General features: G+C 46.4%; 5 protein-coding genes across 13 annotated transcripts; 4 read left to right on the plus strand and 1 right to left on the minus strand.

Moving 5' to 3' along the window:
• Nucleotides 1-13388: 13388 nt before the first annotated feature.
• Nucleotides 13389-14453, plus strand: LOC100303807 (uncharacterized). Its single transcript, NM_001327923.1, has one exon. The coding sequence runs from the start codon at nucleotides 13881-13883 to the stop codon at nucleotides 14133-14135; it is 255 nt and encodes an 84-aa protein (NP_001314852.1). The 5' UTR covers nucleotides 13389-13880; the 3' UTR covers nucleotides 14136-14453.
• A 6771-nt stretch (nucleotides 14454-21224) lies between these two features.
• Nucleotides 21225-21862, plus strand: LOC103645846 (uncharacterized). The gene has a single exon (NM_001149092.2). The coding sequence runs from the start codon at nucleotides 21300-21302 to the stop codon at nucleotides 21651-21653; it is 354 nt and encodes a 117-aa protein (NP_001142564.2). The 5' UTR covers nucleotides 21225-21299; the 3' UTR covers nucleotides 21654-21862.
• Nucleotides 21863-29915: 8053 nt separating this feature from the next.
• LOC103648354 (uncharacterized) lies at nucleotides 29916-50620 on the plus strand. Its single transcript, XM_008672838.2, has 2 exons — nucleotides 29916-30136; nucleotides 48566-50620. Exons 1-2 carry the CDS (start codon nucleotides 29916-29918, stop codon nucleotides 50418-50420), a joined length of 2076 nt encoding a protein of 691 aa, XP_008671060.1. The 3' UTR covers nucleotides 50421-50620.
• Nucleotides 50621-56149: 5529 nt separating this feature from the next.
• LOC100278436 (uncharacterized) lies at nucleotides 56150-56787 on the plus strand. The gene has a single exon (NM_001151715.2). The coding sequence runs from the start codon at nucleotides 56265-56267 to the stop codon at nucleotides 56700-56702; it is 438 nt and encodes a 145-aa protein (NP_001145187.2). The 5' UTR covers nucleotides 56150-56264; the 3' UTR covers nucleotides 56703-56787.
• A 7256-nt stretch (nucleotides 56788-64043) lies between these two features.
• On the minus strand, nucleotides 64044-68489 carry LOC100280414 (uncharacterized). Of its 9 annotated transcripts, none has more exons than XM_035964767.1 (10): nucleotides 67214-68489; nucleotides 66848-66873; nucleotides 66692-66722; nucleotides 66459-66546; nucleotides 66238-66386; nucleotides 66003-66047; nucleotides 65768-65859; nucleotides 65445-65644; nucleotides 65220-65330; nucleotides 64044-65104 (listed from the first exon to the last, which is right to left on the minus strand). In XM_035964767.1, exons 1-10 carry the CDS (start codon nucleotides 67633-67635, stop codon nucleotides 64787-64789), a joined length of 1482 nt encoding a protein of 493 aa, XP_035820660.1. In that variant the 5' UTR covers nucleotides 67636-68489; the 3' UTR covers nucleotides 64044-64786. The 9 variants fall into 9 exon arrangements, with proteins under 9 accessions (XP_035820660.1, XP_008667876.1, XP_035820659.1 ...); XM_008669654.3 differs by having other exon boundaries at nucleotides 64044-65110; NM_001153337.1 differs by having other exon boundaries at nucleotides 64388-65110; nucleotides 66238-66383; nucleotides 67214-67809.
• Between the last annotated feature and the right edge of the window lie 2771 nt (nucleotides 68490-71260).

The following is a 71260-nucleotide window of genomic DNA, read 5'->3' on the forward strand; positions in this document are numbered from 1 at the left end:
CCGGTTAGTAGCTCATACGAAGTCTTCTTGAGGAGGCGATGAAGGTAGACCCTGTTGATGGCGTGGCAAGCCGTGTTCACGGCTTCCGACCAAAAACGCTCGGGGGTCTTGAATTCTCCAAGCATCGTCCTCGCCATATCGATTAGCGTCCTGTTCTTCCTTTCTACCACACCATTTTGCTGTGGTGTGTAGGGAGCGGAGAACTCATGCTTGATCCCTTCCTCCTCCACTTGAAGGTTCTTGAACTCGGACCCGTTGTCGCTCCTTATCTTCTTCACCTTGAGCTCAAACTCATTTTGAGCTCTCCTGAGGAAGCGCTTGAGGGTCCCTTGGGTTTCAGACTTATCCTGCAAAAAGAACACCCAAGTGAAGCGGGAAAAGTCATCAACAATAACTAAACCATACTTACTTCCTCCTATGCTTAGATAGGCGACGGGTCCGAAGAGGTCCATATGTAGCAGCTCCAGGGGTCTTGATGTGGTCATCACATTCTTGCTGTGATGCGCTCCTCCCACCTGTTTACCTGCCTGACAAGCTGCACAAGGTCTATCTTTTTCGAATTGCACGTTAGTCAAACCTATCACGTGTTCTCCCTTTAGAAGCTTGTGAAGGTTCTTCATTCCCACATGTGCTAAGCGGCGATGCCACAGCCAGCCCATGCTAGTCTTAGCTATTAAGCATGCATCTAGACCAGCCTCTTCTTTTGCAAAATCAACTAAATAAAGTTTGCCGTCTAATACACCCTTAAAAGCTAGTGAACCATCACTTCTTCTAAAGACAGACACATCTACATTTGTAAATAGACAGTTATATCCCATATTGCATAATTGACTTACAGATAGTAAATTATATCCCAGAGACTCTACTAAAAACACATTAGAGATAGAGTGCTCATTAGAAATTGCAATTTTACCTAACCCTTTTACCTTGCCTTGATTCTCATCACCGAATATAATTGAATCTTGGGAATCCTTATTCTTGACGTAGGAGGTGAACATCTTCTTCTCCCCCGTCATATGGTTTGTGCATCCGCTGTCGATAATCCAGCTTGAACCCCGGGATGCATAAACCTGCAAGGCAAATTTAGGCTTGGGTCTTAGGTACCCAACTCATGTTGGGTCCTACAAGGTTAGCACAAATATCCTTAGGGACCCAAATGCAGGTTTTGTCTCCCTTGCATTTTGCCCCTAACTTCCTAGCAACTATTTTCCTATCCTTTCTACAAATAGCAAAGGAAGCATTTAAAGCACAGTAAATTGTAGAAGGTTCATTCACTACTTTCCTAGGAGCATGAATAATATTCTTTCTAGGCACATGGTGAATAGCATTTCTCCTAGACATATTTCTACCATGCATATAAGAAGAACTAGAAGCAAACATGGCATGAGAGTCAACATCATCATAAGCATTATAATTTCTATAAGCATTTCTAGTTTGTCTCCTATCATGATACATAAAAGCATGATTCCTTTTGGTATTACTTGCCATAGGGGCCTTCCCTTTCTCCTTGGCGGAGATGGGAGCCTTATGGCTTGTTAAGTTCTTGGCTTCCCTCTTGAAACCAAGTCCATCCTTAATTGAGGGGTGTCTACCAATCGTGTAGGCATCCCTTGCAAATTTTAGTTTATCTAAATCATTCTTACTAGTCTTAAGTTGAGCATTAAGGCTAGCCAATTCATCATTAAGCTTGGAAATTGAAACTAGGTGTTCACTACAAGCATCAATGTCAAAATCTTTACACCTAGTACAAATTACAACATGTTCTACACAAGAATTAGATTTATTTGCTACTTCTAATTTAGCATTTAAATCATTGTTGTCACCTTCTAGAGTAGAAATGGTTTTATGACAAGTAGATAATTCACCAGAGAGTATTTCATTTCTCTTAATCTCTAATGCAAGTGATTTTTGTGCTTCTACAAATTTGTCATGTTCTTCATACAACAAATCCTCTTGCTTTTCTAAAAGCCTATTCTTATCATTCAAGGCATCAATCAATTCATTAATTTTATCTATCTTAGATCTATCTAAGCCCTTGAATAAGCATGAATAGTCTATGTCATCATCATCACTAGATTCATTATCACTAGAAGAAGCATAAGTGGAGTCTCGAGTACTCACCTTCTTCTCCTTTGCCATAAGGCATGTGTGACGCTCATTTGGGAAGAGGGATGACTTGTTGAAGGCGGTGGCGGCGAGTCCTTCATTGTCGGAGTCGGAGGAGGAGCAGTCCGAGTCCCACTCCTTTCCTAGATGCGCCTCGCCCTTTGCCTTCTTATAGTGTTTCTTCTTCTCCCTCTTGTTCCCTTGATCCTGATCACTATCATTGTCGGGACAGTTAGCAATAAAATGACCAAGCTTACCACATTTGAAGCATGAGCGCTTCCCCTTTGTCTTGGTCTTGCTTGGCTGCCCCTTGCGGCCTTTTAGCGCCGTCTTGAATCTCTTGATGATGAGAGCCATCTCTTCATCATTAAGTCCGGCCGCCTCAATTTGTGCCACCTTGCTAGGTAGCATCTCCTTGCTTCTTGTTGCCTTGAGAGCAAGAGGTTGAGGCTCATTGATTGGACTGTTTAGAGCGTCGTCGACGTATCTCGCCTCCTTGATCATCATCCACCCACTTACGAATTTTCCGAGTACCTCCTCGGGCGTCATCATCGTATACCTGGGATTCTCACGAATATTGTTCACAAGATGAGGATCAAGAACGGTAAAGGACCTTAGCATTAGGCGGACGACGTCATGGTCCGTCCATCGCGTGCTTCCGTAGCTCCTTATTTTGTTGATAAGGGTCTTGAGCCGGTTGTAAGTTTGGGTTGGCTCCTCTCCCCTTATCATTGCGAATCGTCCAAGCTCGCCCTCCACCAACTCCATTTTAGTGAGCATGGTGATGTCGTTCCCCTCGTGAGAGATCTTGAGAGTGTCCCATATCTGCTTGGCGTTGTCCAAGCCGCTCACCTTATTGTACTCTTCCCTGTATAAAGATGCTAATAGAACAGTAGTAGCTTGTGCATTTCTATGGATTTGTTCATTTATAAGCATAGGGCTATCCGAGCTATCAAATTTCATTCCATTCTCTACAATCTCCCATATGCTTGGATGGAGAGAGAATAAGTGACTACGCATTTTGTGACTCCAAAATCCGTAGTCCTCCCCATTGAAGTGTGGAGGTTTGCCAAGAGGAATGGAAAGCAAATGCGAATTCAAACTATGTGGAATACGAGAATAATCAAATGAAAAGTTCGAATTGACCGTCTTCCTGTAGTCGTTGTCGTCGTCCTTTTGGGAAGAAGAGGATTCGTCGCTATCGTAGTAGACGATCTCCTTGATGCGCCTTGTCTTCTTCTTCTTCCCATCTTTGCGCTTGTGGCCCGAGCCCGAGTCAGTAGGCTTGTCATCCTTCGGCTCGTTGACGAAGGACTCCTTCTCCTTGTCGTTGATCACGATTCCGTTCCCCTTAGGATCCATCTCTTCGGGCGATTAGTCCCTTCTTGAAGAGAACGACTCTGATACCAATTGAGAGCACCTAGAGGGGGGGGTGAATAGGTGATCCTGTGAAAACTTGAAAACTTAAGCCACAAAAACTTGGTTAATCGTTAGCACAATAATTGCCAAGTGGCTAGAGAGGAGTCAGAACACAATAACCACAAGAAATCAAACACAAAGATGGCACGGTGGTTATCCCGTGGTTCGGCCAAGTACAAAACTTGCCTACTCCATGTTGTGGCGTCCCAACGGACGAGAGTTGCACTCAACTCTTTTCAAGTGATCCAATGATCAACTTGAATACCACGGTGTTCTTCTTTACTTTGATCTTTTCCCGTTTGCGAGGAATCTCCACAACTTGGAGTCTCTCGCCCTCACAATTGAATTTCACAAAGAAGTACGGAGTAAGGGAGGGAAGCAACACACACAAATCCACAGCAAAATGCGCACACACACGGCCAAGAATCGAGCTCAAAAGACTATCGCAAAGTTCTCACTAGAACGGAGCTCGAATCACTGAGAATGACAAACGAATGCGCAAAGACTGAGTGTGGATGATCAAGAATGCTCTAAGGTTGCTTGGTGTTCTCCTCCATGCGCCTAGGGGTCCCTTTTATAGCCCCAAGGCAGCTAGGAGCCGTTGAGAGCAAAACTGGAAGGCTGTTCTTGCCTTCTGTCGACTGGTGCACCGGACAGTCCGGTGCACACCGGACACTGTCCGGTGCCCGATTTCTTTCCTTAAACGGCGCAGCCGACCGTTGCAGATCAGGGAGCCGTTGGCGCACCGGACATGTCCGGTGCACACCGGACAGTCCGGTGCCCCCTTCCGACCGTTGGCCAGGCCACGTGTCGCGCGCAGATTCCGCGGCCGACCGTTGGCTCGGCCGACCGTTGGCTCACCGGACAGTCCGGTGCACACCGGTCAGTCCGGTGAATTTTAGTCGTACGCCGTCGGCGAATTCCCGAGAGCGGACTCTTCACGCCGAGTCAGCCTGGCGCACCGGACACTGTCCGGTGCACCACCGGACAGTCCGGTGTGCCCGACTGAGCTGAGTCTTGGCTGTGCACAACCAAGTCTTTTTCACCTCTTTTCTTTTCTTCTTCTTTCTGTTTCTAACACTTAGACAAGTTTATTAGTACACAAAACTAATGTACTAAGGCTTAGAACATACCTTTACTCTTGATTTGCACTTTGTTCATCCATGAGCATAAATTCACATTTAAGCACTTGTGTTGGCACTCAATCACCAAAATACTTAGAAATGGCCCAAGGGCACATTTCCCTTTCAGGACCCCGTCGCCAGGGGACCGGGTCCGGCAGATCACCCGCAGGTACTTTTGGGCGTGCCTCTGGGCCCCTAGCCGACCCCCAACGAACGGGGCACGGACGTCCACTCGGATTACCCGCTTGCAGCTCACCGGAGACACCATGTTCGGTGCCCATCGAGGGTAACATGGCGCTCTCCCCCCTCCTCCTTGCGGAAAGGCGACGTAGGGGCGTATGTAAAAAAGTCGAGTCTGTCCCTGATCGCCCTCTCGCCCTGTGCGGAGGCTCGAGGGCTGCTCTCGCAAACCCGGCTCCGGCCGAACCGTTGACAGCGTTAACATACCAGCCCGAGAGCTTGGGCCCCGACCGTGCACCCGGGCTACGACCTGTTCGCATGAGGGAACAACTAGACCAGCCGAAGCATTACACAAGGCATTAAGACCTCGGGGGAGTGAAACCACTCCTCCGAGGCCTCGGGGGCTACACCCGGCGGGTGCGCTCGCGCGCACCCACCGGAACAAAATGCAACCGAGAAAGGCTGGTCCCCTTGCAAAAAAGTGCGACGAAAGCCTCCAAGTGAGTGTTAACACTCCCTTCGAGGCTCGGGGGCTACTGTCGGGGACCATAATTAGGGGTACCCTCAAGACGCCTAATTCTCAGCTGGTAACCCCCATCAGCACAAAGCTGCAGAGGCCTGATGGGTGCGATTAAGTCAGGGATCATTCCATACGAGCGACTCGATCACACCTCGCCCGAGCCTAGCCTCGGGCAAGGGCAGCCGACCCCGAGGGATTTCCGTCTCGCCCGAGGCCCCCCTTTAACGGCGGACACATCTCCGGCTCGCCCGAGGCCTTGCCTTCGCTAAGAAGCAACCCTGACTAAATCGCCGCACCGACCAACCGAGTCGCAGGAGCATTTAACGCAAAGGTGGCATGACACCTTTATCCTGACGCGCGCCCCCCGGCAGAGCCGAAGTGACCACCGTCACTTCGCCGCTCCACTGACCGGTCTGACAGAAGGACAGCGCCGCCTGCGCCACTCCGACTGCAGTGCCACTTGACAGAGTGAGACTGACAGGCAGACAGGCCTGGCCAAAGGCGCCATAGGAAACTCCGCTCCGCCCGACCCAGGGCTCGGACTCGGCTAAGCCCCGTAAGACGGCGAACTCCGCTCCGCCCGACCCAGGGCTCGGACTCGGGCTAAGCCCCGGAAGACGGCGAACTCCGCTCCGCCCGACCCAGGGCTCGGACTCGGGCTAAGCCCCGGAAGACGGCGAACTCCGCTCCGCCCGACCCAGGGCTCGGACTCGGGCTAGGCCCCGGAAGACGGCGAACTCCGCTCCGCCCGACCCAGAGCTCGGACTCGGGCTCAGCCCCGGAAGACGACGAACTCCGCTTCGCCCGACCCCAGGGCTCGGACTCCGCCCTGGCCTCTGCCGAACAACCTCCGCCTCGCCCGACCCAGGGGCTCGGGCTCGGCCTCGGCAATGGAGGACAGACTCAACCTCGGCTTCGGAGGAGCCTCCACGTCGCCCGACCTAGGGCACAGGCCCACCACGTCAACAGGAAGCGCCATCATCACCCTACCCCGAGCCGACTCGGGCCGCAGGGAACAAGACCGGTGTCCCATCTGGCTAGCTCCGCCAGATAGGCAATGATGGCGCCCCGCTAGCCCTGTGACGACGGCGGCTCTCAGCTCCCTTACGGAAGCAGGGGGACGTCAGCAAGGACTCAACCGCTCCGACAGCTGTCTCTCCGCCAGGCTCCGTTGCTCCTCCGACAGCCACGACATCACACCAGCAGGGTGCCAAGATCTCTCCGGCTGCCACATTGGCATGTACTTAGGGCGCTAGCTCTCCCTCCGCTAGACACGTAACACTCTGCTACAACCCCATTGTACACCTGGATCCTCTCCTTACGCCTATAAAAGGAAGGACCAGGGCCTTCTTAGAGAAGGTTGGCCGCGCGGGGACGAGGGCGGGACAGGCGCTCTCTTGGGGCCGCTCGCCTCCCTCACCCGCGTGGACGCTTGTAACCCCCTACTGCAAGCGCACCCGACCTAGGCGCGAGACGAACACGAAGGCCGCGGGATTTCCACCTCTCTCACGCCCGTCTCCGGCCACCTCGCTTTCCCCCCTTCGCGCTCGCACACGCGCTCGACCCATCTGGGCTGGGGCACGCGGCACACTCACTCGTCGGCTTAGGGACCCCCCGGTCTCGAAACGCCAACACTATGTCTCATGCATATAAATAGATGAACAATATCTTCGTACTGTTCACGTATTCATTGAAGGTTATTCATGCATTTTCCCTTCGCACGAAACCGAAGGTATAAATGTAATTACCTGTCATTGTGTAATTCAGATTACAATCTTGTTTAAGTATACAAATAAAATAGAAGAAAATTTGATCTCTTACCCTTTACTCAATATAATATAATATAAATATAAATATTATATTATTCCGCTAAAAACAATCAACCCTTCAGATGGGATGATTGAAAGTAAAGACATATTATCTACCTCCATCCAAGAACTATTATCTTCAAGAGAAGATAATACTTCGAAGGACGAATGTCCTTAATGTTTGATATTGTGTTACGTTGTTTTTAGTTCACAACAATTATAAATAAGTGATCAACAAGTGATGCATTTTTGGTGGAGGAGAAACCATTGCGCTTGGGTTCATCAATTCCAAGAGTGAAATCAAGAGAATGATCACCCAACCTCTCTAAGATTTGAAAAATCCTCCACATGTGGCACTTTCGACAAAAGTAGAGTGAAGGTAGACAGATGGGTCATTAAAGTAGTCTTGCATCAGGCGATTGTGCGAGGCTTCACGATCCTGGTCAACGTAGTTTCACTGTTGCGTCCTTTGTCTCGATGTTGTTGAAGACATAGAAGTAAGCTTCATCGTTACATCCATCTTAGTTTGGAACTACATATTGAGTACATCATTTTTGGTCATCTCAACATCAAAGCTCAAAGAAGGCATGAAAATAGTGGTTTGATGGAGTAAAATAAAAGTGAGAGAAGTAAATATAGGGAGTGATAGGAGCGAATTGGAGAGAGGTTGTGAATAAACTCAAACAACCCGCCTATTCTTGAGCAATTTTTTTTATTGTTTGGTAGTTTGAAAAGTTATATCCCCTCTGAGATTCTCGGGATTGAGTGGGAAATTTGCTCATTTTCCATTCAATTTACTAGGAATCTTGGAGAAGATTTAAATTTCTAAACTAGTCCTTAGAATCTATTTGGCTATTTGTTTTCTATCAAAACAACGTATAGCAATCAGAACATCAAATGTGGCTAAAGATAATCGGTACTGATAAAACTTTCCAACGTTTATATTCGAGTTCGGATGGACGTACTACTAGACTTGGTAGCGTTGCAGACGAGGGACCACAAGGACCTAGCACGTCGGTCTAGTCTGGTGGCACCCAAGGCGACGGCGCCACCAATGACGAGTTGACAACGGAGCAGCGCCAGCAAGGATTGCCGGCTCGCAGGTCGCAGGAGGCAGCACCCCCATGCCCCCATCACCCACTGTTCTCCGTACTCTGGCAAGTGGCTGCAACAAAGGAAAAAATCGGCACTCCGATGTCGACGTTTCTGTTCCCGTTATGTACACTAGTATATAAGCTATCTTATCAATTAGCTGTTAATTTATTTTGGGATGGATAAGTAATAGCTAAAAATAGTCATAGGGCGCTGCATTAAAAAACATACAGACTAATGGATGAACAAAACTTTAGGCCAGGCAGGCAGTCAGCCATATATAAACTAGTAATTAGTCCGTTATTTAGGCAAAATCTACACAAATGGGACCGATAAATGGCCATAGAACTTCTAATTGGCAATCTGAATACCATCTAGTCATGTTTTAGTTGGATAAACTTGAAATAAGTATGTTAAGTTTAGTTCTAGCAATTGAAGCAGGCACTCAAACATTCGGAGTGTGCGCGTACGTGTGTATTTATAAGACTGAGGGTGCAACGTGCTTACGTGCATATACAGATTTGTGTGCATTTGCGTGTATAACTATGATTATGAATGTTTTTATGTGGACGTATCTAACAGCAGTGCATTATTATAACTCTCTGATGCGTTATATATATATATATATATATATATATATATATATATATATATATATATATATATATATATATAGGGTAGGTATAACGGGAGCCCCGGGCTTCTAATAGTTAAAGAAAGCCCAGGCCGACCACCCCTTCAAACTGGTTCAACCAGCGCGCCCAAACAGGATGTCGGGTGCGCCACCTGTTCCACGTCTGTTAGCGCAAAAAAAGGAATGCATGCATGAGTCAAACACGATCCAATGCATGCGCATAAATTTAGGAAAGATATGTGCGGCAGTTTCTGTTTTTAAAATCCTTTATTTCCTCCATAAATTTAGGATCGCTGCAACAGCCATGCAGCTAGACGCGTAAGGACCATTTTATGATATATACTGAGACTAAATATGCTACATTGTGTTAATAATTATGCAATTCGATATACTGCGTAAAAATCTGTTACCAGCTGCATGCACACGAATTTATGATAAAAATAATGTGCAATGAAAGGAAATGAATTACACGCATAGAAACAAAAAATCGTATTTAATGTTTTATTTCCTTCATAAATATAAGATCCCTCCAACAGCCATGCAGCTAAAACACATTAAATCTAGTTTATGATATATACTGATACAAATTATACTACATGGTGTAGGTATTTATGCAATTCGTTACACTGCGTAAAAAATCTGGCATGTTGTTCACTGGTGGACGCACATTCGGGTTAGAGCGTAATAACCTTAAGTTTTGAGCATAAAATCCCTCAATTATAAGCGTATATACCGAGCCAATGTGAGAGGTTGATAGCTCTAGTAGGTTGTTATTACGATCCGATTTTTATGGCAGATCCGAAAAACATGGCAGTCGCATGCATGCGGTTATACAGATCCTAAAATTATGGCAAAATGCATGCATGAGTCAATCACGTTCCCTTGCATGCGCGTAAATTTAGGAAAGATATGTGTGGCGGTTTCTATTTTAAATGCTTTATTACCTCCATAAATTTAGGATCGCTGAAACAGACATGCAACTAAAACTCGTAATGACCATTTTATGCTATATACTGATACTAAATATGCTACACTGTGTAGATAATTATGCAATTCGGTATACTGCGTAAAAATCTGCTACAGGCTGCATGCACACGAATTTATGATGGAAAGAATATGCAATGAAATGAAATGAATTGCATGCATAGAAACAAAAAATCACATTTAATGTTTTATTTCCTTCATAAATATAGGATCCCTCCAACAGCCATGCAACTAAACGCATTAAAACTAGTTTATGATGTATACTGAAACAAATTATACTACACGGTGTAGGTATTTATGCAATTCCTTACACTGCGTAAAAAATATGACATGTTGTTCACTGGTGGACGCATCTCTGGGTGGAGCGTAAAAACCTTAAGTTTTGAGCATAAAATCCCTCAATTATAAGCGTAAATATCGAGTCAATTAGAGATTGATAGCTTTAGTAGGTTGTTATTACGATACTATTTTTATGACAGATCCGAAAAACATGGCAGCCGCATGCATGCGGTTTCTATTTTTATACAGATCCAAAAATTATGGCAAAATCGTGGGAGTTTCCATTGCATGCGCGCAAATTAAGAACAACATAAATCAAGGAATTGTCTTTCAAATGTGCATGCAGTAAACTGATATACGAACTCTGTGTTAAAGCATAAAAACATACAGTTTTTAGCGTAAATAATACATGTGGTAGGCATAAAACACAATAAACGAAAAGAAAAATGCGTCGGATCAGAGGATGTCACGCGCGATCATCGCTGCGCGCATCTCGCCCATTCCGTGACATCGCTCGCTCGAACATCGCGCCTCATGCGTCGCCGTCGCTACTCGCACGTCGACGGGCGTCGCTTGCTCGCCGGCCTTGGAAGTGCCGCCTCCTCGGGGCTTCGGGGACGCCGCCGCTTGCCTGCACAAGGGCCTCGCTGCGGATCGAGGAACCTCCGCCACCGCGCGTCGAGGTAATGGAGTTGCGGCCACCGGCCTGGGAATCGCCGCCACCGCACAAGGGCGCCGCCGCCGCTCGCCCTCTGGATCGGGGGCCGCCACCGCCGGCCTGGAAACCGCCGCCACCGCATAAGGGCGCTGCCGCCGCCGCTCGCCCTCTGGATCGGGGGCCGCCACCGTCGGCCTGGCAACCGTCGCTAATGAATCGAGATGAGGCGTAAAAACTGATCCCTAGCACTACGGATTTTCTTTTATAGACGTCTGGACCTGGTCCAGCTCGACCGGATTGCACTGTCTGGCCTGGGCTTCCAATAACTAAAGGAAGCCCAGGGCTGCTAATATACAATATATATATATATATATATATATATATATATATATATATATAGCTGATTCTCTGTAATTGTTTGGATTGCCTGTAATAAATAGTCACAAGATTCACTATCGGATGATGTGTGATGTTGAGCGAGCCGGCAATCACATCAGTCACAAATTTACTGTTGTCCGCTGTGTGTGGTACTTAGCCGACATTGATATATTAAGTTTTAGTGTCGGTTGAAGTATCAACTCGGTAGTTATACACATGATCGAAAGGTTCAGCCGGGTTTAGGTTGCTCGTGAATTTCTGGTTGATTCTACGTACCGGCCGGCTAACCTTTGTCAGGTCGACGATTTCTAGATCTCTTTGACAAAGCACGTACCAGTACTACATAACAATAATAATATAGCGATCTGTCTACCTAATCCTAACCTCTGAAACATTCAAACGGTATAGAGGTAGGGTAGAAAGCAGCTGACGCTTGAGCTGTTCACAACGATGATGGATCGGTCCCTGGTCCACACGCAAACAAAAGCATAGATCGGCCAGTCGAGGACTCGAGGCATCAGCGTCCGAAAAGCCAACGGCAAAAAAAAAAAAAAATTGAAAATAGCGGCTCCTCGGGGCGGGAGAGGCCAACGCATCCGGCGCCGGAAGGACGCTGGGAAACGACCATGCTTGCCGTAGTATGATTGGTTAGTTGGACTTTTGCCTATCTCTGAACAGGTCATCAGCTAGTAGTTTGGATTGACACGACGAAGCCTTTTTTCTTTTGGCACTGAAACACGGTGCAGATATCAGAGGATCCATGACCCCTTGCACTGCAACTGTGCAACTGTCTGTCTGCCTGTCTCATACTCTCATGCATGAGACTAATAAACCATGACAGCCGTCTTCAAAGCGATTTATGAAGCATTCCAAATCGTATCACTTTGCTTGTTTTTTTTTTTCTCTTCATCTCTCCGCTTCTTCCTCCTACAGCTCTCCACTCGCCCCTTCCTTTGCCTCTGATGGTTTTGTCTAATCTAATCATCATTGCCTTTGGTTTTCTACTCATACCTGTTTATATGGTCATTGCCCGCGATAACAACGGCACAAAATTGTCCCAATCTGAGCTCCTGTCTATTGCCCGTGAATGAAGTGACAGATATATACTCTTCTTGATTCTAGGCGTGTGATCATTTGTCTGTCATCATCATTGCTTGCTTGTGGCGTCAAAGATTACATTGTCAAACAATTTGCTCATTCGCGATCGCTTTTGGTTCTCTTGTTTCTTTCAGCTCTGCGTGGAATTATGCGCACTGTGCTGATGATATAGGTTCAGTTTCGCATAGCCATTTTCCTTCTAGTTTTCTAACGGTGTCAGTAACTTTCTGATACCAGCAGTATTACTCATAGATGGCATATCCCTACAAAGTATGTAACCAGCGTACCATGCAAGCTGTGGAGGAATAGTGATTTTTCAAAATGTGTTTCTTTCCGGGTAACTGAATGATTTATTAAGCTTTTGGAATAAACGATTTGCTCCCTCGTTCACATTTGAGCTACTACTACGTACTCTATGCAGGATGGTGATGTTCACATGTACAGAATATTTCCATACACATCGATATTTGGTATGGTTGGTTTGGATCCTTAAATTTGTCACATGAACCCAACTCTGCTGTCCCCTTGTTAATCTCTACATCTCAGCTGGGTCCCCGCGAGGGGAGGCCATTTTTTTCTCTTCAAGAGAGCCAAAAGCCGAGAACCTTTGCTGTGGGGGGGGCAGAACATGTTTATATATGCAGACGGAGACGACGGCTCTCTTTGTGTAAACCAACATTACAACTTCGTCGTTTAGTTTGTCCTGGAGCAGTGCAAGTGGACGAGTAGGGTAAGCCGTTAGCCGTACGTCGCCGGTGGTGAGTCGGCAGTCGGCACAACCGACCGGGTCAATTCCACAGGCACACAAAAAGAAACACTATGTGCAGCCGATGACTATAGATAGACACACACATTGTCACATACGAAAAAGAGACTCTATGTGTAGCTGATGACTAGAGGCAACAGCTGTAGCTGAAAAGCTAAAGTACGTGTCTATGCATGCTTCATTTGAGCAAATAATTCATGTCAAATAATATAATGCGATGCCAAACCATTCTGAAAGGAAATAAACAAAAGTGATGATATGCTGTTGACGTAGAACGGTAGAGACTAGAGAGAGGCTAGCAGTACCACTTGCTCTGGATATATACTTTAATTGTTTAGATACTAGATAACGGATGGGTGAAAATACACTCTTGCAGTACACGTCAGAGGCAACCGTGGGGTCCTTTCTTTCTTATCCAAAACCAAAACCAGCGAAACCACCGGCCCCGCCCTTGACCAAAACTAGTCCGTCAGCCGGTGGCTCCCGCTCCCCTCGCTGCCGCTCGTAACTGGGGAAGGCCGCAACCCCCTCGGGCAGGCAGCGGCTACCCCCACCACCACCAGTGCACCACCACTCCACCAGCGTGGCAGCGACGTTGCTGCTGTCGGCCCGTACGTCCTGGCGTGTCCTTGGCCTACTTAACCCGCAAGGACACGCCGCCATTCCGCAGGGCGAGCTCAAGCCTCAAGCTGGGATTGGCCCGTCGGCAGAACAAGTGCACGCGGGACCGGGCAACATTTCCCGCTGCAGCCAACAAGCAGAGGGGGCGACGATATATAGCCACGGGCGGCCGTTGCTGGATCCGGCATCTTCCTCGATCGGCAAGACGATAGGATGGGGTTCCACCTGCTGGCGTTCGTGGCGGCGAGGGGCCTCATGCAGGCGTTCAACCTGTCGGCGCCGCTCAGCCTCCGGCTGCCGCTCGCGCGCCACCTGCCGGAGGCCCTCGCCGTCCTGTACGGCGTGCTCGCCGCGCAAGCCGCGTGGCTCAACGGCGCCCTGGCGCGCGGCGCCGCCTGGAGCCACAGCGGGAGCCGGGGCGGCGTCGACGAGTACGTCCGCCACGCCATGCTCAGCGTCTACGACTGAGACCACCGGCGGAAGGTCGACGGACAGCAGGCGCCACGCGAGGGCGCTTCTAGCTGCTGTCCCTGCCCCCGTCGTGCTCGTGGTGGCAAGTGCACGCCGCGCCGGCGCCGGCGCCGCCCTCTGCTAGCTAGCGGCGACTAGCAGCGTAGATCTTTGTAATTCATTGCTCGCTCGCTCGTTTGGCGTTCCTTCTTGTTCGTAGCATGATTTTTGATAGCATCGAAAAGGTTTGGGAGGTTGCTCTCTGTAACATGCAATTGCAAGCCGTCGGTGGTAGCTAGTGGCTGGTAAATTAAATACAAGTGATGAATTCTGTTAGACTGAATTTTCTCGTCGCCAGCCACGACGCATTGATATATCTCCATGTGAGCAGCTCGCTCGCTCCTCCTCGATCGGGTCGCCAGAAAAACGCTGGGAAGCCCGAAAATGCGACCCCATGGTCCATGGACGACAGCGAAGTTGGTCATGGTGCATGTGTGGATTGTGTGGGCCGGGGCTCAAATGTCACATCTTGTGCAAATACCTGATCCGTCCTGCACTTGCCTGCGATACCTCGTCATCATATATGAACCAGCTGATTAGTAGCTTAGTTGATTAGTACTCCAGAACCTAGTGTTGCTTAATTAGATAGCTCTTTACGTCCAAGCTATATATCTGCGAGAGACCAAACAAAAAAAACTATACTGCTGGACCCAGGTGTGTATATATATAATCTCTGGTCCAGCTATAATCTCTGGTCCAGCATGTGAGTTGCTGACTTATCCGTGTTGAGAACTACGTTACCACGGATCACCAGATCCGCACCCTTCCCTCCCGTCAGCAGTAGAGGCGCAAGAAGATGTAGAGAACCCGTCTCCCTTCCCATAAGCACGACAGTGGAAACACACGAGACACTGGATATAGGGTTGGGCCTCTGGCCTCTTTCTGATCTATCATATGATGGGGTGTACAGGTTCCTTATATAGAGATGTGAGACCCCTCAGGGGCAGAGCCGGTATTTGCCCACATAACCCTAACTAGGGTTACTTAACACTCCCCCTTGGGCGAATACCGCGACCAACACATGCCTCGTTAAAACTCCGAAAAACCCAGTGGGAAAAATATGGAGAAAGAGTGCATGGTGATACAAATTGCATTTGCACTTTGTTGCCTCGTTAAAAACCTCATGTGAGAAACTTCAAGAAAACTCACCAAGGGAAAAAGAGTACAACAGCTGTCATCGGGACAGATTTCGATCCTCTGGGATCTAGATTCTATCGAATCTTCTACAAGGGCTAACTTTAGAAATGTGCTCCCCCTGATCCTTGCAAAACCGTATCAATAAAGCAAAACATCTTCTTCTGGAAGTATATGCACATAAAGATTTAGCAAACGGATTGCATATCCTTGCAAAGATTATTTCAGGAACTTCACCTCAACTCACTTCTAGGATACATGAGGTAAGTGCACGTATCAACATAAATAAGCCACTTCAACTAGTGGTGTTCGATCGACCAGATCTACATATTTGATAGAAACTTCCATAAAGGTTCACATATTGATCATCAAGCTGACGCCTTCAGGGCATAGAATATGACATTTATTGTTTCACGGTTGTGATCAATATAAGCATTCGCTCCCCCTGACGATGACATCTGTCAAAGTCGTTATCCCTCATTACTCAAGCATATTCTTCAAGATATATGTCTCATTGTTCATCTGGAATAACGAGAATGGATGAGGTTGAGGTGCTATCATTTTCTATCTTACACCACAATTTATACATAGTTGTGCAAAGCAAATAACATGTCCTTCAATAGGACTTAGGGGATAATATAGTTGCAATAGTACATATTCTAAATATGATACATCGCTCGAGGCGTTCATCCATTGCAACATCTATGATGGTGTCACAAAAGTCCATCTAAGATCGTAATCCATCAGGGATTTTTCATCGATCAGATACATCGTTATAGTCTGTCATTCTGGCATAATGGGGACATTTTTGCCAGTAACACCTAAACCTTATAGGTTTCTGCCATCGGAGCTTTAGAGGATACCGTAATTCCACATCTAGTGAAAATTACCATGAGTAAAACTCATGGAATGCACATGTGCTTATTCGGTGAACTTCAAGTCCTTTGGTACCTCATCTTATTCCTTTTCGGGTCTGTATGGGTCTTTATCCCTTTATAGGGATTATCAAACTTTGGTGTTCAACACAGACTTTGTTTCTTCTGGATAGGTTCCATCTGGGAACGATAGTCTCAACTACGAGATATTCTCCCTACATAGGAGAGTGATCATTCATCAGGAATGTATTTTCGGTATGAGATTTATATGTTGCATAGTTATAATTCAAAGATATGAGTCCTACTAGGATCTCATGATGGATCTTCGGAATCCTATTAACTGCATATTTTAATTCATGCCATTTGCCAGATATATTACATAGCGGAACAGTGTTTATTCAACACATATGTGGGATGGGTCTCTCACAAGACCACTTGAACCATCGCATTCACCACACATTATTTCAATAGTGCCCATAAATGTCCGAACTTCAAGCTCGCGACTTTCATTTTGCGATTATTGGTTCAGCCTCGATTGCATTTATCAATGACCCGATAAGAGAGCTTAAAGCACTCATGCCTAGGACTTTGTTTTGGATCCATTTGCAATCTAGAGGGGCAAGATAGGTGTCGACATATTTGTCTCCCACATTTAATAATGATCTCCGTTATTTCCCAAAACGAAAGATTCATTGTTCCGTATTCCCAGCACAATGATATTGCGCGCATTGCTAGGAATTTCATCATCAAGATGAACCTCTTCGTGAGGCAAATCACCATCAGGGTGAATTAATCGGAGGAGAGTTATCACAGACCACGTGAATCTGCAATCAGAGCATATGCTTTGACTAAGGCCAATGAATCATATTCGCAGGCGTCCCCGAGAATAGATCAGATTCCAATAAGTCAAATGTGGATATGATATTAATCCCGGGTATATCCACATCTACATCAGGTAGAAGCATTCAAACCAATATGGTTACTCCTCAACGATTTCTGGCAAACTCCATATACACAGGAGTACACTCCGAACGACGCGTTCAGTTTGGCTTTTGTGCGTTTAATAGAATATTGAGGCATTACACTATATGAGCATTTCTCCCCCTAATGCCGAGATGTTCTAAAAGCATACAGATAAAATCCCCAACCACAATCATCCAGTTGTGGGCAATGTATGCTATTGTGGTGATTTATTTGGGAAATCTTACGCACATTACAGATAGGGGTTTTATGCAGTGAGCTTTGGACTTAGATTAATGTAGTGGCATGAATACTACATATTTGTCCTTCAACATGAAGGGTTAGTCTCAACATCCAGCGAGACACGCAACAACAAGTTGCTTCGTGGTGACAATTCTGCAAACTTATTGTTAATATTACCAAGTGCACAGTCAATCATTAAGATTTAGACTGAGATGCACAACACTATTTTATCCATAAGGCTTCTTCAGGGGCTCATGAATACCATTCATCATTTGGAGCCATTAGTTGACTTCAGATCAACAAGTAAAATGACCATCAGGGTCTAATGCTCACAAAGACATTCACTGGTTGCATTGTGCTTTTAAGCACATAGGAAAAATGTGTGTGTTTATATTGGTAGTGAAGTGCACGACATCAGGCCAATGCTGCCAAGCAAAGATTTTTATATGCAGAGATGTATAGTCCAGCTCATTTTTATCACTGCCCATGGTTTACCCAATTACTCATACCGCTCTGAAATTGGGTATCGATTAATGCAACATTTTTAGGTATAATAATTTTGAGAGAGAACTTATAACAATGGTCAATTATTTATGGTGTTACCAGCAGGGTAAATATTTCTCCTCATATTATATACCAACTTGTTCTATAAAGCATTATTTCGATCTCTTCATTGTTCAGCAAAAAGAGAAGCTTTGGAATAGAACAGACAAGGCCAAGAATTCATTTTATCTAGGAAAAATCACCATATAACTTAGCTTTTGATGAAGCAAATGATGATAACTGCTTGGCAAGAACGAAAACAAGACTAGTATCCGCTTAGGATCCGTCTTCAACAACAGATAGTACTACTCTCATACGAAGGAGTCATCAGGACTACGAAGAATACAACAGGTCTCCATAAGATCTTTATATTTCTATCACAAATTATCATCACTGACAGTATTGCGGTCGAGAGTTGTGGCTCTTCCAACGCCAAGAACCAAGGACAAATTAATGCCCAATGTAGCTTCAAGCTCTGTGGTGATGTGGGATTCCATGGCTATTTTTGTACTCTTCTTACTTCTGGTAGATCAGATATAGATTATGGTAAGCATCCCAAGGGGTGGAATACAATGTAGTTCTGCTACATAAACCCCAGATATATGTCTATTCAGAATCGACCTTTACCATTTGGTTTATAGTATATACCATACCAGTCAAAAAACTATCCCAAGTCAATTCAGTGGCTATAAGTATTTAAATTCTGAGAGATGTATGCAACACAAGCATAGAGGTCCTAGATAGGCCGAGTAAAGTGGTTCGACGAGAACACACAATGTTTTTTCACACAAACGTTGTGAAAAAATTCTCAGAATTACCTTTCGATGTAATCGCAACTTCGTGTTGCTAAGGTACTAGCCATTTATCTCAAAGTTCGCTTCATGCCGTTCAGCGACAAATAGCAATGTGCCAACATCTGGTTGAGCAATGTATGACTGAGATTCTAGCATTTATTCATCTGATAAGGTCTTATTGCTTACTAATAAAATCTCAATTTGTGATGTTTTATGCGCCAAAAAGGCTTTCATGCATTATATTATATACCTTCGAGTTACTTCGGGTAAAACTTTATGCACGAGGAGAGAGCAGAGATTTAACTTATCTGTGTTTCATTGTATTTCGAATTAATTTCCCAGATTTAAAATAGTTGTTATGGCCACTTGGCGATATATATATAAATATACGATGCCACACAACACAATCAAATAAAATATAGAGCCAAACAAAATTGTTTACGAAGGTTGCAAAATAATGTGACTTAAGGGGCTCGAATAACCCACCATAATCCACGCGAGTACAAGCTCTAGCGTATCTGACGTCAATGCGTGTGCGGCCATCAGGGCTACGACCGTATAGCAAGCCTTCGTAATAAGCGCAACAGGCACAATTATGGCTCAGTAATCAGGGTACACGATAAGTCCACGCAACGTGCGCAACAGGCGCAATTGTGGCTCAATGATCATGGCAGACATACAGTGTCTGCAGGGCATGCGAAAAATACGCGACTCGGCGATGACGGTCCAACTCAACGGGAGCGGTCCGATTAAACGAGAGTGTGACATAGCAATCACATGACGCAGCCAAGTTCGTACGACACAATATTGTGTCGTGTTGCCAGGGCGCAGTCAATGCTCAGCTAATGTCATAACTCAGCCGATTAACAATGTTGTCTGATCGGTGTGTCCGAGTACCCACTATTCAATTTAATCACTCGACGTGAGTCCAAAAGCTCAACACAACACAAAATACGTAACATAGCTAGTTTCTACTAATAGATTGTGCTGGCGCCACTTAATGAAAAATGGTGCCAAAGAAGTGAATTGCGTGGGGTAAAAATAATGCAAGGAAAGAGTAGTCCATGCACATCATGCTGGCACGACCCTCTTCCCATCTTAATTTTTTTTTCAACCGCTCACGCAGGGCAAAAAACATTTGACCGACCCACTTTCCCTGTACTCTGAAGCTATAAAATAAACAAAGTAGGGGCACATGGATGTACGCAGGAGAAACGAACAAACGATCCTGCGACCCTGTTGATGGACATGGTCATGGAGGGATGCGCCTACTGGCTACCGCTCCTTTTTTTAAGCGATACAATGGCGAGCAATGCATGCGAATGCGAGGGCGGGGGACACTGCTATCTGCATGTGGCCATGCAAGTTTTCTTTTGTCTTAACTGCACGCGGACGAAACGGATCCTGGGAGAGGTCTCCGTGTAGTGGGTGGACTGCGGCAGCAGTACAGAGCCTACTAGTGCCTATTTCCGTAGGCGGTGGCCAGCCCGACGATGCAGATCAGTCAGCGGGCGTCCGCCGAACCGTGGGCAGGACCGCAGGAGGATGGGGCCCAGGGAATCGAGGTGGGCGTGGATCTGCCGGACACAGTAGCGGTGAGGGCCACCGCCCACCGCAGTGCTCGACACCACCAGCCCCGCCGATTTTATTTCTCCTACGGCACGGAATGGCTGCCGCCATTCTCTATCGAGTGAGATGGGGGCCGGCCGGACGAGTGCGTGCTGCGCTACGGGCGCAAGGCATCACGGGGCCGCACCCCTCCTTCCTCCATCGTCGTGGTGCAACAGGGGCAGAGGCTGCCATCGGGGCCATCCTCGCGGAGTGTGAATGGATAGCCAGTGCCACCACCGGCCTGTCGCCGGCAACAGGCGCCAACAGGGTGGTGTACATGCGACAAGTGACTAGCAAGGCCGCCGCCGGCAGTTGTTGTTCGCAGTAAAAAGTAAATCATAGATCCACTAGAGATTTCATACCGTGGTTCTTGATTCAGCGAACGGAAACGAAGTCTGTCGCGTAGGACAGTTCGGCTAGGCCGTAAGACCTGCCGGCTTGACGGAGAGTTAATGCAGATCTAATCCCGCAGCAACGTCGAGGTAGAGCGTGCTGATAACGTGTTGAGAACTACGTTACCACGGATCACCAGATCCGCACCCTTCCCTCCCGTCAGCAGTAGAGGCGCAAGAAGATGTAGAGAACCCGTCTCCCTTCCCATAAGCACGACAGTGGAAACACACGAGACACTGGATATAGGGTTGGGCCTCTGGCCTCTTTCTGATCTATCATATGATGGGGTGTACAGGTTCCTTATATAGAGATGTGAGACCCCTCAGGGGCAGAGCCGGTATTTGCCCACATAACCCTAACTAGGGTTACTTAACAATCCGTTCTGTTGAAAATTAAAAGACGTGCGTGACTCCCATCTGTAGAGTACAGATTCAAAACATTGGACTTGTACTAAAAACTAGACTACCTCTGCGGAGAGGGATAGAAAAAGATGCAAAACGACCTTCTCCTGTCCTGCATCTGCATGCAATAAGCAGCCGCTTTAGTGCTGCCGTGCAGAGAGTACTTCCATGCTGCTCCTGGCCGTGCCGGCCGTGCTGGCCGGGTTCCTCAAGGCGTTCCGCCTCGCCTTCCTGCTTTGGCCGCTCAACCTCGCGCTCCCGCTGGCGCGCGACCTGCCGCGGGCCTGCATCACGGTCCGGGCCATCGCGTCCTTCTACGCCGCCGGGCTGCGGGGCTACGTCGCCGGCGCCCGCCGCGGGGTGCAGCTGCTGCATGCGCGGAGACAGCTGGGCCAGCAGCAACAGCAGCTCGCCGCCTCCTCCTCCTCTTCTTCCTCCTCCTCGGCGCTCGGCGTGGCGTGGACGCGTGAGGATGCCGATGTCGTCGCCCATGCCATGCTCGCCTTCGACGACATCTACTGATGATCTGCAAGGGGATCTTCTTCGAACGGTTATGTTAGCGTGCCGTTATATCTCTTGGCCGCTCCTTTGGTTAATTTTAGCGTGCGTAATTAAGGATCATAGCTTCGTTCCTCCAAACATATCCTGTTTCCTCAGAACTTTTCTAGTCGCGTGGCCGCTTTTTGGTCCTCTCTCTCGCTCGTTTTCTGCATATATACTCTATTCTTTTTCGTCTTTGTACATACATTTGAACTTGTGCAATTTTTTTTGGGTCTGCTGTGGAACGTAACGTACGGCAACCCACTACTGGCATTCTGCAGAATAAAAAGATTATCGGAGTTTTGTGTTCGTGACTTGATACTGTGTGTTGAGCTCATCGCTAAGCTCGATCGGTAGTTTACCAGCAGGCCGGCGGGCTCATCTTCGCCACGATCATAGCAACACCGATTTGCTCGACCTTTTTTTTATAAAGAAATTATCTAACTTCATCTGAACATATACTTCTTATATGGTGGATTCAATAAACCTAATTTAATGCTGTACAAATAATGCAACCTTGCCTTCGCACCGGGGAAAGAGAAACAAGATCCCAAGCAACGATCCCAAGAATTCTCAAGATATACTGCGAAAAGTATTTAGGCATTAAGCACCGTAGTAGTCCAGTTTACTCGGAGTGTGAACGTCGACTGTTTGGAGGAAAAAACGAGAGAGAAAAACCATTATATTTGACGGATGAATGGAGATCCTCTCTTTGATCTCGAAGTTCTCGTCGTATGACATTTTAGTCGGATCATTATTTGTTGCAAAACATATACCGCTCACGCATGTTTCGCACGGAAATTAAGCATAATGTAATTAAAATCGAGACCGAGGTTCTGCTAAAAAGAAGTTGCAGAAATTCGTCTTATGGGATGGGACGCGGGGGGGTATGGAGATCAGTCCAATCGAAATCTAGATCCAAAAACACTATACTCTACGGGTCCTTGCCGCTCGCAACTGGGGAAGGGCGCAAGCGCAACCCTACCGCCGGCAAATCAGTATCACGCACCAGCGGGTAGCGACGTTGTCTCGGCACGTCGCCGTCTCGTGCGAGTGCGAACCTAACCCGTCGAAGCATGACCGTTCTCTCTGGCTCCTCTGGGACTGGGAGTGTTGTGTGCGAATGGGCGAGACCGAGACCATTCAACCAGCTGAAAACGCGCGCGTGCGACACGTACTGCGACGCCGACGGCGACGACGGCGTCACCGGGGCTCCATGCATGTACGTAGCAGGTGTCCTCGGCGCCGCTGATGCGGTGCGCCCCTGTGCGTGGCCAGGTGGCCCGTTGCCGCTCGACGTGTCTGCCGTTCGCGTGCCACCTGCCCGAGGCCTGCTCTGCTCGCAGGCTTCGGCGCCTGTGGCCGCATCCGCATTGACGACAAAGCCACCACGCGTCCGCCACACGCTGCGCTGCCATCTTCTTGAAGCTGAGCTGGTACGGCCACGCCGCGCGCGCCGGCGGTTCGCGATCTGTTGCTTTTGTTCGGTACCCGAATATAAGGGATTCTAGGGAATACATTAATTATTGTATCAGAGATTTCCTTAAATTTAGTACATTGTACACCGTCTAGGACAATGTCTGATTATGAAATAGGTAAACTAGTTTATGTAATGGGGCTTTATGCGAGATTTCGTACCGTTAATTAGTCTGCCACATAGATTTTTTACATTAATTAATATGTCACGTAAATTTTTTTACACAACACCATTTATTACAAAATAGGTAAACTAGTTTCATTACTATGAAACTATGTTAACCTATTTTTTTATATTGGAAAGTGCATAAAACCACCATATCTTGAGAGCAATCTATTTCATCTCCATCTATTTTATGTCTATTGGTTATTTAGATACACTATTTAAAAGATATGTTAGTTTATAATTTGTGTCATACGAGAAACTCTTTGTTGACAACATATTTCATCTTACTTTATTAATGAAGCACGATCTCAATGGTGTGACAATAGAGCATCTCGAAGATCTCTCCACGAAATAATGACTCCTACAAATAAGTTTTAAGGGGCATCTAACAGTTATTGGTGATAGATTTAACCCTTTTCCCAACATTTCCCTGAAAAGTGGATCAAACATATTTTGAACCAGGCCAGGTAATGGTAAGCCTTTACCCACGTTGATAAGTTTCATGTGTGTATTTTTTTTCCGTACCTTTGACGTTTGCTCAACGACCAAACCTGCTTCGCCATCATGGGTCGTTGGTGGTACACGGGCGGCCATGGCCAGTGACGGAGGACCAACGGCGAGGTCGAATGACAACGGAGACCTGACCAACGGCGGGGTCAAAAAAGTGGGTCGTGTTCCCGTATATGCTAGATAGAGGGGAGAGGGGTTGAAGACACCTTTTTGTGTTTAAAAAAGAATGTAATTTATGGAAGACTTTTGAGAAACTCTTGAAGATCAATCTTATGTAATGGAGGGATGTCTTCTTTTACCGTAGCCTTCTGTCCTCATCCATAACTGCCATTGCATTCTTCGCGGCCCGACCTTGGCTACTCTCCACCCGGAGCCACCGTGTCTCCAACATACTACCATTGCTCTTCCTCGCTCAATCTCGGTCTCAGCTGCCTATGCCCGGACACCGCCTCCTCTATCAGACGTCTCATTTTCGCCCAAGGTCCCTCCGACTAACACTCCATTATTCCACCCGATTTATGGGACTTTCCACACATGGTCATGATCATATATTTAGGGTGTGTTTGGTTGCGGGAGGATAGAGACGTCTCTGACATCCTCTCTAATTTTGAGAGATAACTAGAGACAAGATTGAGATAATCCTTTCCTAACTCTTTTTTTTTGATAGGACAGGAGGGGCGAGCCCCTACTGAGAATTTTATTAAAACTTTAAATCAACAGAGTTAGAAGCAAACAGAAAAGAAGATTACAAAGGATAAAACTATAAAACTACAAAAGGGAAGAAAAAAGGAAAAAAGATGAGCTCTACTGCCAATGTTGAAGCCATGCAGGAATTGTCGAATCGAAACGGCCTTTAGCTCTAAGCATAACCAGATGAAGTTCCCTTGCAAACTCATTTTTGCAATGCTGCACAGTCTGGGCTTTATTCTGAAAAAGCCAAGCATTACGGATTTTCCAGATGCTCCAGTTCATGAGAATGACAATTTCCATAGAGAATGGAACATTGAGCTGTTGCATTAGATTTACTGCAGCGTCCACAGGATTGACAATTCTGGGGGACGTCAAACCAATAGAAGTCCAGCAGGCCTTTGCAAAATTACATTTGAGGAAAAAATGGTAAAGAGTTTCCTCCTCTTGCCAGATGCAGTTCTCACAAGTGTAGGACTCAAGGTTCATGTTTTTCCTCTTCAGCATATCTCTAGTATTGAGTCTGTTTTTTAGCCAAAGCCAAAAAAAGACCTTATGTTTTGGTTGACACTTATTTCTCCAAAGCGATCTGAAGATCTGGTGAACCTGGGCCTGACCCATCAAATGTTTATAAGTTTTTTTTGTAGAGAATGTGTCTGCTCCCCAAATGAGTTTCCAAGCATCATTTGTGTTGGTCACCATGATTTGGCCCCAGGTTGCGTCTAAGTCTAGAAATTGTTCATGAGCTTGTACCGACAGAGGTAGCTGAAAAATTTCAATAAGTTGTTCCTTTTGGAGAGCTTCTTTGATGGTAAGTTTGCTGTTGCAAGCGAAGGAAAATAACTCAGGGTATTGATTAGCCGGGATGCCCGAATTCCACATGTCTTCCCAGAAAAGAATGGTTCTCCCATCCCCAATATTTGAGGCCGTCAGTCCCTTGTAATCTTGGACGAGCGTAAGCAAGCTTTTCCACCAAAAGGAGCCAATTTTTGAGCAACCAGGCAACCTGGCTGTCCTGTAATAGTTACTCCAAACCAGGTTAACCCAGGGAATATCATGATTGTTGAAAAACTTGTGTAAAAACTTCAGAAGCAAAGCTTTATTGTGAGTCTCTAATCTTACCACTCTCAGGCCCCCATTTTTTTAGTCTGTGTAATCATACTCCAGGCAGCTAGAGCAGGTTTCTTTGAATTGACGTCGTTTCCCCTCCAGAGACAGTGTTTCCGATAAGAATCAATCTTCTTTACCATAGTAACCGGGATTTTCAGAGTACACATCAAAAAGGTCGGGAGAGCTGAAAATACCGAGTTAACAAGCTCAAGCCTGCCAGCATGGGAGAGGAGGGCAGAGGTGCATGATAATCTCTTTTGAATCCTCTGAATGAGTGGTAAAAAGTGACATGTTTTAGGCTTTGAAATACCCAACGGAACACCAAGATAGGTAAAGGGCATTGAACCTATCTGACAGTTGAGAGTTCCCGCAAGGATCGCCATTTTAGCAGGACTGACGTTGATGGGGTACATACTTGATTTGTTGTAGTTCACCTTCAACCCCGTCGAGGATGCAAAAGAGTTCAGGACAGCTCTGAGAAAAAAGAGCTGTCTAGGGCAAGCTTCCAATATCAGTAGAGTGTCATCCGTATATTGGACTATCGGAAAATCTTGACCACAATTCTCGGGAAGTGGTAACTTGAGTAGGTCTTGCCGCCGCGCTTTATTAATGATGCTCTGTAACAGATCCGCCGCGAGAACAAAAAGAAGAGGCGAGAGGGGATCTCCCTGCCTAACCCCACGCTTGCAGTGGAAGGTTTTCCCCGGAACACCATTGAGAAGAACTGAAGACGTGCCAGACCGAAGAATATCCCTAATCCAGCTCAGCCATCTGGGCCCGAAGCCATTGTGCAGCAATACCTGAAGAATGAACTCATGTTCTAGAGAATCAAAAGCCTTTTCAAAGTCCAGTTTAAGCACAATAATCTCTTTTTTTGAAATATGACAAAGATGAATATATTCAAATGCCCAGGCCAGACAGTCCTGAATGGTTCTTCCTTTGATGAAGCCATATTGATTTTTGTGGACAAGGGAAGTCATCACTGTCTGTAACCGGTTAGCCAGCAGCTTAGTGATGATTTTCATACTATTATTCAGAAGCGAGATTGGTCTGAAGTCACCCACTACTCTGGCATTATCCTTCTTCGGTATCAGGACAATATAAGAACCATTAATGCTTCGAAGGCAAACATCCCCGTGGAAAAATTGGTCACATAAGTCATAGAAGTCTTGTGAAATAATCGGCCAGCATTTTTTGATAAAGTTGGTATTAAACCCATCAGGTCCCGGGGATTTATCAGAAGGAAGGGCCGCCACAATACTATCAATTTCTTGCTTTGAAAAAGGCTCATCTAACCAATGCAAGTCACTGCGGCAGAGCAACAAACTAGAAAGATCAAAGACATTGTCCACGAAATCGGAGGAGCCCAAGCGACGTTTGAACGCATTCCAAAGCAAATTGGCTTTGAGCTCATGCCCTGTAAAGACTGAACCACTTTCATCTGAGAGCAACGCAATTGTATTTCGGCCATGCCTTACCGTTGCATGGGCATGAAAGAATCTGGAGCAGATATCTCCATCCGTAACCCATTTGATGGAGGCTCGTTGCTTCCAATAAATTTTTTGAAGCTGAAGCAACTCAGCAGCCTTGTGTTGCAATAACTCGCGGAAATTCCATTCTTCAATCAAAAGGTCACGATGCTCTTCGATAAGATCAATGAATTCAATAATCAACTTAATTTGTCTCACAGTTTTGTCAATTTTTGGCAGAGACCGCTGCCACTCTTTTAGAATCTTTCTGGTGAACTTGAACTTTGCTGTTAAATTCTTCGCTTTGTCCAAAAGGCTTGGCAGACCCGTCCATGAATTTTGAAAAACTGCCATGAACTCGTTAACTGTAACCAGAAGTTTTCAAATCTAAAGATCTTGGGCTTAGGAACCTTTGACTTAAAAGAAATCAAGCAGGGCACATGATCTAAAATATCCCTGGGCAGCGTTGTAGCGAGAGTATCAGGGTAGCAGACCGACCATTCTTGCGACATGAAAAACCAATCAAGTCTCTGAAGAAGGGGCTCCCTTTGTTTATTCGACCAAGTAAAGGAGAGGCCATGGAGGGGGATTTCCAACAGGTCTAGCTGGCTGATTGCCTCGTTAAAGCTCAGCATCAGGTTAATGTCTCCCCTAGCGGAATTTCTATTTTCAGGCCTACGCATAAGGTTAAAGTCCCCAACAATCAACCAACGCTTTTCCGAGGGCATGTTAATATTGGAAAACCAGTGAAGGAATTCAATCTTCCCAATTGGGGAACAGGGCGCATAAACGTTGGTGATAATCCAGGATTCCTCCGACGAAATAGCAAAAAATTCAACCGAAAGAGCATACTCGTTTTGGAAGATAATATTGCCAACCAGCTTCGAACTATTCCAAACAGTAATTAAACCCCCCGAGTTTCCTATCGAAGGGACAAAAGCAAACTCATCAAAAGAATTGGGGCAGAGCCTTCTTAAGTCTGCCCTAACAAAAGATTCCTTCTTCGTCTCCTGCAAGCAGATGATATCGCAATTGGATTCCCTAATCACACAGCGAATTCCATTCCCCTTAACCACGGCGTTAATACCTCGGACATTGAAACTTAAAACAGACCAGTCAGAGTAATTAATAGCATTGTGACTATTCATCATAGGGATTAAGTTCATCGATGGGAAGGAGCCCAAACCCAAAAACTGGGAGGGCAAAAGTGTATCTGTTGAGACAAAACAGAGCACAGCCAGAAACCACCAAGTTCGTGAACACAGAAATCAGATAGAAACGCCAGGGCCGAGACAGCTAAAAAGCCTGGCGAGGTTGAGACCTGCAAAAAACACCCACCCAAGGCAGAATTAACATATCAGTTGTCATCATCGGAAGAGTCTTGTTTCTTGTCCCCCTTATCTTTTTTGCCTGACTTGTTGGAGCCAACACAGCCAGGCGGATTCTTCTTTTTCTTCAGGGCTTTGTCAGCCAATTCCTCCTCTGACAGATTACAAAAGCGCTCGCCTAAGCGCCTGATAGTTTTAGCTGAAAGTGAGGGGGGCCCTCACACTTGTGCTGACACAACAGATAATTCTTCTTTTGGCAAGATCCTTGCCTGAATCCAGCCCGGGCGTCACGAAGCCTCTTGCTTCTCCTCAGGTCTGATTCCACAACAGCAATATTCGGCTTGGAGGGGGTTGGGTCCGAAGGGACAGAGGTGCCGTCAGCAGATTCCTCAGAAACGACCGAATCAAGAAACTTGTCATCCGGACACTTCCTGGGGATGACAAAAGGGAGAGTCACAGTCTTTGGCTCCAACAAAGCTGAAGGAATATCTGAAGACAGGAATTTTTTGGACCAACTAAAGGAATCTTCGTGCATCAAGTTGGATAAGAAAAAGGGTGCCCATTTCTTGGGAACCTGCACCGAGGTCGCTGAGCAGTCAGCCGGAGCAAAAAATCTCTCCCAGATCCTGTAAAACTGGGCATTCCTTTTCCTTTCTAAGAGGCTCAGCAAGATAGGATCCGAATGCCAGTCATGCGAAAACATAAAGTTCAACCCCACGTTATTGTGCCCATTAACAAAAGGCTCCACCGGCTGGGCATCAGGAATAACTATATCCCCAGGCACAAGAGGTACATCCTGAATAGGTGGGCCATCAACCTCTTGGGGCCCAATCATAGGATGGTCGGCAGGGGCATTAAAGTTGGGCACCGGCCCCACAGCCACCGGATCCTCAGGAATCTGCCCATTTTGCAGCAAGGCACCATGAATGTGACCAGAAGAACTATCTGAGGACAGGTCCGAATGTGGGTTGCTGACTTGCTGCTCTTCAGGTGGCTGGTCCAGAAGGGGCTGCTGCGGTTGCTGAACAGGAGGATCATTGACAATCCATTGGTCCCAGTCACCTTGAATGTTGTCTGCAGGCTGAGCTTGAGCGTTGTCATCTGGTGGAAAATTAAGATCCCAACCCACCGCCGGCACAGGTTGACCCAGACCAAAAAACTCAAAAGGAAGCTGCTGCCCATCCGCCGGGGCCGCTGGCACCGGGTCCTCATCTTGAGGCTGACCTCCCAACAGAGTTTGCTGAATGATCTCACACTGCACCGTCCACGAATCCCCAAGAAAGCCATCAGCGTCAGAAAAAACAATGAACTGCGGGACTTCCTCCAGAGACGTGACCCGCACCCTGAGCAAAGTCCTATAAATATTGCGTCTGTCTTCTTCCCACAGAATCAATCTGCCAAAGGAGCCAATAGCCACCTGCAAGTGCTCTGAAGAACGGTAGTCCATAGGGAATCCCAACAACATAAGCCAGCATTCCCGATTAAAATAAAGAGCTCTATGGTTCCAAGCGTCATTGTGCCGCTGAACAGTGAAGGAAGCATCAAGATACTGTTGCGGACCGAGCAGAATAAGGTTGTCCCTTTCAAGAATGCTACTGAACTGGACCAGAACCTGCCCCAGGTGCGACCGCTGAATATCACGCACCCCAAGCCGACGGTGTTCCACGAGGTATTCTCTAACCACATCCCTCACCGTCGGGAAAGTAATCTCATGGTCAGGTAAAGGTTGAATGTTGATAATAGCCCAGTCCTCATGCAATGGCGGGAGACGCCGAGAAACTGACCTTGCCATAATTTCCCGGTGAAGGACCACCGAAGCGTTGAAGCCCAGAGGGAGGAAGGGTTCGGGATTGAAAGGGAATTAGGCTTACACCTAGTCCCTAATTAATTATGGTGGTTGAATTGCCCAACACAAATATTTGGACTAACTAGTTTGCTCTAGTGTATAAGTTATACAGGTGCCAAAGGTTCACACTTAACCAATAAAAAGACCAAGTATTGGGTTCAAACAAAGGAGCAAAGGGCCAACCGAAGGCACCCTGGTCTGGTGCACCGGACTGTCCGGTGCACCACCGGACAGTGTCCGGTGCACCAGGGAAGGTCGACTTTAAACTCTTCACCTTCGGGAATTATCGGAAGCCGGCGCGCTATAATTCACCGGACTGTCCGGTGTACACCGGACAGTGTCCGGTGCTCCAAGGATGAGCGGCCTCGCGAACTCGGCAGCCTCGGGAATTCACTTCGGCTGCTCCGCTATAATTCACCGGACTGTCCGGTGTACACCGGACTGTCCGGTGTGACAGCGGGGCAACGGCTACTTCGGCGCCAACGGTCACCTGCCAGCGCATTTAATGCGCGACAGAGCGCGCAGAAGTCAAGCACGCGTGGCATGGCGCACCGGACACTCCACAGTACATGTCCGGTGCGCCACCGGACATCCAGGCGGGCCCAGAAGTCAGCTCTCCAACGGTCGGAACCCTAACGGTCGGGTGACGTGGTTGTCGCACCGGACATGTCCGGTGTGCACCGGACTGTCCGGTGCACCATACGACAGGCAGTCTTCTCCAACGGCTACATGTTGATTGGTGGCTATAAATACCACCCCAACCGGCCACTTCAAGTAGAGGGAGCCCAAGCAACATTCCAAGTCATCTAGTTGACATACTCAAGCCCTCCCAACCACATATATTCATTGATCCATCCTATACACAAGATTTAGACCACTACAACCAACACAAGTGCCACAAAAGAGAGAGCAAACAAAAGAGAGCTACTCATTTGAGTTTAGCACTAGTGCCTTGTGAGATTCATTGAGAGATAGTGTGTGCTTCATCTTTGTGTTCATTTGCGCGTGGAGTTTTGACTCCCATTGAACTTCCTCCAAAGTTTTGGAGGCTTGTAAAAGCTAGCAAGAGACACCAAAGATTGTGGTGGTCCTTGTGGGATCGAGAGTGATCCTTGAGAAGAAGAAGAGCTCACCGATCCTTGTGTGATCAGGGGAGAGAGGGAAAGGGTTGAAAAAGACCCGTCCTTAAGTGGACTCCTCAACGGGGACTAGGCCTTCGAGGGCCGAACCTCGATAAAACAAATCACCCGTGTCTATTGTGTTTATTGCTTGTGATTTGTTTGCTTTCCCTTGCTCTAAGTTTTCTTGCACCATTATTTGCTAATTTCATTTGGTATTGCTTCAAGCTAAATTTCCATTTAGTGAAGCAACTCGTTGCAAGAAAGAACTTGTTCTAGTGCTCCTCTCATCTAAGGGTACTTGCTTTGTTATTCTATAACTTATTAGTTGTATTGATTTATCTCTCCCGCATTATTTAGCAATACTTCTTTCAAGCAAGAACTTAGTTTCTATTCTCCGATATTTGTATATCTTGTTCTAACCACTAATCAAGGGATCTAGTTGGGGGATAAAGTTTTAATTTTCAGGTTCCGCCTATTCACCCCCCCTCTAGGCGACTTTCAATTGGTATCAGAGGTAGGCACTTCATCTTGAGTCTAACAACTCGAAGTGATGGCTCGTAGAAGATCCCAAAAGAACAAGAAGACCCAGGAGAACCCAACTCGGAAGGAGGTAACTCTTGAGATTTTATTTGATGATTGTTCTAACTATGATTCATGGTCATCTAGTGTGATAAATGCTTTTAGAACCATAGATCCTCGATTAGAACAAATTATAGACAAGAGTATTTTTCCCTCTAATTTCAATGGAAAAATTAATTCCGAGGAGGATCAAAGATGTTATCGCTTAAACTATCTAGCTTTTGACATCTTAACTAATTCTCTTAGCAAAGAAGATTATCATGCCTTCATATCAAACTATGACGAATCCGTCCATGATGCGCATGATATTTGGACTAGAATTAGAAGCAAATTTGATGAGTCCAAACATGATAGTTCATTTTGTGTCTCAACTTCCTTTAGTATTTGTGATGCTAACCCTTGCAAGGAAGAAGAAGAGAATGAACGATGGAGACCAAACGATGAATCCACCTCTCCAAAAGGTTTGTCTTCCCATTTCGATTCCCACATGTGTTGTGTGGCTAATGCAAATGATAGAGGAAGCACAAATGAGGATGAGGAGGAAGAAAGAAGCTTTGTGCAACTCTACGCTCGCTTAAGCCAAGAAGATAAGGCGGTCATGCTCAAACTTATAGAAAGAGCGAGAGAGCAAGGCGAAGCTCGTCAAAGGCTAGAAAGTATTCTCTCCATGAAGATGCAACACTTTGACGAGTTGACTAAAGAACATGAGGAGCTAAAGTGCTCTCATGTTGATTTGGTCCAAAGGTATGAAACTGTTTCAATTGAGCATGATAACGCTTTACATTGTATCGCTCAATTAGTAAATAGGAATACCTCGCTTAAGGACCAAGTAGAAAAGCTAAAAGTTGAAAATCTAGCTTTTCAAGAAAAATATGATATGCTTCTATGTTCTCATGAAAATCTTATGGATGATCATATCATATTAAACATTGCTCATGAGGTCGTGATAGAAAACTTAAAATCCCAACAACCTCACTCATGCACATGTACTCAAATTGATACTATATTACCATGTGCTAATGCTTGTTGTTTGTCAACAAGCAAATCTTCCTTTGAGCTAGAATTTGCAGGAACAAATGATGATTCATATCAAAAGCTCAAAGAAGAAAATGAGAGGCTAAAGAAGAGCTTGACACAACTAAAAGGGAAATGCATTGCCCAACCTTCTCAAGATAACCGTGATCACATGGTGAAGAAGCTTGAGACGGGAACAACCGTGGCATGTACTACATCCCTTGAAGAAAATGTCAAGGATTTGAGGATTGCCAAGAGGAAGAAACAAAAGATGAAATTCAACACCTCCTCCAAAAGCCTCAACCACGCCTCCACAAAAGGTAACATCCAAGGTAATGATCAAACCACACTTCACATCAAAAGGTGTAGTGAATGCTTTGAAGAGGGGCACTTGATTAGGTCATGTCCCTACATTAAAAATGGCTTGATTATTAACAAGGATGATAGACTTTGTTTTAAATGCTCCAAGAAGGGACACTTGCTTAGATCTTGTCCCCATTTAAAACAAAAAGGCATAGGGTTAGAAAAGAAAGTTTTTACTAACCATGTAGCAGGCAACAAACAAGGAAAGAAGAAAACGTCAAATCTTGGAAAACGCCTTTGCTACACATGCCGTAAGAAGGGACATCAATGCAAGGATTGTCCCATTGGTAACAATTTCACTCCTAACTTGTCAATTGATTCTCATGTAACTAGGCAACCCAAAATTGCAACTTGTGCTAGAAAGGTAATGAGTTTACCTAGTGCTAACACAAAGGACTTTTGGGTTCCTAGATCTTTGTTGACTAACCATGATGGACCCATCAAGCGATGGGTACCAAAATATGCTTGACAAGATTTGTAGGAGAAGGAGATGATATGAAGCCTTGGGGTGCTTGAGAGAGTCCATTCAAGCTATCAATCTTCAATAATCTATATCAGTGATTGACCCAAGGTTATTCTTCAAACTACTACATCTTAAACTCATATCATCTCGAGGAAGTTATTGATGTTGTAGGAAATAAAGAATTATCTTATGCGGAAAAATCAAGGCCTACAACATGGAGGAAAGCCAAAGGATGGTAACACTTATCTTTTAAGTGCAAGTATTTAAAATATCATTTCTTATGTGTCTTGTGTAGTCACATAGAAAATTTGAAGCACTTTAAATGTCTTTAAATTGATATTACCATTCTTTGAAGAATTTCCTCTCATATGGTAGTTTGCACATTCATCATTTCCATTCTATGGCAATCTACATGCTTTAATTTGTTGCAAGTATGTCATGGCATATTCTTCCTCTAATTATCTTGTTATTGCCATGATTCTAGATATAGAGAGATATTTCATGTTCTTAAAAGAATAAGGTGTCATGTAAGGAATTCAAATCCTTAGGACACTTGTAAAAGGAAAACTCTCTCTATAACTAAAATAGTGAGACTAATGATTTTTATCTAAGTAACCCAAGTAGTCTCACATGTAGAGAATAAGTTTCTCTTTAGAAGCGTGTAATCTAACATAAAAAAAAATATATAAATCCAAATGTTTATGATGTGTTTCTACTTACTTAAATTGGATTTGATTCTTTCACATTTATCGCTTTCCATATCATGAACTAAATTTATTCCCATAATCTTAAAGGATTATTTATGCTTGTTTTATAAGTTAAAATTGAGCATAACATCATCTATGGATAATCTAGTTCATGCTATGAAGTTTCCATGTTTTAGTAATCTAGCTTCCCATTCCTTATCAAAATGATTACAAAAATGGAAACTAGTGCTTGTGTTGCTACTAACATTTCTCTTGAGTTCAATTATGAAAATCTACAAGAAAGAAAGTGCACAAGCCTCATGGGTTGATCTTCACCCAAAGGAAGAAAGGTAAAAAGCAAAGGTATGGGAACTCCTCTTCTTAAGTTTGGTTCCCATCTCAATGGGTATTTAATCTAAATTATCATATTCTACCCTTGTGAGGAATAGATTCTTTATTGGACCGAAATTAACTAAGTATGCATTCAACATCATTTTCATAAATGCGCTTGTCCATTAGAATCTAATTCATGCCTTTGCTATATCCATTCTCATATTGATACGCTTCTAAGTCATGATAATAAATTCAATATGAAAAAGTAAAATTCCTTTGATTGATCAAAAAATGATTAAAAAGGTGCTCATTCCTCTTTTCTGTTAATGTGTACTAATGTTAAGGATTTTACTTCATGTCTGTGTGACTTATGAATGATGAACTGTCTATATTTTCTATCTAAAGAAATCATCTTTTATCATATACTCCCTTGTGCTATTAACATCTTTCTTGAGTATTTTCAATAAGTTTGAAAGGAAAAGGAAACAACTACAAAGGGAGGACTCTCAAATGAAAGAGGAGGACATCAAGAACAACAACACCTACTTGGATAATAAGGTCTTCAAAACAATAAATGGTGTGGTTGTGAGTATTCTAAATACTTTCATTATGAGATTACTAGGCTTAAGTTGTTATTGCAAAATTTAATGAGCCTTTATCAAGATGTATAATGCTTCTCCCTATTTGTTTTTAAAGTAAATCATCCATGCATATCTTTAGGGGGAGTCTATTCATATATCTTGATTTTGTTGAGACTATTGCTTTATCTCAGTAATTTCATATAGTCTCTTGCCTGAGAATAAGTTTCTCATGAAATATGCTACTATTTTTAAATTCTTGTCTTTCACTCCAAAGTAGCATATTTGCTGGATTCTCCTACTCTAAGCTTAATTGGTAATCTAATGTGTATGTTGTTCATTTGATCACATCTGTTATTTGTTTGATCATTAAATGACTTCAATCAACAATCATGCTTCTTAGTGCCGTATATACTATCAACTGATATCTCTCTTGATATGCACTAAGTTAGAAGGGGAATTCATGATACATTTATGCAACTTGTGATCCATTTGATATATGCTAACAATAACTTGAAAAGATCACTAGTTGTAGAACTCTCTCTTGTGCAAAATATTTCCATATATTGTCATTAAGAATAGGTCTTAAGCATCTAAGACCAAGGACAAAGCACAATGAAGAGAGCGTCCCTATGTAAAGGTACATAAAGGTAAAACTATCTCCTTTCATTTAAACTTGTACCTAAATCTTCCTTTTCTATACATTCCTTGCATATCTTGTATAAAAGGAAGAGAAAGCATGTCCATGCATATCCCTGCTTCATATCTAGTTTAACTTCTCAAAAATTCATTCATGCTTTAGTGCATCTTTGTTAAAACTAGATGAAGTGATTTATTTGTCAAAGAGCTTAAAGCTTAACCTTGTAACGAGGATAAGCTGCCTTTATTCCAAAGGTGGATGGTCCTTAAGCCTCTTTGAAATCCTTAAGGGAAAAGCTTGAAATATTTACAACATGCTTTCATAAGTGCATAAACTGTCATGAGCATTACACTTATACTATGACACAATGCACTTCACATTCTGTATGATATAGATATGTTCTCATTTATCTAATTATGTGCAATTGGCATTTGAGGCCAAACATATGTTTTCCTCTCGCACATATTTAGGGGGAGCAATCTATGTTATATAGAACTATGATCATGCTTAATTTAAAATATCCTCTTGATCATATCCCTTTTATATGCTATGACTAATGTGTTTTCAAGTGAATTTCAAACCAAGTCATAGGTACAATTGAAAGGGAATTGGAGTCTTCGGCAAAGACAAAGCTTCCACTCTACTCTATCGATATTATCTACCCTTCGCCATCACTCCACAATGCCTCTCCATCTTTGGTATAATCTTCACTCATATGTTTTCTTTGCCAAAGGAGAGCAAGTAGTTAGGATTAGGGCCTATATTTCTTTATAAGTATCCGTTTTTGGCGATTCATGCCAAAGGGGGAGAAAGTATTGGCCCAAAGCAAAAGGACCGCACCACCACCCTAATTTTAAAATTAATGGTTTTCAATTGGAGAATTTCAAATTGGTATCTCTTTGTGTTCTAAAGGGGGTGCAAGTAGTATTTCTCAAAACTTGATATCTTAAAACCCTCTTGAACACTAAGAGGAGAATTTATTTGAGGGGGAGTTTTGTTTAGTCAAAGGAAAAGCATTTGAACAAGTGGACAAAATTTCATATCTTGAAAATGCTTCGCAAAAATCTTATTCATTTACCTTTGACTATTTTGCAAAAAAAAAACTTTGAAACATTTTACAAAAAGAATTTGCAAAAACAAAACTTGTGGTGCGAGCATGGTCCAAAATGCTAAAAATAAAGAAACAATCCATGCATATCTTGTAAGTATTTATATTGGCTCAATTCCAAGCAACCTTTGCACTTACATTATGCAAACTAGTTCAATTACGCACTTTTACATTTGCTTTGGTTTGTGTTGGCATCAATCACCAAAAAGGGGGAGATTGAAAGGGAATTAGGCTTACACCTAGTCCCTAATTAATTTTGGTGGTTGAATTGCCCAACACAAATATTTGGACTAACTAGTTTGCTCTAGTGTATAAGTTATACAGGTGCCAAAGGTTCACACTTAACCAATAAAAAGACCAAGTATTGGGTTCAAACAAAGGAGCAAAGGGCCAACCGAAGGCACCCTGGTCTGGTGCACCGGACTGTCCGGTGCACCACCGGACAGTGTCCGGTGCACCAGGGAAGGTCGACTTTAAACTCTTCACCTTCGGGAATTCTCGGAAGCCGGCGCGCTATAATTCACCGGACTGTCCGGTGTACACCGGACAGTGTCCGGTGCTCCAAGGATGAGCGGCCTCGGGAATTCACTTCGGCTGCTCCGCTATAATTCACCGGACTGTCCGGTGTACACCGGACTGTCCGGTGTGACAGCGGGGCAACGGCTACTTCGGCGCCAACGGTCACCTGCCAGCGCATTTAATGCGCGACAGAGCGCGCAGAAGTCAAGCACGCGTGGCATGGCGCACCGGACACTCCACAGTACATGTCCGGTGCGCCACCGGACATCCAGGCGGGCCCAGAAGTCAGCTCTCCAACGGTCGGAACCCTAACGGTCGGGTGACGTGGCTGTCGCACCGGACATGTCCGGTGTGCACCGGACTGTCCGGTGCACCATACGACAGGCAGTCTTCTCCAACGGCTACATGTTGATTGGTGGCTATAAATACCACCCCAACCGGCCACTTCAAGTAGAGGGAGCCCAAGCAACATTCCAAGTCATCTAGTTGACATACTCAAGCCCTCCCAACCACATATATTCATTGATCCATCCTATACACAAGATTTAGACCACTACAACCAACACAAGTGCCACAAAAGAGAGAGCAAACAAAAGAGAGCTACTCATTTGAGTTTAGCACTAGTGCCTTGTGAGATTCATTGAGAGATAGTGTGTGCTTCATCTTTGTGTTCATTTGCGCGTGGAGTTTTGACTCCCATTGAACTTCCTCCAAAGTTTTGGAGGCTTGTAAAAGCTAGCAAGAGACACCAAAGATTGTGGTGGTCCTTGTGGGATCGAGAGTGATCCTTGAGAAGAAGAAGAGCTCACCAATCCTTGTGTGATCAGGGGAGAGAGGGAAAGGGTTAAAAAAGACCCGTCCTTAAGTGGACTCCTCAACGGGGACTAGGCCTTCGAGGGCCGAACCTCGGTAAAACAAATCACCCGTGTCTATTGTGTTTATTGCTTGTGATTTGTTTGCTTTCCCTTGCTCTAAGTTTTCTTGCACCATTATTTGCTAATTTCATTTGGTATTGCTTCAAGCTAAATTTCCATTTAGTGAAGCAACTCGTTGCAAGAAAGAACTTGTTCTAGTGCTCCTCTCATCTAAGGGTACTTGCTTTGTTATTCTATAACTTATTAGTTGTATTGATTTATCTCTCCCGCGTTATTTAGCAATACTTCTTTCAAGCAAGAACTTAGTTTCTATTCTCCGATATTTGTATATCTTGTTCTAACCACTAATCAAGGGATCTAGTTGGGGGATAAAGTTTTAATTTTCAGGTTCCGCCTATTCACCCCCCCCCCTCTAGGCGACTTTCAATTGGTATCAGAGGTAGGCACTTCATCTTGAGTCTAACAACTCGAAGTGATGGCTCGTAGAAGATCCCAAAAGAACAAGAAGACCCAGGAGAACCCAACTCGGAAGGAGGTAACTCTTGAGATTTTATTTGATGATTGTTCTAACTATGATTCATGGTCATCTAGTGTGATAAATGCTTTTAGAACCATAGATCCTCGATTAGAACAAATTATAGACAAGAGTATTTTTCCCTCTAATTTCAATGGAAAAATTAATTCCGAGGAGGATCAAAGATGTTATCGCTTAAACTATCTAGCTTTTGACATCTTAACTAATTCTCTTAGCAAAGAAGATTATCATGCCTTCATATCAAACTATGACGAATCCGTCCATGATGCGCATGATATTTGGACTAGAATTAGAAGCAAATTTGATGAGTCCAAACATGATAGTTCATTTTGTGTCTCTACTTCCTTTAGTATTTGTGATGCTAACCCTTGCAAGGAAGAAGAAGAGAATGAACGATGGAGACCAAACGATGAATCCACCTCTCCAAAAGGTTTGTCTTCCCATTTCGATTCCCACATGTGTTGTGTGGCTAATGCAAATGATAGAGGAAGCACAAATGAGGATGAGGAGGAAGAAAGAAGCTTTGTGCAACTCTACGCTCGCTTAAGCCAAGAAGATAAGGCGGTCATGCTCAAACTTATAGAAAGAGCGAGAGAGCAAGGCGAAGCTCGTCAAAGGCTAGAAAGTATTCTCTCCATGAAGATGCAACACTTTGACGAGTTGACTAAAGAACATGAGGAGCTAAAGTGCTCTCATGTTGATTTGGTCCAAAGGTATGAAACTGTTTCAATTGAGCATGATAACGCTTTACATTGTATCGCTCAATTAGTAAATAGGAATACCTCGCTTAAGGACCAAGTAGAAAAGCTAAAAGTTGAAAATCTAGCTTTTCAAGAAAAATATGATATGCTTCTATGTTCTCATGAAAATCTTATGGATGATCATATCATATTAAACATTGCTCATGAGGTCGTGATAGAAAACTTAAAATCCCAACAACCTCACTCATGCACATGTACTCAAATTGATACTATATTACCATGTGCTAATGCTTGTTGTTTGTCAACAAGCAAATCTTCCTTTGAGCTAGAATTTGCAGGAACAAATGATGATTCATATCAAAAGCTCAAAGAAGAAAATGAGAGGCTAAAGAAGAGCTTGACACAACTAAAAGGGAAATGCATTGCCCAACCTTCTCAAGATAACCGTGATCACATGGTGAAGAAGCTTGAGACGGGAACAACCGTGGCATGTACTACATCCCTTGAAGAAAATGTCAAGGATTTGAGGATTGCCAAGAGGAAGAAACAAAAGATGAAATTCAACACCTCCTCCAAAAGCCTCAACCACGCCTCCACAAAAGGTAACATCCAAGGTAATGATCAAACCACACTTCACATCAAAAGGTGTAGTGAATGCTTTGAAGAGGGGCACTTGATTAGGTCATGTCCCTACATTAAAAATGGCTTGATTATTAACAAGGATGATAGACTTTGTTTTAAATGCTCCAAGAAGGGACACTTGCTTAGATCTTGTCCCCATTTAAAACAAAAGGGCATAGGGTTAGAAAAGAAAGTTTTTACTAACCATGTAGCAGGCAACAAACAAGGAAAGAAGAAAACGTCAAATCTTGGAAAACGCCTTTGCTACACATGCCGTAAGAAGGGACATCAATGCAAGGATTGTCCCATTGGTAACAATTTCACTCCTAACTTGTCAATTGATTCTCATGTAACTAGGCAACCCAAAATTGCAACTTGTGCTAGAAAGGTAATGAGTTTACCTAGTGCTAACACAAAGGACTTTTGGGTTCCTAGATCTTTGTTGACTAACCATGATGGACCCATCAAGCGATGGGTACCAAAATATGCTTGACAAGATTTGTAGGAGAAGGAGATGATATGAAGCCTTGGGGTGCTTGAGAGAGTCCATTCAAGCTATCAATCTTCAATAATCTATATCAGTGATTGACCCAAGGTTATTCTTCAAACTACTACATCTTAAACTCATATCATCTCGAGGAAGTTATTGATGTTGTAGGAAATAAAGAATTATCTTATGCGGAAAAATCAAGGCCTACAACATGGAGGAAAGCCAAAGGATGGTAACACTTATCTTTTAAGTGCAAGTATTTAAAATATCATTTCTTATGTGTCTTGTGTAGTCACATAGAAAATTTGAAGCACTTTAAATGTCTTTAAATTGATATTACCATTCTTTGAAGAATTTCCTCTCATATGGTAGTTTGCACATTCATCATTTCCATTCTATGGCAATCTACATGCTTTAATTTGTTGCAAGTATGTCATGGCATATTCTTCCTCTAATTATCTTGTTATTGCCATGATTCTAGATATAGAGAGATATTTCATGTTCTTAAAAGAATAAGGTGTCATGTAAGGAATTCAAATCCTTAGGACACTTGTAAAAGGAAAACTCTCTCTATAACTAAAATAGTGAGACTAATGATTTTTATCTAAGTAACCCAAGTAGTCTCACATGTAGAGAATAAGTTTCTCTTTAGAAGCGTGTAATCTAACATAAAAAAAAATATATAAATCCAAATGTTTATGATGTGTTTCTACTTACTTAAATTGGATTTGATTCTTTCACATTTATCGCTTTCCATATCATGAACTAAATTTATTCCCATAATCTTAAAGGATTATTTATGCTTGTTTTATAAGTTAAAATTGAGCATAACATCATCTATGGATAATCTAGTTCATGCTATGAAGTTTCCATGTTTTAGTAATCTAGCTTCCCATTCCTTATCAAAATGATTACAAAAATGGAAACTAGTGCTTGTGTTGCTACTAACATTTCTCTTGAGTTCAATTATGAAAATCTACAAGAAAGAAAGTGCACAAGCCTCATGGGTTGATCTTCACCCAAAGGAAGAAAGGTAAAAAGCAAAGGTATGGGAACTCCTCTTCTTAAGTTTGGTTCCCATCTCAATGGGTATTTAATCTAAATTATCATATTCTACCCTTGTGAGGAATAGATTCTTTATTGGACCGAAATTAACTAAGTATGCATTCAACATCATTTTCATAAATGCGCTTGTCCATTAGAATCTAATTCATGCCTTTGCTATATCCATTCTCATATTGATACGCTTCTAAGTCATGATAATAAATTCAATATGAAAAAGTAAAATTCCTTTGATTGATCAAAAAATGATTAAAAAGGTGCTCATTCCTCTTTTCTGTTAATGTGTACTAATGTTAAGGATTTTACTTCATGTCTGTGTGACTTATGAATGATGAACTGTCTATATTTTCTATCTAAAGAAATCATCTTTTATCATATACTCCCTTGTGCTATTAACATCTTTCTTGAGTATTTTCAATAAGTTTGAAAGGAAAAGGAAACAACTACAAAGGGAGGACTCTCAAATGAAAGAGGAGGACATCAAGAACAACAACACCTACTTGGATAATAAGGTCTTCAAAACAATAAATGGTGTGGTTGTGAGTATTCTAAATACTTTCATTATGAGATTACTAGGCTTAAGTTGTTATTGCAAAATTTAATGAGCCTTTATCAAGATGTATAATGCTTCTCCCTATTTGTTTTTAAAGTAAATCATCCATGCATATCTTTAGGGGGAGTCTATTCATATATCTTGATTTTGTTGAGACTATTGCTTTATCTCAGTAATTTCATATAGTCTCTTGCCTGAGAATAAGTTTCTCATGAAATATGCTACTATTTTTAAATTCTTGTCTTTCACTCCAAAGTAGCATATTTGCTGGATTCTCCTACTCTAAGCTTAATTGGTAATCTAATGTGTATGTTGTTCATTTGATCACATCTGTTATTTGTTTGATCATTAAATGACTTCAATCAACAATCATGCTTCTTAGTGCCGTATATACTATCAACTGATATCTCTCTTGATATGCACTAAGTTAGAAGGGGAATTCATGATACATTTATGCAACTTGTGATCCATTTGATATATGCTAACAATAACTTGAAAAGATCACTAGTTGTAGAACTCTCTCTTGTGCAAAATATTTCCATATATTGTCATTAAGAATAGGTCTTAAGCATCTAAGACCAAGGACAAAGCACAATGAAGAGAGCGTCCCTATGTAAAGGTACATAAAGGTAAAACTATCTCCTTTCATTTAAACTTGTACCTAAATCTTCCTTTTCTATACATTCCTTGCATATCTTGTATAAAAGGAAGAGAAAGCATGTCCATGCATATCCCTGCTTCATATCTAGTTTAACTTCTCAAAAATTCATTCATGCTTTAGTGCATCTTTGTTAAAACTAGATGAAGTGATTTATTTGTCAAAGAGCTTAAAGCTTAACCTTGTAACGAGGATAAGCTGCCTTTATTCCAAAGGTGGATGGTCCTTAAGCCTCTTTGAAATCCTTAAGGGAAAAGCTTGAAATATTTACAACATGCTTTCATAAGTGCATAAACTGTCATGAGCATTACACTTATACTATGACACAATGCACTTCACATTCTGTATGATATAGATATGTTCTCATTTATCTAATTATGTGCAATTGGCATTTGAGGCCAAACATATGTTTTCCTCTCGCACATATTTAGGGGGAGCAATCTATGTTATATAGAACTATGATCATGCTTAATTTAAAATATCCTCTTGATCATATCCCTTTTATATGCTATGACTAATGTGTTTTCAAGTGAATTTCAAACCAAGTCATAGGTACAATTGAAAGGGAATTGGAGTCTTCGGCAAAGACAAAGCTTCCACTCTACTCTATCGATATTATCTACCCTTCGCCATCACTCCACAATGCCTCTCCATCTTTGGTATAATCTTCACTCATATGTTTTCTTTGCCAAAGGAGAGCAAGTAGTTAGGATTAGGGCCTATATTTCTTTATAAGTATCCGTTTTTGGCGATTCATGCCAAAGGGGGAGAAAGTATTGGCCCAAAGCAAAAGGACCGCACCACCACCCTAATTTTAAAATTAATGGTTTTCAATTGGAGAATTTCAAATTGGTATCTCTTTGTGTTCTAAAGGGGGTGCAAGTAGTATTTCTCAAAACTTGATATCTTAAAACCCTCTTGAACACTAAGAGGAGAATTTATTTGAGGGGGAGTTTTGTTTAGTCAAAGGAAAAGCATTTGAACAAGTGGACAAAATTTCATATCTTGAAAATGCTTCGCAAAAATCTTATTCATTTACCTTTGACTATTTTGCAAAAAAAAACTTTGAAACGTTTTACAAAAAGAATTTGCAAAAACAAAACTTGTGGTGCGAGCATGGTCCAAAATGCTAAAAATAAAGAAACAATCCATGCATATCTTGTAAGTATTTATATTGGCTCAATTCCAAGCAACCTTTGCACTTACATTATGCAAACTAGTTCAATTACGCACTTTTACATTTGCTTTGGTTTGTGTTGGCATCAATCACCAAAAAGGGGGAGATTGAAAGGGAATTAGGCTTACACCTAGTCCCTAATTAATTTTGGTGGTTGAATTGCCCAACACAAATATTTGGACTAACTAGTTTGCTCTAGTGTATAAGTTATACAGGTGCCAAAGGTTCACACTTAACCAATAAAAAGACCAAGTATTGGGTTCAAACAAAGGAGCAAAGGGCCAACCGAAGGCACCCTGGTCTGGTGCACCGGACTGTCCGGTGCACCACCGGACAGTGTCCGGTGCACCAGGGAAGGTCGACTTTAAACTCTTCACCTTCGGGAATTCTCGGAAGCCGGCGCGCTATAATTCACCGGACTGTCCGGTGTACACCGGACAGTGTCCGGTGCTCCAAGGATGAGCGGCCTCGGGAATTCACTTCGGCTGCTCCGCTATAATTCACCGGACTGTCCGGTGTGACAGCGGGGCAACGGCTACTTCGGCGCCAACGGTCACCTGCCAGCGCATTTAATGCGCGACAGAGCGCGCAGAAGTCAAGCACGCGTGGCATGGCGCACCGGACACTCCACAGTACATGTCCGGTGCGCCACCGGACATCCAGGCGGGCCCAGAAGTCAGCTCTCCAACGGTCGGAACCCTAACGGTCGGGTGACGTGGCTGTCGCACCGGACATGTCCGGTGTGCACCGGACTGTCCGGTGCACCATACGACAGGCAGTCTTCTCCAACGGCTACATGTTGATTGGTGGCTATAAATACCACCCCAACCGGCCACTTCAAGTAGAGGGAGCCCAAGCAACATTCCAAGTCATCTAGTTGACATACTCAAGCCCTCCCAACCACATATATTCATTGATCCATCCTATACACAAGATTTAGACCACTACAACCAACACAAGTGCCACAAAAGAGAGAGCAAACAAAAGAGAGCTACTCATTTGAGTTTAGCACTAGTGCCTTGTGAGATTCATTGAGAGATAGTGTGTGCTTCATCTTTGTGTTCATTTGCGCGTGGAGTTTTGACTCCCATTGAACTTCCTCCAAAGTTTTGGAGGCTTGTAAAAGCTAGCAAGAGACACCAAAGATTGTGGTGGTCCTTGTGGGATCGAGAGTGATCCTTGAGAAGAAGAGCTCACCGATCCTTGTGTGATCAGGGGAGAGAGGGAAAGGGTTGAAAAAGACCCGTCCTTAAGTGGACTCCTCAACGGGGACTAGGCCTTCGAGGGCCGAACCTCGGTAAAACAAATCACCCGTGTCTATTGTGTTTATTGCTTGTGATTTGTTTGCTTTCCCTTGCTCTAAGTTTTCTTGCACCATTATTTGCTAATTTCATTTGGTATTGCTTCAAGCTAAATTTCCATTTAGTGAAGCAACTCGTTGCAAGAAAGAACTTGTTCTAGTGCTCCTCTCATCTAAGGGTACTTGCTTTGTTATTCTATAACTTATTAGTTGTATTGATTTATCTCTCCCGTATTATTTAGCAATACTTCTTTCAAGCAAGAACTTAGTTTCTATTCTCCGATATTTGTATATCTTGTTCTAACCACTAATCAAGGGATCTAGTTGGGGGATAAAGTTTTAATTTTCAGGTTCCGCCTATTCACCCCCCCTCTAGGCGACTTTCAGGGATCAACCCGCCTAAACGCCATCGGAGTAGGAAGCGAGGATCGGCAACCAGCAGACGAAGACGAAGCAAGTTGGGGTTTTGTTGAAGTGACGCCCAGAGAAAGCGTCAGAGACTGAGGAGGTGCCGATTCAGATTTTTTTAATACTTCTCGGGCGAACTCCTCGAAGCAACTGAAAACGGGCGGTCCACCGGACAGAGACGTATCCGGTGAGCGAAACCAGGAGCTGTGATCAGGAGAATTTTGGTTTCCCACCAAAAGGGCCCGACTCCCAAAGGCAGGGAACGAAGTCAGAGGAGAACCGAAGGAAGTAACCTTGCTGGGACAGAAAAAGTCCAGGTGTCCCCGGCCCTTACAGAAATGACAGCATAGGGTCTTGGAGCCCGGCAGCCCATCAGGCCCGCGAGCACGCACGGGACGCCATTGCAGGTTGCAGGGACGAGACCGGCCAGAGTTCGAAATTTGAAATTTGGAACGGTTAGGGAATCTGCCACCAAGCGCAACACCAGAAGGATAAGGGTCCAAGAACCGAGGGAGACCAGTTCTTCCTTTAGAAGAAAAAAGCCACGGTCCCGAAGCCTGAGGGTGTAGATGATTGAACACGGAGACCCTCGGGCGAAGCCGAGGCATAGCATGCGGTCGCCAGCTGCTAAGAGCCTGGGCACGATTAGTGAAAGGATGACCCAAACGATTGAAAACCGAGGAACCAGCCCGAGCAGCATGCTGAGCACCACCAGGCGTCCTGGTAGGGTTACGAATCGGAACAGCATTGGCACCGGTGAGAGGGAGCTTAACCACGTCCGCATATGACAGAATATTCCTGACCCGGACCTTCGACCAGGAGGCAGCTTCCTCATCCAAAAAAAGCCTGAATTCATGCTTCCAATTAGGTCCACCACGATTCCAGAGGTTGAAGAAGGCTCTGAACTCCTTACGCTCAATGGAACCCAAGTTATAAATGTGAAAACCCACCGCCATCGAGGAAACCGAGAACCGAAAAACACGGTCAGCCAGCTGAAGAACTTCAAAATCCGCGGCGAGCCCACCGAGAGCAGCCTGGAGAAGATGACCGACGGAGACCGAATTCAACTTGAAGATGCATCTGCCAAAGGAAATCACCAGCCAGAAGGGCGACCACAAACAGGGGCGAGCAGGGCAAACTGAGGCTTCCAGGGCATCCCAGAGGGAGTCCGCGAAGGCCAAGCCTGGCCGAAAGTCCAGAAGAGAGAAATCCATTGAAGGAAAACAAGAAGACCTGGGAGAAGGGCACGAGAAGCAGGAGAACCTGAGCTAGGCCAACGCGGCCAAAAGGCAAGCAGGAACCGCAAACGCCATTCGCTTCGGAGCTTCCGCTCTTGGTGTTGCTAGCGAGTGGGTGAGAGCGGGCGCCTGCTTAGTCCATGTTACCAAGACTCCAGATCCTGCTTGGACCAGTCAGTCGCAAATCTCATGCTGCAAGTTAATAAGAAATATTATAAGCAGCATCCAGTCTTTTAGGTATGATAAAAGAGACACCCTTTCCTAACTCTTGACTCTGAACCAAAGAAACTTATTTGAGGGATCGTCTAATCCCGTCATGTACTGTCATTGCAACCAAACGCACCTACGAACTTATTGTTTCAATTCAGGAACAATAGTTAGAAAGGAAAACTAGATTCGTGTCATACGTTGGGTGTATGATTATGGACACGTGGCTTGTGGCAAATCTAGGTATATCTGGCTCTTGATGATGGTTTTACTCTTTTGGCACAGTATATATATTCACAAGTGGGGGACTCTCTCCTCCTATAGCTATTAATAATTTAGTGCTGTTTGGTTCAAGAACTATAACGTAAATGATAAAAATAATAATTCAATTTTAGTGTGATATCTGATTACGGTTGGAATAATTTAACGTTATGTGTTATCCATTAGACCATTACATTTATAAAAAACCACACGTAAAAACCTTCGGGACCAGGTTTTAGCTATTTAACAAATATATACATCTTACGGACGAAAATCTCTCTAAAGCCATGGTCTTGTCAAACCAGCATATGCGGTTTCCTACTACCATGTTAAAGAAAAGAAAGATAGGTATTGTGACGATGTGACTATTGCCATGGAGTCCGGAGCCAAAGTTATCACCGGACACGCGAGTAACAACAACAACAACAGGACATAGATTGACGACAAAGGAAAATTCTAGTTCTACGAACTGGCCTTTGATATTCATGAAGCTATTTTTTCCCCTCTGTTTTCACTTATTGCACCTCTCTAATTATTTTGTTTTTTTGCATTTGGTGTAACGAGACGGAGGAACTCCGATGGCAGGTATCGTATGGTTACCACAGCCTAATTCGTGTCTTATAATAATAAGTACAAGCACGCCGTTATGGGTGAGCACGAAAACGAAACTAAATAAAAGATCGCGCGCGCGCTACGCACACAGTCTGATCCAAATGGATATCATTGTACACTCAGCAGATCGTACTGCCGATAGCCGAAATCCGGTGATCCGGTCAAGGGTGATCTGTGCAATGCTTCTCCTGAACCCAAAGGCCGAGGAAAAACGGCTCCTGGAGCCGAGAAAGGCCGCCGAGCCATCATCCATATGCCGATACAAAAGGATATGCTCAAATCCACCCAAACTCCTGCTTCCGCTGTTTTGCTACGGACCACCAAATTGCTGCTTGTCGCGACCCTATCCGTTGTCGCTCTTGCGGCCGCCAAGGACACCGGAGCCGACAGTGCTCAGCACCTCCGCTGCCTGTGTCGAAGTCTCACTCGCCGCCGCCCTCCCTGTCTGCACTACCTGCCCTCTCACCCGCTCTTGTCGCCGCTGCGCCTACCGCCATTCCTTCCGTCTCCCTGCGCCATCGTGCCTCGCCCCACTCCTCTGCTTGCTCCCGCCTATCGTTGCCCCTGCCTCCCCCTCCCCCTCACGACCTTCCCCCGCCTGCCCCCCTGCCCACCCTCACCACCTCATCAACCCCGCCCCCCGACCCCTCCCCTGTCAGTGCTCCCTCGGAGTCTGCTGGCTCGGGTTCCCTGGGCGGCCCTTGCCGACAAGGCTCCCTCGATGTGTTCCTGCCCCCCGGCCGGCATGCTGCTGCTGCTGTGTTCGCGTTTGCTTCTCTTACATCTCAGTCGGCCATTCAAGCTCCTACGCCCTTCATCTGGGAAGCGATCCGCGCTGCCCTCCCGGACATCAATCTTGAAGTGCTCCCCTACTCGCTTGGCTCCTTGCTTGTTCGCTTTCAGTCGGCGGGCGAATGTGCTGCTGCTGTGGGTCGCTCCCCCTTGTTGCACAAAGACGCTGTGATCACTCTGGTACCTCACGACGGGTTCAGCTCCAAGCGCCGGGTGGGGGTGCAAGCGGCCCTATCCGTCCTCGGGTTTCCCCTGGCCTACTGGCATGAGGACCTCCTTCGCCTGGCCTTCCTGTCCTTCGGCTCCGTCGTGGAGGTGGACTGGCGCTGCACCTCGGGCTATGACTACTCCTCCGTCCGGGTGGTAGTCCAGGTGGACGACGTCTCTCGCATTCCTGCTGAACTGCGACTTCGCGATGCTTCTACTGGCGACTGCTATATCTGCCAGCTGCAGCTGATTACCTCTTGGCCGATTCCAGATGCTTGTGCCCCCCTCGAAACTCCCCGTCCCTTTTTTGTCTTGCCGACTTCGCAACCTCTGGTAACCCCACCAGCTTACCACGTTGCGCAGCCCTGCCTGCTCCCCCTGTCCGCATACCCATCTGCACACCAAGCCCACTCCCGCCCTCACCACTGCCTCTCTGTTTCTACACTCACCACCACCCCCCACGTCTCCATCCTTGCGCGTCTTGCTTCTATGATTCCCGCAGCGACCCTTCTTCAGCCCTGCCGTGCTCCTCTCCCTCGCCTCCCTGCTCTCCCCATTATCATAAAGCTTTGTCATCTCCCCATGCTTGCTGTTGCAGACCCCCTTGCTGCCGCCCTCCCCCCTCTTCCTGACATGGCCGCTGCGCAAAACTCCCCTGTCGCGGAGTGTAAATCGCCTATCCCCATGTCCTCCCTTGAACCTGACCCTATTCACGAGGCCTCTGCTCGGAAGATCCGTGTCCGCGCCAAGCGTTCGGCTGATCATGCAGCCAAATACAAGGGTGCTGGCCAACTCCTTGCTTCTCGCCACAGCGAGCGCTTGCGCGCGAAGGAGCCTGCTCACTATGTCGATATGTCCACCAAAGCATCGCGGCTGAAATCTCTGAAGGATGAACTAGCAAACTGCTCCAAGGAACTCAAGGTTCAGGTTAAGCGCCGTGGTCTGCTGCGCAACCGTACTTTGAATGCTGCTGATCTAAGGGCGCTCGCTGGCACGGTGGCCCTGTCGGCGACAGCTACAGCTGAGCTGGAACAGGTGCTTGGACATTATGCATGATTGTCACCAGCTCCTGTGCCCTGCCGAGGCTAGGCTCGTGTTCTCCTAGCAAGTTCTCCTTTGCATCCCATTTCTTACACTGTATTTCCCTGTTCGGGCTCGAATATTTTGTTCTCCACATGTATGCCGATGTTTCCACACACCCCCCTCTCTGGACGTCGTGTATGTTTGTCTTATGAACTCCAACCGCAATATTGTCATTGTCTCTTGGAACGTTCGCGGTCTTGGCCACGAGGATAAGTGTGCAGCTGTGCGCGATGTGTTCGCTACCTGCCATCCCTCGATCGCATGTGTCCAGGAGACCAAACTCAGTGACATTCCCCCCAAAAAATTCAAATCCTTCCTTCCCACCTCTCTTTCTGCTCATACTTTCCTCCCCGCCAATGGCTCCCGCGGCGGCATTGCGACTGCCTGGAACGCCTCCCATTTCTCCCTTGTCTCTGTCTCCAATGCAACCTATACTCTCTCTACCGTCCTTTCTTACAACTTTTCTGATATCACCTTTACCCTTACAAACGTATACGCTCCTGCTGACCACCTCTACACTGCTGCCTTCCTGGACGAGCTTCGCTCTCTCGCCAACTCAATTTCTGGTCCCTGGATGATAACAGGTGACTTTAATCTTATTCGCGACCCCTCTGACAAAAACAATGATAACTTTGATGTCTCCTTAGCGAGCGCTTTTAACAGTACCATTCATGATTTATCTCTAGTCGAGCTCCCACTCCTTGATCGGCTTTTCACTTGGTCAAACAAACGTACGTCTCCTGTTCTGGCTCGACTTGATCATACTTTCTTCAATGGTGAATTTGAGTCTACTGCACCCAACACCTCCCTCACCTCCCTCTCTCACGCCACCTCAGATCACACCCCTCTAAAAATCACCATAGACACCTCTATCCCCAAAACTCGCTGCTTCCGTTTTGAGAATGCTTGGCTCCATAACCCCTCCTTCCTCCCTGTCATTGAACCGGTTTGGACAACAGTTACTAACCATGCAGGTTGTGCCACGGGTGCATTTGTCGCTAGGTTAAAGGACACCCGCCGTGTCGCTAAGGTTTGGTCCAAACACAACCACACTCCACTCCTTATCAATAACTGCAAATTTATTATAAAACTGCTTGACCTGCTTGAGGAGAGGCGTCTTCTGTCTACAGGAGAGATGGTCCTACGTGCTCACTGCCGTGAAAAGCTCTTGCAGCTGATCAAAGCTCGTGCTGCGTACTGGAAGCAACGTGGAAAAATCAAAGTCGTCAAAGAGGCAGACGAGAACACTAAGTTTCACCATGCGTATGCCTCACACCGGATGCGCCAGAATCAGATCAGAGTGCTCGAGCTTGATGGTGTTCGCTGCACGAGCCATGTGGACAAAGCCTTGATTCTGGACAATCATTTTTCCGCCTTGCTTGGAGCAAACATAGAGCCAGTTTGGGATTTTGATGTCTTTGCGATGTACAGCACCTTGCCGAGAGTTGACCCTGAGCCGCTAATTGCGCCATTCACTGAAGCTGAAGCACATGCGGCAGTCAAAGCCATGAATTCAAATAGCGCCCCCGGTCCGGATGGATTTGGCCCCAGCTTCTACAGGCATGCCTGGCATTTTGTCAAGCCTACAGTCATGAAATTTCTGGATTCCTTTCATGGGGGTGTTGCTGATTTGGAGCGGATCAACCGTGCGTATATCGTGCTGCTCCCAAAAACTGCTGGTGCAGTGGCCCCAGGTTCGTTTCGCCCGATTTCGCTTCAAGGATGCCCGGTAAAAATTGTGGGGAAGATCATGACCTCCCGGCTCCAACAGCAAGTGTCTTCATTGGTTGATATGGATCAAACAGGTTTCCTGAAAGGCCGGTCCATCTCTGAAAATTTTGTATATGCAACTGAGTTGGTGCAATGTTGTCACAAGAGGCGAACTCCCACTGTTGTTCTAAAACTTGACTTTGCAAAAGCATTTGATAGTGTAAGCTGGAATGGACTTCTCGCTGTTTTACGGGCACGCGGCTTCCCCACTCTCTGGTGTGAATGGGTCAAACAACTTCAGGTTACTGCCAAGTCAGCTGTCCTGCTGAATGGTGTCCCAGGCAAATGGATCTCTTGCAAAAAAGGGCTTCGTCAAGGAGACCCACTGTCCCCTTACTTGTTCATCCTTGTCGCTGATGTGCTGCAACAACTTTTGACTAGAGATTGCGTCATCCGTCATCCCCTAGCAGCAGACCGACCGTGCACTGTACTTCAGTATGCCGACGACACACTTATCGTAGCAAGAGCAAATGAGTCGGCTATGGTGCGACTCAAGGAGCTACTCCGAAGTTTCACCCGGGCGACTGGTCTGGACATAAACTATACCAAAAGCACCTTGGTTCCTATGCATGTGCCTGCACTGGAGGTTGCTCAGTTTGTGAACATTCTTGGCTGCACCGAAGGGGCTTTCCCTCAGTCCTACCTTGGTCTCCCCCTCTCTAATGAGAAGCTTAATTTGGCTGCCTTCGCTCCCATCATTGCTAGTGTTGATCGCTATCTATCAGGGTGGTGGGCGAGCCTCCTCAATCACCATGGCCGCCTTGTCCTTGTCAATTCTGTTCTGGACAGCCTTCCTGTTTATGCCATGGGAGCTCTAGTCCTTCCCCAGGGTGTGGTGGAAGCTCTTGACACTAGGCGCCGGGCTTTCCTCTGGGCAGGAGAGGAAGACATCTCAGGAGCTAAATGCCTAGTGAATTGGAAACGTGCCTGCCTTCCGAAAAAAGATGGCGGCCTTGGCATTCGTGATCTCCGCTTGCAAAACACATGCTTGCTACTAAAGCTTCTGCACCGTGCTCACAACTCTCCAGATTCAGCATGGTCCTGTTGGCTACAAGTGGAGTTTGGTGGGCCTTTATCTGCACCAGACAATGCCACAGCGGGTTCGCATTGGGCGGCCCTTCGTCGGCTCCTCCCAGACTATCGGTTGCTGACCACGGTGGAGGTTGGTGATGGGCGTACTACGGCTTTCTGGTATGACTGCTGGCTGCCCTCAGGGCCCCTCGTGGAGGCAATGCCGTCGCTGTACACACACGCACGACATAAAAATGCCTCAGTCAGCGACGTTCTTTCAAAAGGTCTGCGCCTCGCCTTCGTCTCTCGGCTCTCAACGGTAGCTGCTGCTGAACTGGTGCAATTGATGGGGCTGCTTGATGGTGTGGTTGAAAGGGAATTAGGCTTACACCTAGTTCCTAAATAGTTTTGGTGGTTGAATCGCCCAACACAAACAATTGGACTAACTAGTTTGCTCTAGATTATATGTTTTACAGGTGCCAAAAGTTCATCTATAACTATGCTAAATCGACTGTCCGGAATACCGTAGATTATTCCGGACAGGAGAAGCTTTTTGGAAAAACAGGCCAAGCGCGGACCGTCCGGGCCCTTGCGGCGGACCGTCCGCAACACTAGAATGACTCTCGGACAGAACCAATGCAAAAATACAAGTTTCCATTACGGACTGTCCGAAGGAAAAGCAAAGACCGTCCGAGCCCTCGCGCGGACCGTCCGGCCTTAGGCGCGGACCGTCCGGTCGGTAAGAAACCGAAAAACCCGAAGGTAACGGGTTCGGAGAAATGAATTATAGGGGGCCTCGCGGACCGTCCGGGGTGCACGACCGGACCGTCCGCGACTGGCTCTGTCTGACATCTGACGACGCATTAAATGCAATATAGCCGTTGATATAGCCGTTACTGCTGACCGTTGCATTTTCAGCCGTTGATCTACAGGGGCGGACCGTCCGCACCAGGAGGGCGGACCGTCCGCGCTCGGCAGAATGGCCCAACGGCTAGGAAGTGGTTGGTGGCTATAAATACAACCCCAACCACCTCCATTCACTTCATCCAAGCATTCCAACCTTCAACATTCAATACAAGAGCTAGCAATCCATTCCAAGACACATTCAAAGCCTCCATCTCTCCAAGTTTCACAATTGAGAAAAGAGATCATTAGTGATTAGTAACTTGAGAGAGAAAGTGATCCGTGTGTTATTTGTCGCTCTTGTCGCTTGGCTTTTTCAATCGTGTTTTCTTGATTCTTTCATTGCAATCAAACTCACTTGTAATTGAGGCAAGAGACACCAAACTTGTGGTGGTCCTTGTGGGAACTTTGTGTTCCAAGTGATTGAGAAGAGAAAGCTCACTCGATCCGTGGATCGTTTGAGAGAGGGAAGGGTTGAAAGAGACCCGGCCTTTGTGGCCTCCTCAACGGGGAGTAGGTTTGAGAGAACCGAACCTCGGTAAAACAAATCTCCGTGTCTCACTTGCTTATTTGCTTGGGATTTGTTTTTCACCCTCTCTTGCGGACTCGTTTCTATATTACTAACGCTAACCCGGCTTGTAGTTGTGTTTATATTTGTGAATTTCAGTTTCGCCCTATTCACCCCCCCCTCTAGGCGACTTTCAGTGGTGTTAACAAATACCCCAGATGTACGTGTGTGTCCCTGGGAAGACAGATTGCATAAGCTTAGCTCCTCATCTGTCTATCGTGCAGTTGTCTCCAATGGAGAAGGCTGTGAGTACTATAAATTCATTTGGGAGAATTGTGCCCCTCCTAAGGTCAAATTCTTCGGCTGGCTGTTGGTGCAAAACAGGATTCAGACCAAGGAGAACCTCCTCAGAAAACATTGCGTTGATGACAGTGTATGCGAGGTCTGTTCGTTGGCTGTGGAAAGTTCATCGCATCTGATCGCTGGTTGTCCTTTCGCAGCTGGTTTCTGGGCAAGGTTGGGGATGAACATTTCTGAGGAGGATGCGCAACAACTTTGGCATGTTCAGCCCCCTGTTCACATGCCCACCGCACACTTCAATACCTTCCTCCTCCTATGTTGTTGGCGTCTCTGGAAACACCGTCATGATGTCGCCTTCCGCTCGCTTTCCCCGTGTTATACGCGTCTCATGGCTGGCTGCCGTGAGGACGCGGAGTTGTGGTCTTGTAGATTACCTCACTCGGATCGTCATGTGTCCCTTGCCTGGGTGATGGTATTCTCCTCTTCTCCTCCTCTGTAACAATCTTATCCGACATGTAACTTGACCATGTATAGGCCCTTACTAATGGCAATGAAAAGGTGGGGTACCTCTCCCCCCGAATTTCTCAAAAAAAAAACCATGCACCGCCCGATCCGCCGGTTATTGCCCATGGTCCATGGTCCATGGAATGGAATGGTGCCGATGGAAAGCGACGCGGTGCTTGCCGTTGCCGGTCGATGCATCCGCGTCTTGTTTATAAATCCGATGCATTGCAGTTGCAGCGCCTGGCGATCCATGTGAAATAATTACGCTTATCTATCCATATATAATACATGTATAAATCCCCGCAATCGGTTTGCCGGAACGGTCCGCGGTGTAAAACCATCACCTTGCATGCCTTCATCCGTTTCTGAAAGAGACGGTGTCTCCCCGTCTGCACGGCTGTTCTCTTGCGGTTGCAGGGATTTTGCTTGCTCCTTCCAGAAAAATAGAAACAGCACTGTGTGGCCTGCTGATTGACGGGGACATCCATGCGAGATTGTTGGTTGGTTGCTTCGGCCCGCTGTTCTCTCGCTCCCAGTTACAAGCTATGACTGGAACAAAGACGTGCTTACAACAATCGTCAGCTGCTACCAGTCCTCTGCTCTGGAAATATCCAAATCCAACAGGAGGAACGATCAATTAGTGGCGGCGCACTTATATACGGTAACATCTCTCGCCATATATTGTCGGCCAGCATATAGCCATGGCAAAGCACAGAGGGATAGAACGATAGACATTAGACAGACAGACAGACGGATAGGTCCAGTGCAAGCAAGCGAGCCGCGAGCGCACATCGTCGTACGTCATCCAGGGAGGCTCACCGATGCGATGCCGGTCCACGTGGCGCTCCTCGCCGCGCCGGCGGTGGCGGCCGGGTTCCTGCGCGCGTTCCAGTTCGCGTTCCTGCTGTGGCCCTTCAACCTGGCGCTGCCGCTGGCGCGCCACCTGCCGCGGGCGTGCGTCGCGCTCCGCGGCCTCGCGTCCTTCTACGACGCCGAGCTGCGGCGCTACGCGGCCGCCGGCGCCGGGCCCGTCCCGCCGCGGAGCCACCGGTACGCCTCGCTCCGCGCCGTGCAGGGGACGCGCGAGGATGCCGCCGTCGCGCGTGCTATGGCCTTGCTCGTCGACATCTCCTACTGACGCGGCTTGCTTCCATTCCCACTCCGCGCGCACTACGTACCGGGCGATCAGATCAGTCGCGTGCGTTCTCGCTACATCCGACCTGAGTATATTCCTCCGAATTTTAGCCTTAGGAGTGTGAGAGTGAAATTCACTGGGGGTCATCAGACTTGTCCTGCGTTCTCATGTACTCCTAAAACCAGATTTAAAGTAAGCCAGGCTTTAAAGTAAGCCACTGCTGTCTCTTACTGCTATTTGTTTGTTTGGCTGTTGATGAGTACGGCCGGGGTGCCCGGGTAGCTGAAACCGCTCTCGATTACGCCAAAGCCGAACCAAACATGATGGAACGTGATATGCTAGCTCTCGCTGATAACTGTTTACGACACACACACAAAAAATCAGCCGATCGACCTGAAAGTGATACTTGATCCGGATTTGTGGTACAGAGGTCTATAGATGGCCAATAAGCATGAGGCCCGTGAGCCCGGCACGAAGCCCACTTTTTAGGTCCGGTCTGAGCCCGACACGGTACGAATAAGCGGGCGAGCTTAGATAGGAAACTAGGCACGGCGGGCTAGCCCGACACGGCCCGTTTACCTCTAAGCCCGTTAAGCCTGTTTTTTACACTAAAACGTGCTTACCGGCCCGTTTAGCCCGCTTTTCGACCCGTTTTTTCGTGCTAAACGGGTCGGGTCGGGTCGGCCCGGTTAGACCCGCTGCGGGCCGGGTTTGGACAGAAAATAAGCGCGCGGGCTCAACAGACCCGGCCCGATTTTTGGTCGGGCTTCACCGGACCCGGAACGGGCCGGCCGGCCCGTTTGGCCATCTCTATTGAGGTCACAACCTACTATACTTGAGATCCAGGTTTGCATGTACGCAGATTTCCGCCGATCGCTCGCCGTCCGTCCGCCCGGCCGGCTTGACGTGCGCTGCTCTTGCGTGCTAGCTAGCTTTTCCCTTTTCCGGGCTTTTGGCATTTCACCGAGGCATGGTTAGAAAAGGCGAGCCTGACAGTAACATGGCTAGGGATAGAAATGCACATACGCTTGCATGCATGAGTCCCCATGTTTTAGGCCACTTCCTAGTCCCTCCTCCTCCAAACTTCACCGAAACTCTAATGAGACCTAGTCTGGTTTCTTTAGTCACATAACTAAACTTTAGAGACTAAATTTTAGTCCATGTATGATTACATTGATTAAACCTGACTAAAGAACATTAATTAGTGTGAATAATGAATGTATTACCCCTATTAATTAGTGGTTGTTAGCTACACGAAGAAAGAGGAGAAGAGCATTAATTTAGTCCCTTTTAGTCACCCCTTAGTGACTAAACAATTAAAGTTTAGTTACTCTAATTTAGTCAACATGTTTGCTTTTTTAGAGACTAAAAGTGACTAAAGTTTAGTCACCCTCAAACCAAACGGGGCTTAAGTCTGCCGCATCTTGCCCTCCTTATTATAACTATCATTTAACGAGGCCTGAGTCTGCCGTGTCAGGCCCTTCTTGTTACAAGGTCATTTGCAGTGTGAGTTTTATCATAGTTTTATTCTCATTAAGGCCTTGTTCGGTTATTGATATTACATGTGTATTGGAGTGTATTGGATGGGATTGAGATGTATTTTGACTTGTTTTGGATTTAAACCGGCTCAATCCCACCCAATACATGTGGATTATCACCAAAACGAACAAGCCCTAAATGGGATGACATATCACCGTATTTGATGACATGCTGTTCCAGGTCCAACGGTGGATGGCGGCGTTAACTCCGAGGTCAGCCTCAGCATCCATCATGCTGGTCCTCGCTGCATGCATATGTCTTTTCCGGTCATATATGTTAGCGTGATTGCAGCTTCGTTCACTAATGATGGTCTGATGATGTAGAGGGTTTCCAGATGGTCGTCTAATCTTCGATAGGCCTATGTGGCTAGCTACTACATATAGGTATGGCAAAAACCAATCTTACAGATTGTGGCAAGAGTTATGCGCATCTCCTTATTTGCTGGCCTTAATTTATCTGGTTTAATTTATGATGCGCATGCAATCACGCAGATGGGGTACAGGTCTACAGACAAGGGAGAGAGATGAGTGTTAATTTGTTAGATGAAGATCAGAGATTTACTTATTACTCCTACCTAGCAGTGTACTAGCTACTCCCTCGGTCTGTATAGCACACCTTTAAAATGGAGGGAGTAGAAGGTTGTTGATTAAATTACTTGATTGCTGAATAAACTCTTCTTTTTTCAAAAGAAAAAAGTAGTAACTTCTTGATGAACTCTGTCACAGTAACTTGCATAAGAAAGGAAGGTTACTGAACTTTACTACTCCGACCTTAGCTTGTGAAGAAAACGAACTTTTTCTAGCTAGTTCTAGCTGCAGCGAAGCATCCATTTGTTATTAGCGGCGAGGTAAAAAGCTGTCGCGTGATCTGGTAACATATGCACTGATGCACTAGAGCAACTTCAAAAAATTAGCCAAATTTACTAATTTGGCTACTATCTGAAATAGATTTTAAAAAAGAGCAGGCTAATCAACAGGCTAAATGACGAGTCATGCAGGCTATCAAAAATAGAAAGCAAAGATAGAAGAGTCTGTTAGAGACGTTTTTTTCTAATAATAGCCAAATTAACCTCTACAAAACGAATCGACAAGTCTTTTAGAGTTCTCTTAAGATTAGTCCGGCGTAGCTAGGGACTCGAACTCGCTTTAACAGCATGCGAACGTACAGAGCCCGATATTCTGTCCATATACAAATTCCATGTCAAATCGTCATGAACCTCGACAGGAAAGGTTGAAAAGAGGGGAGCTCCATGCGAGAATTTTTACCTTTTCCACCTTTCTTACTGCGCCTGCTTTTCATGGCTCCGTTGATGATTGCGATTCACCACCACTACCACCACTGCTGACGCCCTTCCATCAGCGATCTCCACATTGACTATCGCCCCCGGGCCATGAGAGGAGAGCACGTCTTTCGACTGTTACCTCGATCCCGCTGAGTCACTATCTAGTTGATTGGTTGCCCGCATCATCTTATTCTGTATTATCGTGTGTGTTAATTTTATGTGAGCTACTGTTTGGTTACTTGTACGTAGGAGACGTGGCCTACATGAACATATGCAATATAAGTCATTTCACTTGCATCCGTAAGACGTGACCTATATGAACAGATGTAATATAAGTCATTTCACTTGCATCTGCAGAAACGTCTAAAACTGGCGTATCCACACAGCCAGGCTCGCGAGAGCCTACGCGCTTGTGTGCAGGTATCCAATCAGATTGTATATGTGTAAAACTTGATCATTGTATACATGTGAGATGCATCTTAATTTGTTCTTAAATCTGTGTGACAATCGTGGTGTTGGCTCACAGGTTTCCGAAGATTTTGTGGCATTCGAGAACACGCTACAAGCCTGTCCCGTCCGTCACCCCAGCGCCGTGATTTTGCCGGCCGCGATCGCGGGCTAGCGGCACGGTGGGCTGGCCCTGAATCGCAAATGACCCTATCCGAAATGGCCGGCGGGCAGATCAACGGCCCACGCGCGAGGCTGGACATATCCGCCGCGCCGCCATCACTACGTCTCACCGGCCCACCTGATGCGTCATTGTTTACGTCGCGGCCGGCCAGCTGGCCAGCGGTGCTATGCACAAGTGGGTCAAACCACGTGGACGCATCACATACATCATACTAAACTGGCGTCGACCGGCGAGCCAAATTTCCTGATCTTTGCATCAGCACCCAAGACGTACAGCTCGCTTGATGGCCTCGGTCGTACCTCGTACGTACAGCGGATCACATGCAGATTCACAGTAGATATCCCTTTGGCATCGATCGCCGTCGCCAAAAGCGCATGCTTGCACGGCCGGCAATTCCTCCTGCTGATCCAAGTCCAGGAAATGGGGATGCTAGCTTACACAGATCGATCCCACCAGCAGGCCGGCCAAGTCGAAACGTGCAGGAGTCCTCAGTGATGTGTGCATGGTAGATGCCCGCGCTGAATGCATTCATATGCATGGAACTGTCGCAACACAGGCAAATACAAAACTTGGAAGAGCAGACAGGTACTACTGGGCAGTGGACTGGAATACTGGATCGATCGGTTGCCGCAGGCGAAAAGCCCCGGCCGCGCACCGGCCTGTGGCACTGCGCTCCTGCCATGCTGTGGCACGCATGATTCAGACCGGGCCGGAAACTCCTACTGTACTCGTAGATCCACCACGTACGGTCGCTAGCTTGCCCAAACTACTAGCATCTCGGAACTCTGGATCCAACACTCGGGGACACCAACTTAACCTGTCGATCGATCTGTTGGGGAGCTGTCGACCGATCAATTTAGTTCTTCGATATACTCCCTCCGATTTTTTAGTTATCGCTGGATAGTTTTATTTTACACTAACCAGCGACAACTAAAACGAAACAGGAAGATTACCGTATAAACCGCGGTCGCGGTCTGGTCAATATAATACCGACCGACTATATATAGTCAGTTGGACGATCAGATCCATTACACGTGGCGTCTTATGTTTAGACGGATCGAGATTGATAACTACTCGAATCGGTTGGTGCTTCTAACTGGTCCAAACATACGCTATATTAATTAGCTGTTTAAAACCGTTTAGAGTAAAAAAAAACATCACATAAAAAACTTGGAATTATCGGTCTATAAATATAGAAGTGTGTGAGTTCATTCACACTAACCTCTCCAATTCGCTCATCTCCCCACTTCGTCTATAAAGCTAGCACTAGCAAGCTACAAAACAGTGTCGAACGGTACTGTAGAAAATATAGACACAGACTCACAGCAGGTACTCTACTACAAGCGCATGCATATATGCACATGAAAATCTGCCAGCTAGTAGTGAAAACATTCGGCCGACAAGATCTACACATATTCATGCTCACACCTACAGCAGACGGCGCAGGCGTAGCAATTCATCTCCTGCAGTCCCTGCTCCTGTCCTGCCGCCACACCCGCACCCGGCCGGCGCGCGCGTGGGGCCTCTCCGCCACCTGGGTCGTTTCGGCGATCTGCCTCCTCCACCAGCCCAGTAGGCAGTAGCCCACCAGGCCACCACGCCGCGCCGTCAAGAACAGTGAAACAGATAGACGACCAAAGCGCGCAGGCGCGACGCAAAAAGGCAAGCGCCGCACGCCGATGCATCGTGGACGTACGGTGGTGCCGCGGTACGCACGCCCGTCACTCGGTATAGTACATTACGAGACCAAAATTAGACCGTGTAGCAGGTTACGATATGGATTTTTAATACTGTTCGTAGAGTTAGGTTTAAAATAGGTTAAATCCAGAGAGTATCTTGCTCAAATGTTATTTATTCTAAATTTCAATGTTCTCAACGCCTAGTCCGCCTAAATGTTTAGGTACGCAAAGAGCACTCTACCTAGTGAGCTGATATTTTTTTTCTGTGTCCTCAATTTTGCTAAAAAAACGTGATTGAAATTGATCTAACTTTCGAAAGACTCTCTCCAAAAACTTTTAAAAAAGACAACATAAACATAGATAATCTAATTAGCACCAAAATAATTAATATTAACTGTTGAGATTTTATCTCAGTACCAAGTCAGTTAAACACTAAAAGTGGCGGACGGTCTAGCCTCAAGACCCCGACGTTCCGTGCCCCACGATCAAATTGACTCGGACGATTATTATCGTTATTTCGTGTGTGGTTATCCATCTAATCATGTGAAATTTGTTGGATATCGTTTAAGGATAGGTTAAGACCTCCCCTATATATATATATATATATATATATATATATATATATATATATATATATATATATATATATATATATATATATATATATATATATATATATATATATAAAGGGGTACGAACGATTGATGACCCTTGAACATATTCTAATCGAACCAATTAACTTTCTTTACCATTTCTACCCTAGGAGTAGATGTAGCATAGCTTTAGTCATATCTTTCCGCATATCCACCTCCACTAATATTTGACTCTACGTTGTTTAGATACGTCTTGGGTTGCCTGCCGACCATAAGATCTAGCCTCCTTTAGGGCAAGATCTACATCGTCTACTTCACTCATGATCTATTTCTTGAATTGATCTCTTAATTTCTATGCAACTCTACGTCGTTTGCGGAGGTCTCAGGTGATCTACCGACCCAGAACACCTTAAGATCTCTCACCGGAGCGAGATCTAGGTCGCACCAAGGAAGAAGATGACCCTGCACCATTATGGACGGTTCGGTCAAGAGCACGGACCGTCCGGACATACGTAGAGAACGTGTCGCTCGTGCGCCCAGGGCCATGGACCGTCTCCGCAGCCGCAGAAGGTTGAAAGCATTGCCGGGCGGTACAACTGTAGTGATTTGCAGCCAGATCGACGCCAACAAAGTTAAATTCGGTATACCTAGACAACTAAAAGAAAAAAAAAAAGACATCCTAACTCGCCCCAACCGAAAAAATGGTGCAGAACGCGACCAATAACTCAGGACTGGACTCTCGGCCTTGTCTGCCACAACCGGGCGTTAAGGAATCCATACAAGTTTTTCCTAGCCATTGCTGGAAGCGCACAGACAAGCACGGCGCTGAGTTCCAGGGCAAGACGCAGTCATGCAGCGCAGTCGCCCAATCTGAGCATCCGGAACAAGCATGCATTCATTCAGAACGATCGATGGCGCCAGATGGCTACGTTTCCCCGCCCACGATGCATCCGGTGGTGTGCCCAGCCAGGAACCGGAAAGAACGGAGAGACGAAACAGGAGGTCGTCAGGACTCAGGAGGACTCGGAAGTGAGTGCGCCGGCAATTACTCCGGCCGGCTGCAGCAGCAGGCAGGGCTGGCCCGTCGTGAGAGTGGAGGAGCACGGCGTGTCGGCGTCCATCCATGAATGATCCAGCGTCTAGCCATGAATGATCCCCGGGCCTGGCGACTGCGAGCAGGATCGGAGCAGCGAGCTAGCAGGGCACGACGAGGGCGCGCAGCACTGCGGCAGGCAGCGAACTGATTCGGAGGGCCGAGGAGAGCGACGGGGCATCGAAGCCGAGTCCACATTAACTGATGCCCAAAAGGCCACAGGTAGCCAGTTACCGGAATCAGCTTTACCGCGGGCAGCCTTGGGGGCGCCTGGCCCAGCCCACTTTTGCAAAAACGAGAGACCCGCTTTGCTTTGCTTGCTGGTGTTGGCCTCTCTCGGCCCCCGTCGTGTTCTCCCCCCAATTATTGAAGCGCCCGAATTAGAAACAAGGAATCCCCTTTCTCGAGCAAAATGTTTTTTCCCCCAACTTATTTTAATTTAGGGCTAGTTTGTCAAAAAAAAATCAAAAAATCATTTTCTAAATAAAAATTAGTTCATTTTTTTTTGAAAAAATAAGAATCTTTTAGTAAAATAGGGAACTCCATTTTACCAAAAGCTTCATATTTTCTTAAAAGAAAATGAACTAATTTTGTTTGGAAAAATAAAAATCTCTTAAAAAATTGGGGTTCCAAAGTACCCCTAACAAGAAGGAAATATCTATGCGGCGTTCCATTACATGAGCTGTTCAGACTCGGACAGTTTATCAGCTTTGCTGTAGTAAGCACATGACAGGAGCCGCCGCCCGTAATCTCAAGATCGATATCTTATTCGAGTGATCTCCGATGATGACAGTTTGTAGTACATAATACTAGGTTTACACGCGCGCGAGATCCACACGTACCGTACCACTCAGATTCTAAGACAGTGGCAACTCACCAGACGGATGAGACGACGCAGCGGAGGCTCTGTCGCCTGACCGGCGTGGGGTGGATGGAGCAAATCTCCCCCCAACCATAGCAAGGCATCGTGGAGCAGCGAGTGATGCAACATGAGACCAAACAAAACCAGCTGCGATGTTGACACCCCAGTCAGTGTCATCATTCATTGGTGGTCGCCAATGGTGAGTGAAAGAAGAAAAAAGGCGCCAAAAGGACGTACTGCCTGACGCGACGCCTAGTCGCCTACCCTACCAATCACTCACTCACTCACTCGTCTTCTTCCCGGGAACTCCTCAGGTACAGGCCGTCCATCCATCCTCGGATCCATGTCTCACCCAATCAAGAACACAGAGAAGGGAGAAGGGAGAAGGGAGAAGGGAAGGGGGGAGGGGAGAGAGAGAATGGCATCCGGTAAATTAAAACGTCGTCGTGCAGTGGTTGGAGGTGTCGTTTGCCCTGGGTCGACGATCGACGACGAATGAACGCTCCGGCCAGTCGTGGTTCTTGGCATACTAGGTTGGCCTGGCCAGCGAATGGAACCCATTCTTCTGAGCCCAGCCTGCCGGGCCTTGCGTCGTAGTAACAACGTAGGGAGGGAATCGTGATGATGCTGCAGCTGCGGTCGCGGCGGTGCTCGGTGGCGGCGGGTGCGGGTGCGGGTGCGGGTGCGGCGGAGGCGGCCAGCTCGTGCCGCCGCCGTTGGCCCAGGCGCCGTGCAGCCTCTGCTGCTGCAGGTGCTGCAGCTGGGGAGGCCAGTGCCCGCCGCCCGCGCCGCCGATCGCGAGGGACAGGCCTCCCGAGGTCCCCGGATCGCCGCCGTTGCTCAGGAACTGCGACTGCCGCGATTTGCACACCAAACAAAACAAGGCGTCAGCAAGCCACCCAGCTCGCGCGGCGCCTAGCAAGGGAGGGAACACATGAAGGAAATCCGATGCGGATACCCACTTGCGGATGCCTGGGACCGAACGGCAACGGCAGCTGGTGGGCGACTCGCAAGACAGCAGGAGGCGGAGGAGGCAGCATCTGGGTCTGGGGTTGCTTGGAGCTCGCGTCCAGCTGCGCCGGCCACCGTACCCGGTGGTTGAAACGTGACAAAGCTTGCTTTATTAGGCAACATTTTACAAGACACGCCTCGTTGATGCGGAACGCGAGACCGAACCGAACGGGTACCTTTGCTTTCGTGCTCCGGGGCGCGGCCGTCTGCCAGTCGACGTCGAACGCCATGGGGACGCGCTGGTCCGAGGTCTCGTCGTCGCCGCCGCCTCCTCCGCCGCCGCCGTCGTCAAGGCTGCCCCTTTTGTTCCCCGCCGAGCTCCCCAGCGACAGGTCCAGGTTGTGATTGTGGTCATCGCCACCGCCGCCCGTCGACGCTGCACGGCGAAACAGCGGACCGTCAGAGCTTGCCTGTATAGGCTGTAGCCTGTAGCGAAATCGCCGCACAGCGACGAGGGGGCGCGATCGTGGCGGAGATCGCGGGCGGGGGATAGACGAACCCGCCGGCTCGAGCTCCTCGGCGTAAATGCTGGGATCGAAGTTTGTCACCGCGTCCTTGCCGTTGCACTTGATGGCCGCGCGGTCGTACGCCCTGCACACACACACACACACACACGACCCGACAATCCCACAGACACGGGGCATCCATCCATCAGTCAGTTTCGCGGCCCAGAGGGGGGTGGCGGTGCTCCGAGAAACGCCTCGCGGGCACACAGTGCGGTCCAATTATTTTACCTGGCGGCTTCCTCCTCGGTGTCGAACAGGCCCAAGTAGACGTACCTGCAGTGACACAGACCGGAAGTGACAGCCATGAACAATGAGATGCGCAACGACAAGGAAAGAAAAGGGGCGATGCCGATGCCGATGCAGGGACTGGGAGGAAAAGAGGAAAGCAGTGGTTGTGGGAAGAAGGAAGGAAGGAAGGAAGGAAGGCGAGAAGGGAGATGGACGGACGAGGACGACGGCATACTTCTTGCCGAGGAACTGGCCCATGCGCGCCTCCCACCTCCCGCACTTGTGGAGCGTCACGCCTCTGTACTTGGAGCTGCCCCGGGGGAACCCCGTGCTCTGCCGCCGGAGCACGTGAACGAACTCCTCCTTGCTCAGGTGGCCCATCTGCTGGTAGACGAAGGAAAGAAAAAATTACATGTATCTTTCTCGCTACATGCTCCGTATAGGAGTATAAATCACCTGCTTCATGTCGTCCTGGTAATCCTCCAGACTGAAATTGATGTCGGCCTCCACGCCGCGGAACTTGATCGCCGCCCGATCGTACGCCCTGAGGTTGGTAGGGAAAAGCAGACAGCCGGATTATTACAATTCGGCGGCGAGACCCGCTGCTATTGGCGGAGAACTTGGCATGGAGTCAGGGTAGAGAGCCAATGGGAATCGAAGACAGAGAGAGAGAAAGAGGCTTTAATTACCGAGCCGCCGCATGAGCGGTGTCAAACCCGCCTGCAAGTCGTCCACAAGCCAAGCCATTTGTGAGGGATCCAGAACCGAAAACGCCTCGGATTGGGGCAGTCACCCACCTCTCTCCCAAGTACGGATGTGTATGCATGGACATGAACGAAACTTACCCAAATAGACCTGCTTGCCGCAATCCCTGCATTGCACAAGCACAAGCAGAGGGCATGGGGGAGTGAGAGAGAGAGAGGAGGAGGAGAGAGAGAGAGGGGACACACAGACAGAGCAAGAGAGAGAGAGAGGGAGCATGGCATGGTAACAGCTCGTAAGAATAAACTTTGATAAGATGTTGCTATGAAAGGCAAAAGCAGCAGAGGCGAGAAATGCCCAAAACAAGAGGAATCCAATCCAATAGAGAACACCCCCCCCCCCCCCCCCCTCCCGGCCTCCCCTCGCGAGCTGAGCTGCTGCTACCTGCTCCGTCTCTCTCCTCGAGCTCCTCGAGAAAGGAAAGGGCGGCGGGCGGCAACGGAACTTACCATATGTGCGACTCCCACCGCCCCGTCCGGCGGTAGAACGTGACGCCGCGGTACTGCGAGCTGCGCGACCGCGGCCCGCGCCGGCTCTTCTTGCCAGCCGCCGCCGCCGCCGCCGCGGGGCCACCGGTTTGCGCGACGCCGTTACTGCCGCCCGCCGCGGGCGGTGGAGCCGCGGCGGCCAGGCGAAGCCAGCCCGCGCGCGCGCTCGACGAGCCGGGCCCGGGCGCCGCGCCGACGGCGGCCGGGGCCGGGAAGAACTGGCGCGTGACGACGGCTTCCGCGGCGGCGGCGGCCGAGTCGTCGTCCGCGTCGTCGGGTATCTCGACCAGCGCGGCCGCCGACGAGGAGGACGCGCCGGAGTCGTCGGCGGACGGGGAAGGCGGGGCGGCCTCGGCGGCCGGCGAGTCGTTAAGGTCCCACATGGCTGCTAGGCGCTGGGCTTCCTTCCTTCCTTACTTCGTACGAGGCTGGTGTGTGTGTGGTGGTGGTGGTGGTGGTCCGGACGTCCAGTTCCCTCCCTGGCTCCCTCCCTCCTCAGGCTCGATCTCCTTCTTGCCTCGCACTCCAACTCGGGTGATGAACGAACAAGAGAAGAGAATAGAGGAGCGAGGTGCGAGAAAAAGGAGGCCAAAAGCAGCCGCTGCTGCCTTGTTGGGGTATGCAAGTACTTTTCTCTTTTGTTATCCCCTTGGCAAAGACTCTTCCAACCTAGGAGAGCTCGGAGCAGAGGAGGCGAAAAGCGCCCGCCCGCCCGCGGGTAGCGGAGCCGGTGGAGGATTGCGTTGTGTTGTGTGTGCCTAGGACTAGGAGGGAGAGGGAGGCGCGCGCGCGCGGGGCCGTGGTGGTGTCTGTTGTGTTGTGTGGTGCGCGCGCGCGGTTATAAAAGGCAGCACCGCACCACATCCATGATCCATCAGCAGCACCTCACTCAGCAAGCCTAGTAAAAACAAAAGCAAAACAAGTGTCATGTTACTCTTATCGCGGCCGCGCAACAACCTAGCTAGCTAGTAGCAGTGATCATTCGCTGGTTCCTTCGTCAAAGCGACCAGATCCGATAGGCGGACACGAACGCCCGTTGGGTGCCCGGTGCTGGTGCTGGTGCCGGCGCCTTCTCCATTTGGGGGCGGCACAGGGTTTGCTCAGCGTAGCCAGCCAGCCTCAGGTTTTTTTTTTTTACTTTTACTTGACCGTCGTGTCGTCTCCCTGCAGCCGTGTCACATGTGGTGACCTGGTGCCGGTGGTCACACTTTGAAAATTGAAACAAGTGTGCTAGCACAAACCTCGGTTTTGAAGGGCATATGTTTCGTGCCATGCCGGAGAGAACCACGACGTGCCAGTAATTGCCTTCTGTCCCACGAGCGACGAGCCGCCCAAAAGATTATGTCTCCACTGAACAGGGAATGGATTTAGCGGTGCGAAATGGACACACGCCTCTCTTTTCTTCTCTTTACTGCAATCGTATCTTCTTCTTCTTCTCCTTCTTGACCAGACAAACATACATGTATGACCGCCGTGTTGATCGAGAACGGCGCTGCCTTTTCTTTTCTCTCCCCCATGCTCACCCAGAGCGTCTGCTCAACGCGTTAATCTGCCAATTTCCAGCTGAGATGACTCCCAAAATTGCTGGAACTCTCTGTCGCCAACTCAAAGCATATATATACATGGGGCATAGAGTTTCACATTAAATTGGTAATCGTGCATTCCTTAATGCTCCCATTCGTTGGTAAGGCACGGCTGCATCAACCAAAAAGCCCTGGCATAGGAAACTGACCAAACACTAGTAGTACTACAATTAGCATCGAGCCATAGCAGTGCATTAAGCCTGGCCATTCAGTGTACCACCAGCTATGCACTAAGCCATCAACTATATGGGTCTGTTTGGTTGGTTTCTCTCGCCAACCTGGCTGTGTGAGCCAGGATCACTGGAGCCTGGCTCTGGAGATGCGACCAATCTGCTCGTATCTGGTGAGCCTGGCCCAAAGTGCTTTAAAGATCGTGCGAGTCTGGATCCAAATCTACATGCAGACAACCAAACACAGAGCTCGCATGCGCATAGCCTGGCTCACAGCAACCAAACAGCAGCTACCCGCATTCCGCGATGCAAGCACGAGCAGATGCAGGCAACCAAACACACCCTATATGTACAAGCCAAATACACGTTCTCATGCTAGCGCTAATGCATCTTTATTTAGCTTGTACCAAATAGTCACACGCACAATTATTTTTTTTTCAAAGGAAAAGAAGAGGGTTGGATCCAACCCAATAATTCATAATCTCTGTCTTAGAATAGTTGTCTCAGTCAAAGTTAAAGAAGGTTGACTACTCAAAAAGTGATAACCACAACTACTATGAGACCCAGGGAGTATCTTTTAGGACCGATTTGTTTACCCTCTAAATTATATAATCCAGCTTAAATAAGTTAAGATGCAAACAAACAACATATGTTATTGGAACATACTAAATAATTTAGGTATCTAGACTATGATAATCCATAAGCAGGGCTTTAGGTGCTTGTTTTAGATTATTGCTTGGTTTTTTATCCACTAATAATTTGTGTAAACAAACATCTCTAATAGGATTATACAAACTAAATTGAATTGTACTCACTCCGTTCTTTTTTATTTGTCACATTTTAGTTCAAAAAATGAACTAGCGGACGACAAATATTCGAGAACTGTGTTAGTACAAAATAAGCCGGATTATATAATCCAGCAAGGAAATAAACATGTCTTTAGTATAGCAACCATCACACATAAAACATGTTAATATCACTCTCTAATTCACATGGGCCATTTCAAGTTAAAATAATCTAACAGGTAGAACAACCAAACGGTAATAAATGGTCTATAAAATATGAACTAGGCAATGCACGGAATCGATAAACCAGATGCTAACTTATTGTAGAATCCACAGTTCAGTGACCAAGATGATGCGGTCACTTATATAGATGGGGCTTATATAGATGATAGCCCAATTCGAGGGATTTCACTTCACCTTCAAGCCAGAAACAGCCTGGAAGGCTCATGTAGAAAGAAAGTTACAAAAATTCTTCTGATGGCTATTGGTACGTACCAGCAAGTCAAGACACTCAGAACTGACAAACTTGGAGCCCGAAATTGCCTATGCAATACGACATGCTTACTGTGCGATGAAGAGCTTGAGACGACAGCAGTACACCTTCGCATTTACTGCCCCATTGCAAAGGTGTTAAGGTGGTATGGCAAGATGAATTCGATACAGGAAAAGAAAAGGTGGCTCTACGAAGAGTAGCATGTAGACATCCTAGTGGCTAGAGCTTGGGACGTGGCCATGCTGTTAAGGGCGGATCATGGTAGGGTCTTGTTAGATCATTGGGTAGGTCAGTGAGGTACTGAGCTGATCTTTCTATTCATTTGTGTAATTGGTGTGTCCTTACCAATAACCACTAAGACTAATTGTGGGGACTTGTTCTCAAATGCTATGAATTAAGAACAGAGCAACACAAAAGAAGGTTAAATGATTAATGCCCTTCGTCATTCGAAGCATTATTTCACTTGTGATATAACGATCTTCGGACGAAGGTCATGAAGGGCATACCTTCATCATTATGGTATATGATAGTGATAATGAGAAACACATGAAATACAAAAGATAGCATGAATATTTATATATCATTATTAAATCATTTCTATTTTATTAACACGGAAAAATAGAAATGATATTAAATTACAAGTGTACCTTCGGCTTGAATGAAAGCAAAAGTACAAGCGTGACGTATCAGTGATTACAGAATCGCGTGAACAGTGCCAAGATACTGTTCAACTATTTATAAGCACATGATGCAACCTGCGCAAAATTACATTTATGTCCTTTACAATCGACTACAATAATGACACAAAACATCATGGGTCTTTAAGTCAATTCATCTTTAAGTCGGTTTCAACCCTTCATCTTGAGATTTTGTCTTTGTGCCGAAGCTTTATAGATAATAGCTTCGGCGCTTGCTTCTGAGAAGACCTTTCGAAGGTGTTCTTTTTAGGATCTTCGGCTACGAAGCATACCCCCAAC

This window comes from Zea mays, chromosome 2 (assembly GCF_902167145.1).
Source record: "Zea mays cultivar B73 chromosome 2, Zm-B73-REFERENCE-NAM-5.0, whole genome shotgun sequence".
NCBI classification, from domain to species: Eukaryota; Viridiplantae; Streptophyta; class Magnoliopsida; order Poales; family Poaceae; genus Zea; species Zea mays.

What these genes read in the sequence shown, in the direction of transcription:
- LOC100303807 (NM_001327923.1), top strand. Translation starts at nt 13,881, where the DNA reads ATGGGGTTCCACCTGCTGGCGTTCGTGGCGGCGAGGGGCCTCATGCAG.
- LOC103645846 (NM_001149092.2), top strand. Translation starts at nt 21,300, where the DNA reads ATGCTGCTCCTGGCCGTGCCGGCCGTGCTGGCCGGGTTCCTCAAGGCG.
- LOC103648354 (XM_008672838.2), top strand. Translation starts at nt 29,916, where the DNA reads ATGGTTCCAAGCGTCATTGTGCCGCTGAACAGTGAAGGAAGCATCAAG. An exon ending in GAAAGTAATCTCATGGTCAG is followed by an intron (nt 30,137 to 48,565) that starts GTAAAGGTTGAA and finishes CTGAACCCAAAG; the next exon opens with GCCGAGGAAAAACGGCTCCT.
- LOC100278436 (NM_001151715.2), top strand. Translation starts at nt 56,265, where the DNA reads ATGCGATGCCGGTCCACGTGGCGCTCCTCGCCGCGCCGGCGGTGGCGG.
- LOC100280414 (XM_035964763.1), bottom strand. Translation starts at nt 67,635, where the DNA reads ATGTGGGACCTTAACGACTCGCCGGCCGCCGAGGCCGCCCCGCCTTCC. An exon ending in CGGTGGGAGTCGCACATATG is followed by an intron (nt 66,874 to 67,213) that starts GTAAGTTCCGTT and finishes TGTGCAATGCAG; the next exon opens with GGATTGCGGCAAGCAGGTCT. An exon ending in ACCGAGGAGGAAGCCGCCAG is followed by an intron (nt 65,860 to 66,002) that starts GTAAAATAATTG and finishes GTGTGTGTGCAG; the next exon opens with GGCGTACGACCGCGCGGCCA.